A 72,089-nucleotide genomic window follows, 5' to 3' on the forward strand; every position below is an offset into this window, starting at 1 on the left:
TAAAAGAAGTAGACATTTTAGTTTGGCTGGAAGATGGTCTTTCTTCTGCAGATGTTACTGTTGCTTTAACACCTACCCCACGGACACAACCTTTTTTCCCCTTCCCAACTCGCCTATTCCCCTTTCCACCAGCAGCAGGCCTTTTTCCACTCATTTTGGTGGTTAACTAATTCACAACTCTGGAGTTGTTTGCACAAAAAAACAATGGATGGGAACCGAGCAGAGCTGAGTGGCCAAACTGTGGTATTAGGCCAAAACTATTGGCTGGGTTAGATGCAGAAAAAAATTATATTCAATTTGCAACCTGATGGAGGTCAGTATAGATGGACTAATAGAACAAGACCCACACACAGCTAGAAGCCCAAATATTTTTTCAGAGGTAGATGCAGAAAAAAATTGTATTCAGTTTGCAACCTGATGGAGGTCAGTATAGATGGACTAATAGAACAAGCCCTACACACAGCTATAAGCCCAAATATTTTTTCAGAGGTAGATGCATAAAAAAAATATATTCAGTTTGCAACCTGATGGAGGTCAGTATAGATGGACTCATAGAGAAAGTCCCACACACTGCTAGAAGGCCAAATATTTTTTCAGAGCTAGATGCAGATAAAAATTATTTTTAATTTGCAACCTGATGGAAGTCAGTATAGATGGACTAATAGAGAAAGTCCCACACACTGCTAGAAGGCCAAATATTTTTTCAGAGGTAGATGCAGAAAAAAAATATATTCAGTTTGCAACCTGATGGAGGTCAGTATAGATGGACTAATAGAGAAAGTCCCACACACTGCTAGAAGGCCAAATATTTTTTCAGAGCTAGATGCAGACAAAAAATCATTTTGAATTTGCAGCGTGATGGAGGTCAGTATAGATGGACTAATAGAACAAGTCCCACACACTGCTAGAAGCCCAAATATTTTTTCAGAGCTAGATGCAGAAAAAAATTATATTCAATTTGCAACCTGATGGAGGTCAGTATAGATGGACTAATAGAATGATGCTATGCCCAAAAGATTTTACTTCACTAGGTGCAGTAAAAAAATTGGTATTCTATACACAGGTGGTATATCTTGCAACACAGATAGGCTACTCCACTGACTAACACACTCTGCAATAGGTCAAAAAGGATTAGCTTTGCTAGATTCAGCCAAATGCTGTGAAAAAAACTTGCACAGCACTGGCACAGACCTGCCTGGCAAAAACTGATAGGAACTGATGTAACCTAGTCCTGAAAAGGACTGTAATTACAATTAGTCTTTACTCCCACAATCTATCTATTTAAGAGCACAGACCTGCCTGATAAAAGTCGTAGGAAATGCTGTAACCTAGTCCTTAAAAGGACTGCAATCACAACTATTCCCTACTCCAAAGCTATCTGTAGATTTGTGCGAAAATTGGCTTGAAATTAACAAGGTATAGCGCACACAGCAACAGCGGTGCCGTCTAACACGCAGCTGCAGCAGTGAGAAAATGGTGGAGACGGGGAAAATGGCTTGGTCTTATAGGGCAAGGACATGTGATATACACTGCCAATGACACATGCCCTTGCTTGTGTGAAAAAAAGCACTTCGCTCCGTGTGTGCGCTGCTGATAGGCTGACAGATTGCACCTCCCCACTGTAAATGCGGGAAAGAGAAAAAATAATGGAGATCTTCATTATTCCTGAAGAGATCCATCCCCTGCCCCTCCCCCCACCCCGCTGTACACTCAAACTGCGTATTAACATTAATTTTCATCATTACTGAGAAAAAATCCAGTTATGATTTTGGTGCACGAACAGTTATCGAACATAACCTAGAACAGCCGAATTTTTCTCAAATCGCTCATGTTCGCCGAACGGCTCGAACACCGCCCAAAACAGCTCGAATTTGAGATTGGCGAACAGTTCGAGTCGAACAACGCTCATCTCTACTCTGGAGGTTTTCTCTGATTCATGCTGCCTGCTGTTTGGACAGCATAATTCACTTAGCAGGTTCACTTTAACATTTGGTAAAATATTAACTTGCTTCTAGTGTTGAGCCACCCCCGTAGTGTTGGAGTTTCATTCGGCTTGTCGAACACCCGTATGTTCGCCGAACTGTTCGTTGAACACCTTCGAACACCATTAAAACCAATGGCAGGCAAACAAAAACACATAGAAAACACATAGAAAACACTTCAAAGGTGTCCAAAAGCTGAAAAACTGCTCAGAAGACACAACTAACACATGGAAAAGTGACAAGTAGATATAGTCATGCGAAAAGAAAAGAGGTGGAGGAGTAAAAGGAGGGGGAGACACAGATATAAGCATGTCATGCCCTTCTAAAATCAACAAAGGCTGGAGTAAAAATCTAAAATCAGCCTACCAACACCCAGACGTCGTGACAAGAAAATTAAAAAGAGTAATATCTTTAGGTAGAATAGCGGTTTCATTCAGAACACTTTCCTTACAAGACGTAGTGGTATCCCCTTTGTGAGTTGTGCCAAAAACGGAACCCAATACATTCGGACTATTCCACCATTTGTCATATCCAAGGGGCAGGTCCGTAAACGACAACATCGACGCGGAACCAAGTACAGTAGTATATATTGTACTTCCTTTGACAAGGCAATCAGGTGGATTAAGAAGTTGGGAAGGGTCACCCTAATGGCCAAAACAGACATTGATGCGGCGTTCCGGTTACTTACTACCTGTGCCTCCGAATAGTGTCCGCCTATTGGGCTGCTTCTGGGAAGGAGCATACTATATAGATTGCTGTTTGCCCATGGGGTGCTCCAGATCCTGCTCACTATTTGAGGTGTTTAGTTGCTTCCTCGAATGGGTTGTAATGGACGTTTCTAAGGGGGCACATATTATGCATTACCTCGACATCTTCTTATGCCTGGGCCCAAAATATTCGCCACAGTGTGAATACACGAGGTAGTTCACCTGTGAGAAGGAGAGAGCTGGAGGGAGAGCGGACACCACAGAGCCGAGGGGTTAGATGGAGAAAGGAAGAAGAAAAGAGGGCGAGGGAGGTAAGGGAGTACAGTGGAAGGCCGATCTGAGCTCCCCCACGTTCCTGCTGGGCAGGGAACAGCCCTGGGACGAAAAGCCGCTTGCGCATCCCTTTGAGGTTAAGCGCGCGAGCGGGCAGAGGGACTATGCTGGAGTGTTAAGCTGACATGGCTAGTCCGTTTCTGCCCATGTGACCTCCGTGTCGCCGGGTTTGTGCCAGAGCCGCGGTGGACCCTGACGGCCAGCCCCCCTCTCCCAATACTGGTGCCTGTCCGCTGGTGGGTCGAGCCCCCCCTGCTGTGGGGGGGGGTAACATCTGCAAAAGAAAGACCATCTTCCAGCCAAACTAAGATGTCTACTTCTTTTTGTGGACAATGTGATACGATCCCTTTCTTACGGACACGTCCATCGCTACAAATTCCAGATGAGGCGCAAAAACAGCAGGTGCTTCAACGGATATCAAGTGCTCCTTCAAATGGCCTCTCCTCCACCTCAACTTCAACATCACAAATACTCCAGTCCTCAGAGGTGTCACCCCAATCGCACTTGCTTCCTCACAGCTCCCAAGTCTCCAGCTGCCCGTCTGAGTATGGGGTAACACAGATGGTTGAGTCTGCACAGCTGTTTACTCATACTATAGCCTGGGAAAAGGAGGTCTGCTCCAGAGCTTCTGTCAATCCAGACGAGGAAATGATCTGCACTGATGCCCAGAATCTTTATGAGTCGGATCCAGGACCAGATGAAGAAGGTTCTGACCATAATGTAGACCCTCGATCCAAAACTGTAACTCCTGTTGCTGGAGACAATGATGAAGACGATGATGAGACTCAAATACCTGATTGGAGCGACAACTTGACTTTTCGGTCAGGGCAGGAAGAGGTTGGCTCTGAGGACGACGGGTGTGAGAACACACAGGGTGATGATGACGAGGTTGGAGATCCCACTTACTGTCAACCCACAGTCAGCCAGTCGATGAGGTCAGCAGAGGAGGTGGAGGAGGATGTGACTAGCCCAGGGGATGGTACCCGGGCCTTTGCCTGGCCTTGGGGATGTCACGGTGGTAGGCTCCCGGCCCTATACCCTGGGGTCACTCTTTTAAAGGGTGTATAATTGTTAATTTTATAAGAGTTCGTGACACCACCTGTGGTATCTGGTGAGAAGCACAAGTGCTGCAGCAGTCCACTGAGGCCGTTGATAAGGCAGCTCGATGGTATAGCTCCCCACAGGTGGAGCTAGGCCTCAGGGCAGCGTATGCAGGGGGAATGCAGGACAGGCGAGACTCAGCTGGGTCAGAGCAAGAACGTGAACGGACACAGTAGTCACTTCAATACCTTTTACTGGTGGAAATTAAAGCACATCCCGGAGCACTGTAGGGTGAAGGGTGCATATCAGGATCCTCCCCAATGAGCGGGTGTAGGGCCTCCTGTTTCTTGCCTCTGCGTAGTAAATTTCTGACCTGCCTGGAGCTAGGCCTAACTTTGTCTCTGTCCTGCGCTGGCTGACCTTGTGGTAGGGCCTTGTCTTGGAGTTCACGCTCCCAGTATGTGGGGCCTAAGCGTCTGCTGGCTCTGCTACGTATCAGCACCTTAGAGATCCTGGGACTTGTAGTTCTCGAGGGATTCTGGTTTTGCCTTACTGGCTCATAGAGATCCCGGTAAGCTCGGATCCGGTGTCCAGTAAATGCTACGGGGTGAGCTGGTTAAGCTCCTCTGCCCCCTATGTACTAACTCTGCACTTGCCTTTGGCCTACTCGGGCCCTCACTAGGCTATATACACTAACGGCAGCTTGCCGTTCTTCACCGATCTTATGGCGCCGGCACACCTTAAGCTCTAACTGGGCTCCCTGAATCTAGCTAGCAGGAGCCTCGTGCTCCACTGCTGAACTATTAACTGAGTTCTCTAGACTAGACTGAGCTCCACTGCAGACTGACCTCTCTTAGGCTTCTCTACTGCAGGAAATCTTCAGAGGAACTGAACTGCCTAGCTCCACCTTCCCTATTTATATACCTAACGGGCTCCCTCTGCTAGTCTGAGATGGAAGGTGGAGATGTGTGAATGTTTATGGGGGCCACTTGTGGAGGATTCCATCAATGAACTCTTCTAGGATCTGTTATACCAAGCGTAGCTGGGCGCCACAGATGCTATTGACGATGAGGTTAGGTTGCGCCTTCCTGGACAGAGACGGAGTACTGGAAGCACGTCAACAATTGCATCCTCAACCACAACTCTGACTCTGACCACAAGTCGTAGTGGCTCTTCAGGTCGCATGGGCTCTAAGCCTTGCATAGCCTGGGCATTTTTTCAGATCGATAAGGATGACCCAACTCGTGTTATCTGTAATATTTGACACCAAAAGCTAAGTAGAGGCCAAAAAATCCATAGTTTGAGTCCTTCATCCATGAACCGTCACATGGATATGAAGCATAGGTTGCAGTGGGAAGCTCACTGTGCTACAATGCGGCCTAGCGGGTCGGGCCAACCACCGTCTGCCCCATCTTGTGCATCCTCAGGCTCTTCATCCTCTGTGACTGGGGGGACAGCAGTCACACATGTTTTTGGACGCAGACCTGCCACCTCTTTACCTGCAACAGCCAGTGTAATTGGCAGATCATCATTTCATTTGGAAGTGGAAACACCAGCTGGTGTTGAGCGCTCTCCGACATCAAGAGCACCACCTTTGGATCCAGGCAACCTAACTTTTCTGCCTGCATCTCCCTCACAGACCGGCAGTTTGCTGGGGACACCCTACTCAACCCCGTCTAAGCACAACAGCCAGTCCTCGGTCCCTCAGATCTGGACAAGTAAAAGACCATTTCCTCCTTGCCATGACAAAGCTAAGAGGTTGAATTTCACCATCTGCAAGCTGTTGGATACAGAAATGCTGCCTTTCCGCCTGGTGGACACAGAGGATTTTCGAGACCTTATGTCCGTCACAGTGCCCCAGTACCAGATGCCCAGTCGGCACTACTTATCAAAGAAAGGTGTGCCTGCGCTACACCAGCATGTCGCACACAACATCACCGCTTCTTTGAGAAACTCTGTGTGTGACAGGGTGCATTTCACCACAGATACTTGGACGAGTAGGCATGGACAGGGGCATTAAATGTTGCTGACTGGGCACTGGGTAACTATGGTAACAGCAGGACATGGGGCTGCTGTCCAAGTCTTGCCGTCCCCATGAGTTGGACATCAATCCTCTTTATCTAGAAGTTCCTCCACTGCTTCTGCCTCCTCAACCTCCTCTCGGTCCTCCACCTGCACCCAAAGCCTATCTGGTAATGCCACCCTGTTTCTAACTGCGCAGAAGGAATCCTGCACACCTCCTTACTATGCTGGCAACAGGGCTCAATGGCATCAGGCGGTGTTTAATTTGAAATGTCTGGGAAATGTGAGTCACACAGCTGAGGAGTTGTGGTCAGCTCTGGAGACCAAGTTTCAAGAATGGTTGTCTCCACTGGACCAGCAACCAGGGAAGGCCGTGTGCGACAATGCTGCAAACCTGGGTGCGGCCCTTCACCGGGGCAATGTCACACACGTGCCTTGTATGGCTTACGTGTTGAACCTGGTTGTCCAGCAATTTTTAACCCACTATCCCCGACTAGATGGCCTTCTGCAGAGGGCACGGTCGCTGTTTGCTCACTTCCGCTGTTCGCATCCCGCAGCTCAACGACTTACATCTCTACAGAAGTCGTTGGGCCTGCCAGTTCACCGGCTGAAATGCGATGTGCCGACATGGTGGAATTCAACTCTGCATATGTTGCAGCGACTGTGGCAGCATCGACTAGCCATGGTGCAATACGTTCTGACGTATAGCCTGGGCCAACGAGATCCAGAGGTGGGGCAAATCACACTGCAGGAGTGGTCTCAGATCACGGACCTATGAAGTTGACGCGCCCCCTGGGCCGTTCGGTACCTGGAGCCAGGCCGGTAGACGCTGGGGGTTGTAGTCACTGTGGCGGTGACCCGGTCCGTGACCCAGGGTGGTCAATCCAAGGGTAATTTGTATATATGGGTTTTATGATGTCCGACTACACCACCTGTGGAGTGCGGCCAAAGGGGCCACTGCAGTGGAACAGTCCTCTGAAGCTGGTGGTTTTGCAGCAATGGTATTATTACTACCCACAGGAAGAGAGTATCTTCAGGGCAGTGTGGGTGGATGATGGTGGTTGTAGTGCAGGGAGTCAGTAGTGAACACAGAGTCCGTGTGATCCAGTCCCAAGATCTTTACTCACAGTTGTTGCAGTCCAGATTACAGGTACCAGAGCAATCTCCCCCGTCGTGCTGGGCGTACTCAGTGAGGAGCTCAGTCCTCCCCCAGATAGCTCCGGAGTACATAGCAGGACCCCCTTCTGTGTGTCCTTTACCTGGCCTTCTCCCTGCACCTCACACCCAGTGACACTTCTATCCGGTATCCTCGGGCCTTGGCGGGCGACGTGTGTTCCGTCCCCTGGGTCCTATGTGGCTACCTTCTTAGTGAGACTGGTGTGGACTTTGGCCTGCAGTACATGAAATGCTGCAGCCTCCGGTTTCTAGTTGAGCCTTGCTGTTTCTCCGCTTGTTGAGGGACCGGTTCCCCTTATCTGGCCTGACCACTCTACCTCCTGGTAGCAGCGGGCGTACGGGTGGCCTTCTGCACGCCCCGTACCCCTAGGGTCGCTTCGGTTCCTGGAGCATTCCTGCTCCCACTCCTCTTTTCTCTCCATCAGTCCTGGGCCTCCCAGGCTAGGCCCGCCTCCGGAGCAGAGCTCATGCAGAGCCTCTGCTCCTGTCACTTCTCCTCCTCTGACTGGCTTGTTCTTTCTAAGATAGCTTCCTATTTATACTCTCCCTGTCATGTGCTCCCCTAAGCTGCTTTCTCCACCCACACCCACTACATAGGACCCTCACACCAGCTAGGGACTGGGACTTGTCTCTCCCTTAGGAGCAATCTCGCCCTACCCCCACTGTGGGTATGTGTTGGATTCAGGTGTTAGGGTACCGAGCCATACTCCTTCCTTACCTGAGGGTGAGATAAAACACCACTGGGTGAGATGCAGTACCTCTGTGGTGACTGAACCCTCAGAGGCACCACACACCCTTCTGCACAGTTTTGAAATGGTGACGAAGATGTTTAGTGCTGACGATGCCATTATCAGCATGACTATTCCGGTGACTTACATGCTGGAGCACACATTAAACAGAATTCAGAGTCAAGTGGTGGGACAAGAGGAGGTGGAGGAAGTAGAGGAGGAGTCGTATGCGGAAGGGATAACATCTCCAAGGTCCAGACGGTCGGCAGCACCAAGGCGGCAGGCATGGGAGTGTGGGGGAGGGGGATTAACCAGGGCGCATGGTAGCAGCCAAACTGTTGAGAAAGTGCAGGAGCCAAGGAAGAAGTGGAGGATGATCTGGCGATGGGCATGTAAGACTCATCAGATGAGGGAGACCTTGATCACATTTCTGTTGTGTGAGGTTGGGGGGAGAGGGCAGAGGAAGAAAGCATGATTCTTACCTCGCTACCAGCGCAAAAAGGACTTGGTCCTCCTGGATGCGCAAGACACATGAGTGCCTTCTTGCTGCAATACCTGCAACATGACCCTTGGATTGTCAGAATTCGAAGTAATCCCGACTACTGAGTTGCCACACTCTTAGATCCCTGGTACAAAAGTAAATTTGCCAAAATAATTCCTGCCATAGAAAGGGATTCACGCATGCAGGAGTATTAGCAGAGGCTGTTGCAGAATCTTGCATGTGCTTTTCCACAAAACACCAGTGGTGCACGAAGTGAATCTCACAGTTCTAACTTGCAAACCGTGGGACTGTCGAGTCTTCATCACTCACACCGTAACAGTAACACAGTATCTGCAGGTCACAGCAATTTTGTGGAATCGTTTCACCACTTTTATAGACCATCCTTTGCAAGGCCACAGGAGACAAGAAGTCTGACACATAGTCAACGCCTAGAGAGGATGGTACAGGACTATCTCCAAGTGAACATCGAAGCCATGACTGTGTCACTGGACCCTTGCTAATTTTGGGATTCCAATCTGGAAAAATGTCCGGAGCTCGCCACTCATGCCTTGGAGATCTTGTCATGCCCTGCAGCCAGCGTTCTCTCTGAATGTGTGTTCAGCGCTGCTGGTGGTTTGCTTAAAGATAAGCGCATGCGGCTGTCCACTGAGAATGTAGACAGACTCACGTTCATAAAGATGAACAAATCATGGATCTGCCAGGACTTTTCTTCCCCTGTGTCATCCGGGGGAGACTAAAAGCTTGAGGATTTGGTAAAATCACCTCACCAACCATTTTAAGCAACTCTGGGGCAATTGATTGGCGCCTGTGCCACAATTTTTGGAAAAAATGGAGACTCTTTTTGGAGTCCCCTTGCAGTGTTTTACGTGACGTTGGCATCATCAATTCCAGGTGGGTTGGGTCGCCCCCCCTCTTTTAACTGTAAGAAACTACATACACTTTGACTTGGGGTAACACAGATGGTTGAGTCTGAAGAGCTGTTTACTCAGAGGTCTGCTCCAAAGCTTCAGTGTCTGCTAGTCAGCGTAGAATTTTTAACTGCATCTAGCCTAGGCAATACTTTGGGTGTAGTAGCCCCGCTGCGAAGCAAGCTGCACCGCCTGTGTATCTAATAAGAATTTTTAAATGCATCTAGCCTAGGCAGACTGTGGGGACCCCCAACTAAATCCAGATGCTCAGCCCCCCTACCGCCCCCCTTTCCTTGACAATACAATAATGTAACTCTTACAACTGGATTGGTGAGGATCGGTCGCAGCTTTATTAACTCTTTATACTCATTCCATTAGAAAGGCATTTTATTTCTAAAATAATTCAGCTTGTTGTAGCATGCCCTGGGTTTTCACACCGGCAAGTTGGCCAACAAGTGTAACTCTCCAACATGTCCTTTCTGTTTCCAGGCCACGGAGGATCCTGCGTACTCTTATGCAGGACTCTGACCCCCATCCATCACTCTTAACGCTTGTTCCACTCCGTCCTGGAGTCCTGACAGGAATATGTCCAGTCCAATATCCATTAAGTGAACACCGTCGGGCCGTGTGAGGCCTGCTTTATCTCCTTCCAGTTGTCGGTGTTGTATCACTACACCGCCACTGTCTCTTCTAAATTTTGGCATCCGAATATTTATTACCCGCCTTGTCCGTTCGATGGCCGTGATGTCTCGCGCACCTTGCCATACCGCTATCGGCACAATCTCTGACCATACTATAGTTAGTTTTGTGAAAAATTCTCTGAAGCGCTCAGTGTCTAGTTTCATTATTGCCATTAGTCATGCGCTCTTGTGATGACCTAGGTCGTTTCCCCCGGCCTGTATAACTAAGATGACCGGACCTTTTGCCTCTCTCCCTACCTTGATTACCTCCATTAGTACCTGTGGCCATAGCAGGCCTCTAATACCTCTCCAGTTGAAATATGTGTTATGAAACTCTAATTTCCTCCCGCCTGGGTGGACTATTGCCCTTTTTTGTGCCCAATATATATACGAGTGGCCTATCACCCACACTGTTGGCTTAGCGTCACCTGTAAAAGAAACAAACCACGTTAGGATAACAAGTCTGGTCTTATGTATCTCGCCAAACACGTGGATCGCCATCTCCCTATCCTCTGAACTTCCGTTTCTGACAGTCCTGCTCTTGCTGCTTCCGTGGCTGCTCCTATGCGGAATGAGTATGTCCCATAATCTTTGGGGTGGTTCCCTGCCGATGTTATGCTTTTTTTAAATATAGCTTTGAACTGGTATCTTGATAATGGCATTCCATCAATGTGATAGGAAGAAATTACTTTGTGATCTGATGGTTATATATGTTTTTACTATTGTTACCCGACTCAGTGTAACGTTTGTGGGTTGTAGAAGCACCCAAGTGCCCCTGCCCGCTGGAACTGTTTTCGATTGGCGTATACTTAGACGTATTGCATTATTGGCTTTGACTACGTCCTGGTGTAATAAGCCTCCACTCGTGGTAATTTTGGATTGAGGGACTAATTCGCTCATGCATAGCGCCCCGAAGCAGGCGGTTACAAATGCAGTAGACAGAAGTGTTGCTTCAAATTGTGAGTGTCATGTTAATGGTGTTAGGGATATGATGTGAGAAATCAGTTTTAGTGACACAGGATGGGACGTCCACACTCCTTACTTGGCTGACCTCTTTTTCACCCTTTTATGGATTATCTGATGATGAATCTCTATGTCACAGTATTTGGAAGTGAAATGCTACTCCAGTCAGACACCGCTGCGCTGACGCCCCTGATATGCCCCTCATCATTAGCTGGTGGAGAAATTCTATAGTGACTTGTAATCTGGCTTGTTCAAATTGGTCAACCCGTCTGCCTGCTACTAGTCGTGTCCACTCTTCCCATGCCTTACCGTATGCTTGCCACGTCGACGGGGCAACTGACTCTCTGATTAATGGCATCAACTATTCTCCACTAGATCCCATAGGGAGGGTGGGCAACTGTTGCCCGATGGGTGGGCGTTGGGGAGGAGCTCTGCGAAAATCTGCCAATTGAATTGTGATAAAGCATTAGCAGCAGCTTTAGACCCCTCAGCATCGTGGCTAGCACGGACCCATACATTGTGTTTTCGGCACAGGAATGCTAGCCAGCGTAGTAGGCCTAGCACTGGGAGAGATGATGATGCCATCTTATTAATGCAGTGCACTAGGCTGGTGTTTTTTGTTATGAAGCATATATTTTTGTTAGCCAGGCGCGCGCCCCATATTTCTATTCCTACAACTATTGGGAAGAAAAATTATTTTCCGGGCTAGATGCAGCAAAAAATTATTATTAATTTCAAAGCTGGTGGAGCTTAGAATAGATGGCCTAAGAGAATGAGTACCACACACTGCTACTATGCCCAAAATTATTTTAAAAGCTAGATGCAGCTATAAATTATTTATAATTTGCAAGCTGGTGGAGCTTAGTATAGATGGCCTAATAGAATGAGTAACACACACTGCTACTATGCCCAAAATTATTTTCCAGACAAGATGCAGCTAAAAATTCTTTGTAATTTGCAAGCTGGTGGAGCTTAGTATAGATGGCCTAATAGAATGAGTAACACACACTGCTACTATGCCCAAAATTATTTTCCAGACAAGATGCAGCTAAAAATTATTTGTAATTTGCAAGCTGGTGGAGCTTAGTATAGATGGCCTAATAGAATGTGTACCACACACTGCTGCAAGCAAAAATTATTTTCCGAACTATATGCAGATAAAAATTATTAATAATTTGCAAGCTGGTGGAGCTTAGTATAGATGGACTAATAGAATGAGTACCACACACTGCTACAAGCCCAAAATTATTTTCCAAGCTAGATGCAGATAAAAATTATTTGTAATTTGCAAGCTAGTGGAGCTTAGTATAGATGAACTAATAGAATGAGTCCCACACACTGCTACAAGCCCAAAATTATTTTCCGAGCTAGATGCAGATAAAAATTATTTGTAATTTGCAAGCTGGTGGAGCTTAGTATAGATGGCCTAATAGAATGAGTACCACACACTGCTACTATGCCCAAAATTATTTTCCAGACAAGATGCAGCTAAAAATTATTTGTAATTTGCAAGCTGGTGGAGCTTAGTATAGATGGCCTAATAGAATGAGTACCACACACTGCTACAAGCCCAAAATTATTTTCCGAGCTAGATGCAGATAAAAATTATTTTTAATTTGCAAGCTGGTGGAGCTTAGTAGAGATGAACTAATAGAATAAGTCCCACACCCTGCTACAAGCCCAAAATTATTTTCCGAGCTTGATGCAGATAAAAATTATTAGTAATTTGCAAGCTGGTGGAGCTTAGTATAGATGACCTAATAGAATGATGCTATGCCCAAAAGGTTTTACTTGGCTAGGTGCAGTAAAAAAAATTGTATTCTATGCACAGGTGGTGTAGCTTGCAGCACAGATACGCTACTCCACTGACTAACACACACTGCAAGGGGCCAAAAAGGATTTGCTTAGCTAGATTTAGCCAAATGCTGTGAAAAACACGGGTGCTGTGAGCACCCGAGTATCACTGTGAGCTCGGCCTGAGCTTCAAGCACCCGAGCATTTTAGTGCTTGATCAACACTATTAATTAACATTTAAAATCATCATTGATATTTTCCTTACATTGGTGCGTAAAGTTTGTCAAAATTCAATTGGGTTTAATGAAAGAATAAAGAGATCACTATTTTTAAAGTGTTACTCAACTGGGACATTTTTGAACATTGTACTAGGCAATTTACTCACAAGTTACAGACAAAGACCATTGTATTGACACTCCATGCTTCACCTTCTGTCAAATATATCTATTCGTATCTCTGTCAAATATCAAAAATCCACATTCATCAATCTAGAATAAGCAGTATTAACTTGGGATTTTTGGAATTTTTGTATAGAAACTTGGGACTCATCTTTGCATTACACCATTTCATAGGCACTTTCACAGCAAATGATTCATAGATTTCCAACTAGATACCTAAGAACTGAACCCAGTGAAACACCACTTTGTAACACTATTAGAATGAACCTGATTATGATAACATTGTAAAACTAATTCAATATGGCTCGTCTAAATTAATTTTGTTTTTAGAAGTCATAAACTGAATGAATGACAATTGAAATTACCGTACTTTTTCAGATTATAAGATACACCGGGCCATAAGACACACCTAGGTTTTACAGGAGGAAAATAGAAAGAAAAATTTAAGCAAAAAATGTGGTCATGATGCCCTGTTAAGAGGGAGGGAGTCTGCTGCTGACTCTGTTATAGGGGTAATATCCCCCAATTCCGTTAATATCTCCCATCCTGGTATATATGTCCCCCTCCTTCCTATTATATGTGGCCCTCATCCCCATCCTGATATGCATGGCACCCAAATCCACCATCCTAGTATGCACGGCACCCCAATCCCCCATCCAGGTATACTTGGCCCCCTCATCCCTCTTCCTGGTATGTATGGTACCTTCATCCCTCTTCCTGGTATGTATGGTACCTTCATTCCTCTTCCTGGTATGTATGGAACTCTTCATCCCTGTATGTATGGCCCCCCTCATCCTGGTATGTATGGCCCCCTTCATCCCTGCATGTATAGCCCCCCTCATCCTTCATCCCTGTATGTATGGCCCCCCTCATCCTGGTATGTTTGGCCCCATTCATCTCTGTATGTATGGCCCCCTTCATCCCTGTATGTATGGCTCCCTTCATCCCTGTATGTATGGTCCCCCTCATGCCTCATCCCTTTATGGATGCCCCCCTCATGACTCATTCCTGTATGGATGGTCCCCCTCATCCTTGTATGCATGGCCCCCTTCATCCCTGTATGTATGGCCGCTTCATCCTGGTATGCTTGGCACCCCCTGATCCCCGTCACGCTGCACAGGGATGAAGGGTGCCATACATACCGGGATGAGGGGGGCCATACATAAAGGGATGAAGGGTGCCATACATACCAGGAGCCACGCTGCGGGCACAGTGTGCCGGTTAATAAGGAAAATTAATATTCACTGCTCCCCACGCCCATGTGCGTGGGGAGCAGTGAATATTTATTTTCTTTAGTAGCGGGCACTGTGTAGGCTGCAGCAGGCGGCTGCTGCCTCCTGTGCACCGCTACTCCGCCATTGTCGTTTCCCCCACATCCCCCACCCCCCACAGCCACAGTATTTATGTATATCGGACTATAAGACGCACCCCCCACTTTCCTCGAACATTTTGGTGGAAAAAAGTGCGTCTTAAAGTCCGAAAAATATGGTAATTTTTATTTTTGAGAAAAAGCTCTAAATGATTTTCATGAACATGAATTTAAAGAAGAACATGCTGTCTGTCTGCCAATTTCATAAGAAGAAATTCATGGCAGTGTCCTCTCCCTACTTAACAATTTTACATATATTTTTTGTTCTTAGGTGTTGTGTTTTGTTAATTATTCGCGCCTAAATTGAATAGAAGAAGGTTATTATTCCCCATGAACTTTGTTTTTCTAGTCAGCACAATGATATTTTGAAATGTATCTATTTTTAAGAATATTCACAAAATATTCAGTGCTGAGTATAGACTTCGAGATAGTGATGAGCGAACACACTCGCCACTATTCGGTACTCGCCCGAGCATCACAGTGCTCGAGATGCTCGGCGAGGATTTTCAGGATGCTCGAACGGGAGCTTGAGTCCCCGCCCCGCATGTTTGACCCTCTTTAAATAGCCAATTAACATGCGGGGATTGCTTGCCATGTACTGTAATGCCGTAGCCATGTTGGTTGTGGCATTACAGCAATTGACTAATGACCCTATGCTCGTCACAGTCTACCACAGAAACAGGTAGAGTAGGGAGAGGTGCTGCTGAGTGAGGGACAGAATTGGCAGTTTAATAGTTAGGTATAGGTATTCGACAGCAAGATATATATCTATCTGATTTAACAGTCCTTCTGAGGACTAATCCAGCTGTATATATTACTGGATATAGCAGGAGTTAGGCAGGCAGGGTTTGTGGACACTGTATACAGCACAATAGTGTCCATTGCACGTTCTGTCTGCTGCTGCTGTTACAGATATTCATAGCCCTACATATCAGAGCTATTTTTTTTTGCTCTTAATCCTGATTATTTGCTTAAAAAGCAATACAGTACACTATTTTACTGCTCCATTTGCTTGTTAGCAGAATACAGTCAGATTTTTCTTCTGATTGTATTCGCATTGCTGTATTGTGGAAGCAGAGAAACGTTTCCATCATCACACATGATCCAAAATTACTGCGGTAATAATACAGACATTTTGTGGAGCATGCCAATTATTACACTCCATTTCAAGTCATCCAGTTGTGTTCTGTTGAACCCATTCACACTTGGTCGCTGACCAATACCATACTATTAGGCGACTGCCCAAAACCGTGGAAATTTTTGGGAGCATGCCAGATATTATTTTCCATTTCAAGTCTGGCAGGTGTATGTTGTGCCAAACTATTCACACTTGGTCGCTGACAAATATCATACTATTAGGCAGTGCAGCGGTGTGCAGTTTGTCACCTAAGCATAAGCATATTATTTTCAGCACAGCCTGTTGTCTGTTTGACTGAGGCAGTGCTGTAGTGCTTCCAGCTTGCGATTGATGTGGTCATTTTGTAGATGGAGGCCGAAGAGGAGGAGGAGGTGCAGGAGCTGTACAATGCTGCATAGTTCTTGAAAGCTGTAACACAGCAGGCAGATATGTGGCACTCACAGGTGAACATACATCTAGGCATGGTCATGTGTGACAATGGCTGGAATTTGGTGGCGGAGAAATGACAGCCGGAGTAGATATGGTTTCCCTCTGTGCCAGTCCTTTCATCCGATCTAAAAAATATGGCTGTGTTAAAATACAACTCTCAACGAGATGCATACCTGGCTAAGAAAAGTCTGTGTGAAGGTTCCCAGTACTGGGCGCTAATACCAAACCATTGTAAATATTCCAGGCTGGTTGGAGACAAGCTCATTCCCACAGAAAATTACCAGCAAGCTAAGGAGATGATGGCCACTATCATCATCACGACCTGAATGGTTTGCATTATGGAGTAGTCAGGGCCCACCGGAGGATTCTCCGGTACTCTGGTGGGCCTGTCCAAGCCAGCCGAGAAGCAGCCCTAGCTAAGAAAAGTCTGAGCGAAGGTTCTCGGACACTCTATTGCTGATTTTTTTACTGCGGACTGGCTCCAGAAATCTATAAGACTTAAGAAGATGCAATCTGGAACCTTGACAAAGCCAAATTCTGTTCTCCCTCTGATATCTAACAAAAAGGTCATGCTAGAGAAACTTTCACCTACTGCCACTTAGTGTCTTCAGCTCCTTTGTGAAAAACTAATGTTTAGGCAGCCATTCAGTCTACCAAATAAAATTTCTGAGAAGGTAATTATGGATGGCTTTGCTTCTTGTACTGAGTGCTAATACAAAACCACTGAAAATATTCTAGACTGGTTGGAGACAAGCTCATTCCCACAGAAAAGTATCAGCAAGCTAAGGAAATGGTGGCCTCTTTCATCATCACAATCTGCAAGGTTTGCATTATGAACTCTCCTGTAGGAGAAGCCAGGGCCTGCCGGAGGATTCTCCCGTTCTCTGGTGTTCCTGTCCAACCCTGAAGGAGAATAAACCTTGGCTAAGAAGAGTCTATGTGAAAGGTTCCCAGACATTCTATGGCTGCTTTTTTTACTGCGGACTGGCTCCAGCAATTTATAAAACTTAAGAAGATGCAATCTGGCACTTTGACAGAGCCAAATTCTGTTCTCTCTCTCATATCTAACAAAAAGGGCATGCTAGAAAAACTTGCACCTACTGCCACTCAGTGTCTTCAGCTCCTTTATGAGAAACTAATGTTTGGGCAGCCACTCAGTCTACCAAATAAAATTCCTGAGAAGGAAATTGTGGATGGCTTCGCTTCTGATACTGGGTGCTAATACCAGACCACAGGAAATATTCCAGGCTGGTTGGAGACAAGCTCATTCCCACAGAAAAGTACAAGCAAGCTAAGGAGATGGTGGCCTCTATCATCATGAAGAATTTGCTTATTGCCTGGGAAACCGACCACTGCTGCTGTCTACCTTGTGAACATTTTGTTGAAGCTTGATTGACCCAGGACCCACAATTCTCTGTGTTGAGAGAGCGTGTTCCATCCCAAGGTCGGACTGGGTCCCACCTTCAACAATATTAACCCAGTGTGCCATCAGTGAGATGCACCATCTCTGGCCACAAGCACTTGTCCACGTGTCTGTGGTTAGGTGATTCTTCCCAGTAACTGCATTGGTGAGGGTACGGGTAATGATCTGGAACTCGTGCTTTTATAAGGCGGAGATGGCTCATCGGGAGAAATAGTGGCAGCTGGGGACCGAGTACCGAGGGACGATCACCACCATTAGGTTGCGGAAAGCTTTCGCCTCCACGAGCCTAAGAGGCAAATTTTCTAGTGCAAGCAGTCGAGAAATGTGGCAGTTTAGTATTGTGGCCTGTGGGTGGCTTCGTATTTGCGCTTGCATACCAAGGACTGGGGTAGGGACACCTGAACGCTGAGGGACAAATGAGGAATATGCCGACTCCGAGTAAAAAAATCTCCCAGATCCACACATTTCTCAACAAGAATATGCAAAAATAATTGTGCATTCCCTCATCATCTCTTGCTTCGACTACTGCAAGATTCTGCTCTGTGGCCTCCTTTCTACCACTCTTGCACCCTTCCAATCTATCCTAAACTGTACTGGCTGAATAATCCACGTGTAAACCTGCTATTCCCCGGCTTCTTTCCTCTGTCAATCCCTGAGCTGGCTCCTCATTGCCCAGAGACTCCACTTGAGAAACCTAACTTTGGCATACAAAGCCATCCACAACCTGTCTCCTCAGTACATACAGTTAGGTCCATATATATTTGGACAGAGACAATATTTTTCTAATTTTGGTTCTAGACATTACCACAATGATTTTTAAACAAAACAATTCAGATGCAGTTCAAGTTCAGACTTTCAGCTTTCATTTGAGGGTATCCACATTAAAATCGGATGAAGGGTTTAGGAGTTTCAGCTCCTTAACATGTGCCACCCTGTTTTTAAAGGGACCAAAAGTAATTGGACAATTGACTCCAAGGCTATTTCATGGACATTTGTGGGCAATCCCTTCGTTATGTCATTCTCAATTAAGCAGATAAAAGGCCGAGAGTTGATTTGAGGTGTGGTGCTTGCATTTGGAAGGTTTTGCTGAGAAGTAAACATGCGGTCAAAGGAGCTCTCCATGCAGGTGAAACAAGCCATCATTAAGCTGCAAAAACAGAAAAAAACCATCCAAGAAATTGCTACAATATTAGGAGTAGTGTTGAGCCACCCCCGTAGTGTTCGAGTTCGGTTCGTCGAACACCCTTGTGTTCGCCGAACTGTTCGTCGAACTGTTAGTCGAACACCTTAGAACACCGTTAAAACCAATGGCAGGCAAACAAAAACACATAGAAACACATAGAGAACACCTTCAAAGGTGTCCAAAAGCTGACAAACTGCTCAGAAGACATAACTAACACATGGAAAAGTGACAAGTACATGTGAAAAGAAAAGAGGTGGAGGAGTAAAAGGAGGGGGAGACACAGATATAGGCATGTCATGCCCTTCTAAATCTAAAAAGTGAGAAGCCGACACGGCCAGTCCGTTCCTGCCCGTGCCACCTCCGTGTCGCCGGGTTTGTGCCAGAGCTGCGGTGAACCCTGACGGCCAGCCCCCCTCTCCCAATACTGGTGCCTGTCCGCTGGTGGGTCGAGCGAGCCCCCTGTGGTGGAGGCAGGTCTAAACTTTTTAATTTAAATTGTCTCTCTAATTTGAATGAATACACTTTAAATCCTTTTACAAGGATCTATTGGAGGGCAAGTCTCATGCCAGCAGCCGCGTAATTCCAGCTCCAGTAGCGTCTACTAAAGCTGCTGCAGTTAAAAAGCTTTTATAAGGATCGAGCTCGGCGGTCCACCGCAAGGCGTCCTACCGCCAGTCCCAGCCCCTATGCCTTGGGGTGCCTCCTGATGCTCTTCACTGAGTATCCCGGGGTCCCGAAGCATTTCCTTTGAAAAAATTAAGTGTCCAAACTACAGGTGGTGTAGCTTGCTTAACAGCTGGGATAATCCGCTGACTAGCAGACACTGCTACTAGGCACAAAGTATTTCCTGGGCTAGATGCAGTTAAAAATTTGTAATTAGATACTCTCGTTGGATGCTGAGAAAGCATTCCATAGAGTCTCCTGGCACGCCATATATTATTCTCTTAAAAAGCTTGGGGTAGGGGTCTAGGGGACCCTTTTATAGCCAAAATCACTGCCCTGTATCGCAATACGTCACCTAGGCTGAAGATGAATGGAACTGTAGCACCATCAGGGCTTGGTTGCTACAGAGGTATTACACCTCACCCAGAGGTGTGATATCTCACTCTCAGGTAAGGATGGAGTGTGGATCAGGACCCCGACACCTGCATGCATTACACCACATTGCCGTGGGGCAGGGCGACCAATATGCCTCTGAGATGGGCACAACAGTCCCTGTCCCTGGCTGGAGTGGGGGGAGGGATCACTGAGGAAGGGGAACCCTGTAGTGCAGGAGCAGGGAGGAAGCAGTTCCTGGGTGCATTGAGAAGGAAGTATAAAAGGTGGGCACCATCTTAGTTCAGTGCAGAGAAGTCTGAGCAGAAGTGGCAGGGAGCAGGGGCTCTGCATGAGCTCTGCTCCGGAATCGGGCCTAGTAACAGAGGCCCAGGCCTGGAAGAGGGAGAAGGAAGGAAGAGGAGTGGAGAAGGCTCCAGGAACGAGGAACGAAGGGATCCCAGGGGTGCGGACGGGCGAGTCGCCACCGCACGCCCGAATCCACCTGCGTGGAGGGGTCAGGCCAAAGGGGGAGACCGGTCCCCGAAACTAGTGGAGGCGGGAAACGACCCTCAGCTAGAAACCGGAGGCTGTGATATTTTATGTGGCGCAGCCCCTCGCTACACCTGCTAGGAAGGCACCACATAGGGTCAGGGAAACTGGTGCCAAGTTTACCAAGAGGAGGCCCGAGGCAGCCGGACAGAAGCGTTGGTAAGAAAGCCAGACAAAGGACACACAAAGGGGGTCCTGTGAAGCGCTCCAAAGTTATCTGGGAGTTGTCTGAGCCCCTCACCTGGTAAGCACAGTACGACATGGGCAGCCGTTACCTGCAGAAGTGGTCTGGATAATAAGAACTGTGAGTAAAGGCCCTGGACTGCATCACTGACTCCTTGTCGTTACTGCTGCTGCCCTGCACCATCACCCCCATCCTCCGCATACACTGCCCTGAGGCTATACTCCTCCCGTGGGGAGTTATGCTACGCTCTGCTGCACCCACAACACCAGCCTCAGCGGTCTGCCCTGCAGCGGCGGTTCACTCTGACCGCAATCCACGGGTGGCGTAGTGGGACATTTAAACATCAAAACCACATAAATAGTTCCGCCACTGGTTAGACCGCCCTGAGCCACGGAACTGGGTCGCCGCCACGGAGACTACAACCACCAGCATCCACCAAAAAGGGTCCGGCTCCGGGTGTCCCAAGGCCCAGGGGGCGCGTCAGAACATTTTCATCACCTTTCATAATCACTAATGGGACAAGGCAGGGATGTCCTCTGTCCCCTCTCTTATACATCCTAGTGACGGAGCACCTGCTCTCATCAATTCGCCATAACCCCAATATTAGGTGGATTGAGGTGGGAGGCACCGAGTACAAGTGCTCTCTATTTGCTGATGATGTCCTAGTATATATCACTCAATCACATATATCCATCCCTGCTGTTATGGCTGAAATAGATCACTTTGTTATATGGTCAAATTTTAAAATCAATGCAGCGAAGTCTGAGGCTCTCGAAGTCTCCCTCCCAAAATCCATACAGGATTCCATCCAGTCCAACTTTCCCTTTGCCTGGCCCTCACAGGGTATCAAATACTTAGGAATTCCTATTCATAGAGACCTCTCCCGTCTTTGTTATCTTAATTTTGGGCCCTTTATTGAACAAATCCATACAGATCACAGTTGGCAAGTTAGAACTTTAAGATTCACTACGTGAACCACTGGTGTTTTGTGGAAAAGCACATGTACACTGTGTTCCAAATTATTATGCAAATAGTGTTTAGGAGTGATAAGGGAAGAATTTGTTTGTTTGTCAGTTAAACTCATTGATGGTGATGTGTGTCAGGGCTCTTTATATCACTGTAAGCAATTGCAGACACCTGTGCTAATTAGTTTGGCAGGTGTGTCCAATGAAAGGCAAGACTACTTAAGAAGGCTGTCCCACATTATTAAGCAGCCTACATTTTCTGCCAAAATGGGAAAGAAAAAGGATGTGTCGGCTGCTGAGAAGCAACAAATTGTGGAGTGTTTAGGTCAAGGCATGACTACAATCAACATTGTGCGATGATCAGGATGAAGTGTCTTGGCAATCAAGAAGTATGTAGCTGATTCACAGTACACACGTGTGCGTGCTGATAATGGCAAATTGAGGACTCTTTCCTACAGGCAATTACATCAGGTTAAAAGAGCAGCGGCAAAAAAGCCTTGTCATAGCAGCAGACAAGTTTTTGAAGCTGCTGGTGCCTCCAACGTCCCCTGAACAGCAAGATGCAGGGTCCTTCAGAGGTTTGCAGCTGTGCGTACGCCATCCTGTCGACCTCCTCTATCCACTTCACACAAGCAGAAACGGCTCCAGTGGGCCAAACATTACATGAAGACTGATTTCAAAACTGTTTTGTTCATGGATGAGTGCCGTGCAACGCTCGATGGTCCAGATGGATGGAGTGGAGGATGGCTGGTTGATGGACACCCCATGCAAACACGGCTACAGCGCCAACAAGGAGGAGGAGGAGTAATGTTTTGCGCTGGAATCATGGGGAGAGAGATTGTCGGCCCCTTTAGGATCCCTGAAGGGGTATAGATGAACTCCATAATGTATGTGGAGTTTCTCAAACAGCACTTCCTGCCATGGTTCAAGAAGAAGAACCGTGTATTCCACAGCAAGATCATTTTTATGCATGATAATGCACCGTCTCATGCTGCACATAACACATCTGCATCTCTGGCTGATATGGGCATAAAAGGGGACAAACTTATGCTGTGACCCCCATGCTCCCCTGACCTCTACCCCATTCAGAACCTCTGGAGCATCATCAAAAGGTCTATGATGGCGGGAGGCAGTTCACATCTAAGCAACAGCTCTGGGAGGGTATTCTGTCCTCATGCAAAACAATTAAAGCAGAAACCATCCAAAACCTGACAAATTCAATGGACGAGAGAGTTCAGAAGCTCCTTTCGAACAAGGGGTCCTATGTGCAAATGTAACATCACCTAGGATAAAGTTTTGAGTTGAAAACTGTTTGATTTCAGTTTCTAATAACCTGCTAATGCTTAAAATTTCAAAAATTACCATTTTTTTGGTCTTCATTAAAATGAAAAGGTTGATCGAAGAGTGTGGGGGATCTAAGAGTGTGGCAACCCAGTAGTCAGGATTACTTCGAATTCTGACAATCTGAGGGTCATGTTGCAGGTAGTGCAGCAAGAAGGCACTTATGTGTCTTGCGCATCTCGGAGCCCCAAAATTATTTTCCGAGCTAGATGCAGCTAAAAATTATTATTAATTTTAAATCTGGTGGAGCTTAGTATTGATTGCCTAATAGAATCAGTACTGCACACTGCTACAAAGCCCAAATTATTTTCCAGCCAAGATACAGATAAACATGATTAGTAATTTTAAATCTGGTGGAGTTAAGTATAGATGGCCTATTAGAATCAGTGCTGCACACTGCTACAAAGCCCAAATTATTTTCCAGCCAAGATACAGATAAACATGATTAGTAATTTGAAAGCTTAAAACGGTTGGTGAGGTGATTTTAACTAATCATCAAGCTTTTACTCTCCCCAGGATGACACAGGGGTCGAAAAGTTGTTTCGGATCCATGATTTGTTCATCTTTATGAACGTGAGTCTGTCTACATTATCAGTGGAGAGTCGCGTGCGCTTATCTGTCAGCACACCACCAGCAGCTCTGAACACACGTTCACACAGAACGCTGGCTGCGGGGCATGACAAGATCTCCAAGGCATAAGTGGCTAGCTCCGGCCATTTATCCAGATTGGAAGCCCAAAAAGACCAAGGGTCCAGTGACACAGTCATGGCTTCAATGTTTATTTGGAGATACTCCTGTACCATCGTCTCTAGGCGTTGACTATGTGTCAGACTTCTTGTCTCCTGTGGCCTTGCAAAGGATGAGCTAAAAAAGTGGTGAAATGATTCCGCAAAATTGATGTTACCAGCAGATACTGTGTTTCTGTTACGGTTTGAGTGTTGAACACTCGACAGTCCCACGTTTGGCAAGTTGGAACTGTGAGATTCACTACGTGCACCACTGGTGTTTTTTGGAAAAGCACATGTAAAATTTTGCAACAGTCTCTGCTGATACTCCTGCATGCGTGCATCCCTTTCTATGGCAGGAATAATTTCTGCAAATTTACTTTTGTACCGGGGATCTAACAGTGTGGCAACCCAGTAGTCAGGATTATTTCTAATTCTCACAATTTGAGGGTCATGTTGCAGGTAGTGCAGCAAGAAGGCACTCATGTGTCTTGCGCATCCAGGAGCACCAAGTCCCTGTTGTGTTGGTGGTGAGGTAACAATCATGCTTCCTTCCTCTGTCTTCTTCCCCCAACCTCGCACAACAGAAATGTGATCAAGGTCTCCCTCATCTGATGAGTCTTCCATCAGTTCGTCCTCCACTACTTCTTGGGCTCATGCACCTTCCTCACTAGTTTAGCTGCTACCATGCGCCCTGGTAAAACCATCTCCCCCACCCTCACATGCCTGCCGCCTTGGTGCTGCCGACCGTCTGGACCTTGCAGATGTTAGCCCTTCCGCATACAACTCCTCCTCCTCTACTTCCTCCACCTCCTCTTGTGCCACCACCTGACTCCGAATTCTGTTTAACATGTGCTCCAGCATGTAAATCACCAGAATAGTCATGCTGATAATGGCATCGTCAGCTCTAAACGTCTTCGTCGCCATTTCAAAACTGTGCAGAAGGGTGCATAGGTCCCTGATCTGAGACCACTCCTCCAGCGTGATTTGCCCCACCTCTGGATCTCGTTGGCCCAGGCTATACGTCAGAACGTATTGCACCAGGGCTTGTCGGTGCTGCCACAGTCGCTGCAACATGTGCAGAGTTGAATTCCACCGGGTAGGCACATCGCATTTTAGCCGATGAAGTGGCAGGCCCAACGACTTCTGAAGAGATGTAAGTCGCTGAGCTGCGGGATGTGAACGGCGGAAGTGAGCGACTGTGCCCTCTGCAGAAGGCCATCTAGTCCGCGATAGTGGGCTTAAAATTGCTGGACAACCAGGTTCAACACTTGAGCCATACAAGGCACGTGTGTGACATTGCCCTGGCGAAGGGCCGCACCCAGGTTTGCAGCATTGTCGCACACGGCCTTCCCTGGTTTCAGGTCCAGTGGAGACAACCACTCATGAAATTGGGTCTCCAGAGCTGACCACAACTTCTCAGCTGTGTGACTCACATTTCCCAGACATTTCAACGTAAAAACCTTCTGATGACGTTGAGCCCTACTGCCAGCATAGTAAGGAGGTGTGCAAGATCCCTTCTGCGCAGTTAGAAAGCTTGTGGCATGACCAGACAGGCTTTGGGTGCAGGTGGAGGACCGAGAGGAGGTTGAGGAGGCAGAAGCAGTGGAGGAACTTTGACATAAAGAGGATTGACGCACAACTCGTGGGGACGGCAAGACTTGGACAGCAGCCCCTTGTCCTGCTGTCACCATAGTTACCCAGTGCCCAGTCAGCGACATGTAACGCCCCTGTCCATGCCTACTCATCCAAGTGTCTGTGGTGAAATGCACCCTGTCACACACAGAGTTTCTCAAAGAAGCGGTGATGTTGTGTGCGACATGCTGGTGGAGCGCAGGCACACCTTTCTTTGAGAAGTAGTGCCGACTGGGCATCTGGTACTGGGGCACTGCGACGTACATAAGGTCTCGAAAATCCTCTGTGTCCACCAGGCGGAAAGGCAGCATTTCTGTAGCCAAGAGCTTGCAGATGGTGAAATTCAACCTCTTAGCTTTCTCATGGCTAGGAGGAAATGGTCTTTTACTTGTCCACATCAGAGGGACCGAGGGCTGGCTATTGTGATAAGACGGGGTTGATAAGGGTGTCCCCGGCAAACTGCCGGTCTGTGAGGAAGATGCAGGCGGACATGTTGAGTTGCCTTGATCCAAAGGTGGTGCTATCGTTGTCGGACAGCCCTCAACACCAGCTGGTGTTACCACCTCCAAAGAAAATGATGACCTGTCAATCACGCTGGCTGTTGCGGGTAAAGAGGTGGCAGGTCTGCGTCCCAAAACAGGTGTGACTGCTGTCCCCCCAGTCACAGAGGATGAAGAGGCCGCGGATGCACAAGATATGGCAGACGGTGGTTGGCCCGGCGGGCTAGGCCGCATTGTAGCACAGTGAGCTTCCCACTGCAACTTATGCTTCATGTCCATGTGCCGGTTCATGCATGAAGTACTCAAACTATGTATTTTTTGGCCTCTACTTAGCTTTTGCTGACAAATGTTACAGATAACACGAGTTGGGTCATCTTTATAGATCTGAAAAAATGCCCAGGCTATGCAAGGCTTAGCACCCATGCGACCTGAAGAGCCACCACGACTTGTGGTGAGAGGCAGAGTTGTGTTTGAGGATGCAGTTGTTGACGTGCTTCCAGTACTACGTCTCTGTCCAGGAAGGCACAACCTGACGTCGTCGTCACTAGCATTCTCCTCCACATACTCTGCTGACCTCATCTCTTGGCTGACTGTGGGTTGACAGTAAGTGGGATCTCCAACCTCATCATCATCACCCTGTGCGTTATCACACCCGTCGTCCTCAGAGCCAACTTGTTCCTGCCCTGACAAAAAACTAAAATTGTCGCTACAATCAGGGAATTTGAGTCTCATCATCGTCTTCCTCATTGTCTCCACCAACATGAGTTACAGTTTGGGAATGAGGGTCTACATTATGGTCAGAACCTTCAGCGTCTGGTCCTGGATCCGACTCATAAAGATTCTGGGCATGAGTGCAGATCATTACCTCATCTGGATTCACAGAAGCGCAGGAACCGACCTCTGATTCCCAGGCTATAGTATGAGTAAACAGCTCAGCAGCCTCAACCATCTGTTCTACCTCATACTCAGACGGGCAGCTGGAGATTTGGGAGCTGTGAGGAAGCAAGTGCGATTGGGGTGACACCTTTGAGGACTGGAGTATTTGTGATGTTGAAGTTGATGTGGAGGAGAGACCACTTAAAGGAGCACTTGATATCCGTTGAAGCACCAGCTGTTTTTGTGCCTCATCTGGAATTTGTAGCGATTGGCGTGGCCGTAAGAAAGGGACCTTATCACATTGTCCGCTAAAAGAAGTAGACATTTTAGTTTGGCTGGAAGATGGTCTTTCTTCTGCAGATGTTACTGTTGCTTTAACACCTACCCCACGGACACAACCTTTTTTCCCCTTCCCAACACGCCTATTCCCCTTTCCACCAGCAGCAGGCCTTTTTCCACTCATTTTGGTGGTTAACTAATTCACAACTCTGGAGTTGTTTGCACAAAAAAACAATGGATGGGAACCGAGCAGAGCTGAGTGGCCAAACTGTGGAATTAGGCCAAAACTATTGGCTGGGTTAGATGCAGAAAAAAATCGTTTTCAATTTGCAACCTGATGGAGGTCAGTATAGATGGACTAATAGAACAAGTCCCACACACTGCTAGAAGCCCAAATATTTTTTCAGAGCTAGATGCAGAAAAAAATTATATTCAATTTGCAACCTGATGGAGGTCGGTATAAATGGACTAATAGACCAAGTCCCACACACTGCTAGAAGCCCAAATATTTTTTCAGAGCTAGATGCAGAAAAAAATATTTTTAATTTGCAACCTGATGGAGGTCAGTATAGATGAACTAATAGACCAAGTCCCACAAACTGCTAGATGCCCAAATATTTTTTCAGGGCTAGATGCAGAAAAAAATTATATTCAATTTGCAACCTGATGGAGGTCAGTATAGATGGTTCTAATAGAACAAGTTCCACACACTGCTAGAAGCCCAAATATTTTTTCAGAGCTAGATGCAGAAAAAAATTATATTCAATTTGCAACCTGATGGAGGTCAGTATAGATGGACTAAGAGACCAAGTCCCCCACACTGCTAGAAGCCCAAATATTTTTTCAGAGCTAGATGCAGAAAAAAAATATTTTTAATTTGCAACCTGATGGAGGTCAGTATAGATGGACTAATAGACCAAGTCCCACACACTGCTAGAAGCCCAAATATTTTTCAGAGCTAGATGCAGAAAAAAATATTTTTAATTTGCAACCTGATGGAGATCAGTATAGATGGACTAATAGACCAAATCCCACACACTGCTAGAAGCCCAAATATTTTTTCTGAGCTAGATGCAGAAAAAAATTATATTCAATTTGCAACCTGTTGGAGGTCAGTATAGATGGACTAATAGACCAAGTCCCACACACTGCTAGAAGCCCAAATGCTAGGATGCAGAAAAAAATTATATTTGGGGGGGGAAATTTGCAACCTGATTGGAGGTCAGTATAGATGGACTAATAGACCAAGTCCGCACACACTGCTAGAAGCCCAAATATTTTTTCAGAGCTAGATGCAGAAAAAAATTATATTCAATTTGCAACCTGATGGAGGTCAGTATAGATGGACTAATAGAACAAGTCGCACACCTGCTAGAAGCCCAAATATTTTTTCAGAGCTAGATGCAGAAAAAAATTATATTCAATTTGCAACCTGATGGAGGTCAGTATAGATGGTTCTAATAGAACAAGTTCCACACACTGCTAGAAGCCCAAATATTTTTTCAGAGCTAGATGCAGAAAAAAATTATATTCAATTTGCAACCTGATGGAGGTCAGTATAGATGGACTAAGAGACCAAGTCCCCCACACTGCTAGAAGCCCAAATATTTTTTCAGAGCTAGATGCAGAAAAAAAATATTTTTAATTTGCAACCTGATGGAGGTCAGTATAGATGGACTAATAGACCAAGTCCCACACACTGCTAGAAGACCAAATATTTTTCAGAGCTAGATGCAGAAAAAAATATTTTTAATTTGCAACCTGATGGAGGTCAGTATAGATGGACTAATAGACCAAGTCCCACAAACTGCTAGATGCCCAAATATTTTTTCAGCGTTAGATGCAGAAAAAAATTATATTCAATTTGCAACCTGATGGAGCTCAGTATAGATGGACTAGTAGAACAAGTCCCACACATTGCTAGAAGCCCAAATATTTTTTCAGAGCTAGATGCAGAAAAAAATAATATTCAATTTGCAACCTGATGGAGGTCGGTATAGATGGACTAAGAGACCAAGTCCCCCACACTGCTAGAAGCCCAAATATTTTTTCTGAGCTAGATGCAGAAAAAAATTATATTCAATTTGCAACCTGTTGGAGGTCAGTATAGATGGACTAATAGACCAAGTCCCACACACTGCTAGAAGCCCAAATATTTTTTCAGAGCTAGATGCAGAAAAAAATTATATTCAATTTGCAACCTGATGGAGGTCAGTATAGATGGACTAATAGAACAAGTCGCACACACTGCTAGAAGCCCAAATATTTTTTCAGAGCTAGATGCAGAAAAAAATTATATTCAATTTGCAACCTGATGGAGGTCAGTATAGATGGACTAAGAGACCAAGTCCCCCACACTGCTAGAAGCCCAAATATTTTTTCAGAGCTAGATGCAGAAAAAAAATATTTTTAATTTGCAACCTGATGGAGGTCAGTATAGATGGACTAATAGACCAAGTCTCACACACTGCTAGAAGCCCAAATATTTTTTCAGAGCTAGATGCAGAAAAAATTATATTCAATTTGCAACCTGTTGGAGGTTAGTATAGATGGACCAATAGAACAAGTCGCACACACTGTTAGAAGCCCAAATATTTTTTCAGAGCTAGATGCAGAAAAAAATTATATTCAATTTGCAACCTGATGGAGGTCAGTATAGATGGACTAATAGACCAAGTCCCACACACTGCTAGAAGCCCAAATATTTTTTCAGAGCTAGATGCAGAAAAAAATTATATTCAATTTGCAACCTGATGGAGGTCAGTATAGATGGACTAATAGAACAAGTCGCACACACTGCTAGAAGCCCAAATATTTTTTCAGAGCTAGATGCAGAAAAAAATTATATTCAATTTGCAACCTGATGGAGGTCAGTATAGATGGACTAAGAGACCAAGTCCCCCACACTGCTAGAAGCCCAAATATTTTTTCAGAGCTAGATGCAGAAAAAAAATATTTTTAATTTGGAACCTGATGGAGGTCAGTATAGATGGACTAATAGACCAAGTCTCACACACTGCTAGAAGCCCAAATATTTTTTCAGAGCTAGATGCAGAAAAAAATTATATTCAATTTGCAACCTGTTGGAGGTCAGTATAGATGGACCAATAGAAAAAGTCGCACACACTGCTAGAAGCCCAAATATTTTTTCAGAGCTAGATGCAGAAAAAAATTATTTTTAATTTGCAACCTGATGGAGGTCAGAATAGATGGACTAATAGACCAAGTCCCACACACTGCTAGAAGTCCAAATATTTTTTCAGAGCTAGATGCAGAAAAAAATTATTTTTAATTTGCAACCTGATGGAGGTCAGAATAGATGGACTAATAGACCAAGTCGCACACACTGCTAGAAGCCCAAATATTTTTTCAGGGCTAGATGCAGAAAAAAATTATATTCAATTTGCAACCTGTTGGAGGTCAGTATAGATGGACCAATAGAACAAGTCGCACACACTGCTAGAAGCCCAAATATTTTTTCAGAGCTAGATGCAGAAAAAAATTATATTCAATTTGCAACCTGATGGAGGTCAGTATAGATGGACTAATAGACCAAGTCCCACACACTGCTAGAAGCCCAAATATTTTTTCAGAGCTAGATGCAGATAAAAATTATATTCAATTTGCAACCTGATGGAGGTCAGTATAGATGGACTAATAGAACAAGTCCCACACACTGCTAGAAGCCCAAATATTTTTTCAGAGCTAGATGCAGAAAAAAATTATATTCAATTTGCAACCTGATGGAGGTCAGTATAGATGTACTAATAGAACATGTCGCACACACTGCTAGAAGCCCAAATATTTTTTCAAAACTAGATGCAGAAAAAAATTATATTCAATTTGCAACCTGATGGAGGTCAGTATAGATGGACTTAGAGACCAAGTCCCCCACACTGCTAGAAGCCCAAATATTTTTTCAGAGCTAGATGCAGAAAAAAAATATTTCTAATTTGCAACCTGATGGAGGTCAGTATAGATGGACTAATAGACCAAGTCCCACACACTGCTAGGAGCCCAAATATTTTTTCAGAGCTAGATGCAGAAAAAAATTATATTCAATTTGCAACCTGATGCTGGTCAGTATAGAACGACTAATAGACCAAGTCGCACACACTGCTAGAAGCCCAAATATTTTTTCAGAGCTAGATGCAGAAAAAAATTATATTCAATTTGCAACCTGTTGGAGGTCAGTACAGATGGACTAATAGAACAAGTCGCACACACTGCTAGAAGCCCAAATATTTTTTCAGAGCTAGATGCAGAAAAAAGTTATTTTTAATTTGCAACCTGATGGAGGTCAGAATAGATGGACTAATAGACCAAGTCGCACACACTGCTAGAAGCCCAAATATTTTTTCAGGGCTAGATGCAGAAAAAAATTATATTCAATTTGCAACCTGATTGTGGTCAGTATAGATGGACTAATAGACCAAGTCGCACACACTGCTAGAAGCCCAAATATTTTTTCAGAGCTAGATGCAGAAAAAAATTATATTCAATTTGCAACCTGATGGAGGTCAGTATAGATGTACTAATAGAACATGTCGCACACACTGCTAGAAGCCCAAATATTTTTTCAGAGCTAGATGCAGAAAAAAATTATATTCAATTTGCAACCTGATGGAGGTCAGTATAGATGGACTTAGAGACCAAGTCCCCCACACTGCTAGAAGCCCAAATATTTTTTCAGAGCTAGATGCAGAAAAAAAATATTTCTAATTTGCAACCTGATGGAGGTCAGTATAGATGGACTAATAGACCAAGTCCCACACACTGCTAGGAGCCCAAATATTTTTTCAGAGCTAGATGCAGAAAAAAATTATATTCAATTTGCAACCTGTTGGAGGTCAGTATAGATGGACCAAAAGAACAAGTCGCACACACTGCTAGAAGCCCAAATATTTTTTCAGAGCTAGATGCAGAAAAAAATTATATTCAATTTGCAACCTGATGGAGGTCAGTATAGATGGACTAATAGACCAAGTCCCACACACTGCTAGAAGCCCAAATAATTTTTCAGAGCTAGATGCAGAAAAAAAATATTTTTAATTTGCAACCTGATGGAGGTCAGTATAGATGGACTAATAGACCAAGTCCCACACACTGCTAGAAGCCCAAATATTTTTTCAGAGCTAGATGCAGAAAAAAATTATATTCAATTTGCAACCTGATGGAGGTCAGTATAGATGGACTAATAGAACAAGTCGCACACACTGCTAGAAGCCCAAATATTTTTTCAGAGCTAGATGCAGAAAAAAATTATATTCAATTTGCAACCTGATGGTGGTCAGTATAGATGGACTAATAGACCAAGTCCCACACAATGCTAGAAGCCCAAATATTTTTTCAGAGCTAGATGCAGAAAAAAATTATATTCAATTTGCAACCTGATGGAGGTCAGTATAGATGGACTAATAGAACAAATCGCACACACTGCTAGAAGCCCAAATATATTTTCAGAGCTAGATGCAGAAAAAAAATATATTCAATTTGCAACCTGATGGAGGTCAGTATAGATGGACTAATAGAACAAGTCGCACACACTGCTAGAAGCCCAAATATTTTTTCAGAGCTAGATGCAGAAAAAAATTATATTCAATTTGCAACCTGATGGAGGTCAGTATAGATGGACTAAGAGACCAAGTCCCCCACACTGCTAGAAGCCCAAATATTTTTTCAGAGCTAGATGCAGAAAAAAAATATTTTTAATTTGCAACCTGATGGAGGTCAGTATAGATAGACTAATAGACCAAGTCCCACACACTGCTAGAAGCCCAAATATTTTTTCAGAGCTAGATGCAGAAAAAAATTATATTCAATTTGCAACCTGTTGGAGGTTAGTATAGATGGACCAATAGAACAAGTCGCACACACTGCTAGAAGCCCAAATATTTTTTCAGAGCTAGATGCAGAAAAAAATTATATTCAATTTGCAACCTGATGGAGGTCAGTATAGATGGACTAATAGACCAAATCCCACACACTGCTAGAAGCCCAAATATTTTTTCAGAGCTAGATGGAGAAAAAAATTATATTCAATTTGCAACCTGATGGAGGTCAGTATAGATGGACTAATAGAACAAGTCGCACACACTGCTAGGAGCCCAAATATTTTTTCAGATCTAGATGCAGGAAAAATTATATTCAATTTGCAACCTGATGGAGGTCAGTATAGATGGACTAAGAGACCAAGTCCCCCACACTGCTAGAAGCCCAAATATTTTTTCAGAGCTAGATGCAGAAAAAAAATATTTTTAATTTGCAACCTGATGGAGGTCAGTATAGATGGGCTAATAGACCAAGTCCCACACACTGCTAGAAGCCCAAATATTTTTTCAGAGCTAGATGCAGAAAAAAATTATATTCAATTTGCAACCTGTTGGAGGTCAGTATAGATGGACCAATAGAACAAGTCGCACACACTGCTAGAAGCCCAAATATTTTTTCAGAGCTAGATGCAGAAAAAAATTATATTCAATTTGCAACCTGATGGAGGTCAGTATAGATGGACTAATAGACCAAGTCCCACACACTGCTAGAAGCCCAAATATTTTTTCAGAGCTAGATGCAGAAAAAAAATATTTTTAGTTTGCAACCTGATGGAGGTCAGTATAGATGGACAAATAGACCAAGTCCCACACACTGCTAGAAGCCCAAATATTTTTTCAGAGCTAGATGCAGAAAAAAATTATATTCAATTTGCAGCTTGTTGGAGGTCAGTATAGATGGACTAATAGAACAAGTCGCACACACTGCTAGAAGCCCAAATATTTTTTCAGAGCTAGATGCAGAAAAAAATTATTTTTAATTTGCAACCTGATGGAGGTCAGAATAGATGGACTAATAGACCAAGTCCCACACACTGCTAGAAGCCCAAATATTTTTTCAGAGCTAGATGCAGAAAAAAATTATATTCAATTTGCAACCTGATTGTGGTCAGTATAGATGGACTAATAGACCAAGTCGCACACACTGCTAGAAGCCCAAATATATTTTCAGAGCTAGATGCAGAAAAAAATTATATTCAATTTGCAACCTGATGGAGGTCAGTATAGATGTACTAATAGAACATGTCGCACACACTGCTAGAAGCACAAATATTTTTTCAGAGCTAGATGCAGAAAAAAATTATATTCAATTTGCAACCTGATGGAGGTCAGTATAGATGGACTTAGATACCAAGTCCCCCACACTGCTAGAAGCCCAAATATTTTTTCAGAGCTAGATGCAGAAAAAAAATATTTCTAATTTGCAACCTGATGGAGGTCAGTATAGATGGACTAATAGACCAAGTCCCACACACTGCTAGGAGCCCAAATATTTTTTCAGAGCTAGATGCAGAAAAAAATTATATTCAATTTGCAACCTGTTGGAGGTCAGTATAGATGGACCAATAGAACAAGTCGCACACACTGCTAGAAGCCCAAATATATTTTCAGAGCTAGATGCAGAAAAAAATTATATTCAATTTGCAACCTGATGGAGGTCAGTATAGATGGACTAATAGACCAAGTCCCACACACTGCTAGAAGCCCAAATAATTTTTCAGAGCTAGATGCAGAAAAAAAATATTTTTAATTTGCAACCTGATGGAGGTCAGTATAGATGGACTAATAGACCAAGTCCCACACACTGCTAGAAGCCCAAATATTTTTTCAGAGCTAGATGCAGAAAAAAATTATATTCAATTTGCAACCTGATGGTGGTCAGTATAGATGGACTAATAGACCAAGTCCCACACACTGCTAGAAGCCCAAATATTTTTTCAGAGCTAGATGCAGAAAAAAATTATATTCAATTTGCAACCTGATGGAGGTCAGTATAGATGGACTAATAGAACAAGTCGCACACACTGCTAGAAGCCCAAATATTTTTTCAGAGCTAGATGCAGAAAAAAATTATATTCAATTTGCAACCTGATGGTGGTCAGTATAGATGGATTAATAGACCAAGTCCCACACACTGCTAGAAGCCCAAATATTTTTTCAGAGCTAGATGCAGAAAAAAATTATATTCAATTTGCAACCTGATGGAGGTCAGTATAGATGGACTAATAGAACAAATCGCACACACTGCTAGAAGCCCAAATATTTTTTCAGAGCTAGATGCAGAAAAAAAATATATTCAATTTGCAACCTGATGGAGGTCAGTATAGATAGACTAATAGAACAAGTCGCACACACTGCTAGAAGCCCAAATATTTTTTCAGAGCTAGATGCAGAAAAAAATTATATTCAATTTGCAACCTAATGGAGGTCAGTATAGATGAACTAAGAGACCAAGTCCCCCACACTGCTAGAAGCCCAAATATTTTTTCAGAGCTAGATGCAGAAAAAAAATATTTTTAATTTGCAACCTGATGGAGGTCAGTATAGATAGACTAATAGACCAAGTCCCACACACTGCTAGAAGCCCAAATATTTTTTCAGAGCTAGATGCAGAAAAAAATTATATTCAATTTGCAACCTGTTGGAGGTTAGTATAGATGGACCAATAGAACAAGTCGCACACACTGCTAGAAGCCCAAATATTTTTTCAGAGCTAGATGCAGAAAAAAATTATATTCAATTTGCAACCTGATGGAGGTCAGTATAGATGGACTAATAGACCAAATCCCACACACTGCTAGAAGCCCAAATATTTTTTCAGAGCTAGATGCAGAAAAAAATTATATTCAATTTGCAACCTGATGGAGGTCAGTATAGATGGACTAATAGAACAAGTCGCACACACTGCTAGGAGCCCAAATATTTTTTCAGAGCTAGATGCAGAAAAAAATTATATTCAATTTGCAACCTGATAGAGGTCAGTATAGATGGACTAAGAGACCAAGTCCCCCACACTGCTAGAAGCCCAAATATTTTTTCAGAGCTAGATGCAGAAAAAAAATATTTTTAATTTGCAACCTGATGGAGGTCAGTATAGATGGGCTAATAGACCAAGTCCCACACACTGCTAGAAGCCCAAATATTTTTTCAGAGCTAGATGCAGAAAAAAATTATATTCAATTTGCAACCTGTTGGAGGTCAGTATAGATGGACCAATAGAACAAGTCGCACACACTGCTAGAAGCCCAAATATTTTTTCAGAGCTAGATGCAGAAAAAAATTATATTCAATTTGCAACCTGATGGAGGTCAGTATAGATGGACTAATAGACCAAGTCCCACACACTGCTAGAAGCCCAAATATTTTTTCAGAGCTAGATGCAGAAAAAAATTATTTTTAGTTTGCAACCTGATGGAGGTCAGTATAGATGGACAAATAGACCAAGTCCCACACACTGCTAGAAGCCCAAATATTTTTTCAGAGCTAGATGCAGAAAAAATTATATTCAATTTGCAGCTTGTTGGAGGTCAGTATAGATGGACTAATAGAACAAGTTGCACACACTGCTAGAAGCCCAAATATTTTTTCAGAGCTAGATGCAGAAAAAAATTATTTTTAATTTGCAACCTGATGGAGGTCAGAATAGATGGTCTAATAGACCAAGTCCCACACACTGCTAGAAGCCCAAAAATTTTTTCAGAGCTAGATGCAGAAAAAAATTATATTCAATTTGCAACCTGATGGTGGTCAGTATAGATGGACTAATAGACCAAGTCGCACACACTGCTAGAAGCCCAAATATTTTTTCAGAGCTAGATGCAGAAAAAAATTATATTCAATTTGCAACCTGATGGAGGTCAGTATAGATGTACTAATAGAACAAGTCGCACACACTGCTAGAAGCCCAAATATTTTTTCAGAGCTAGATGCAGAAAAAAATTATATTCAATTTGCAACCTGATGGAGGTCAGTATAGATGGACTAATAGACCAAGTCCCACACACTGCTAGAATCCCAAATAATTTTTCAGAGCTAGATGCAGAAAAAAAATATTTTTAATTTGCAACCTGATGGAGGTCAGTATAGATGGACTAATAGAACAAGTCGCGCACACTGCTAGAAGCCCAAAAATATTTTTTCAGAGCTAGATGCAGAAAAAAATTATATTCAATTTGCAACCTGATGGTGGTCAGTATAGATGGACTAATAGACCAAGTCCCACACACTGCTAGAAGCCCAAATATTTTTTCAGAGCTAGATGCAGAAAAAAATTATATTCAATTTGCAACCTGTTGGAGGTCAGTATAGATGGACCAATAGAACAAGTCGCACACACTGCTAGAAGCCCAAATATTTTTTCAGAGCTAGATGCAGAAAAAAATTATTTTTAATTTGCAAACTGATGGAGGTCAGAATAGATGGACTAATAGACCAAGTCGCACACACTGCTAGAAGCCCAAATATTTTTTCAGGGCTAGATGCAGAAAAAAATTATATTCAATTTGCAACCTGATTGTGGTCAGTATAGATGGACTAATAGACCAAGTCGCACACACTGCTAGAAGCCCAAATATTTTTTCAGAGCTAGATGCAGAAAAAAATTATATTCAATTTGCAACCTGATGGAGGTCAGTATAGATGTACTAATAGAACATGTCGCACACACTGCTAGAAGCCCAAATATTTTTTCAGAGCTAGATGCAGAAAAAAATTATATTCAATTTGCAACCTGATGGAGGTCAGTATAGATGGACTTAGAGACCAAGTCCCCCACACTGCTAGAAGCCCAAATATTTTTTCAGAGCTAGATGGAGAAAAAAAATATTTCTAATTTGCAACCTGATGGAGGTCAGTATAGATGGACTAATAGACCAAGTCCCACACACTGCTTGGAGCCCAAATATTTTTTCAGAGCTAGATGCAGAAAAAAATTATATTCAATTTGCAACCTGTTGGAGGTCAGTATAGATGGACCAATAGAACAAGTCGCACACACTGCTAGAAGCCCAAATATTTTTTCAGAGCTAGATGCAGAAAAAAATTATATTCAATTTGCAACCTGATGGAGGTCAGTATAGATGGACTAATAGACCAAGTCCCACACACTGCTAGAAGCCCAAATAATTTTTCAGAGCTAGATGCAGAAAAAAAATATTTTTAATTTGCAACCTGATGGAGGTCAGTATAGATGGACTAATAGACCAAGTCCCACACACTGCTAGAAGCCCAAATATTTTTTCAGAGCTAGATGCAGAAAAAAATTATATTCAATTTGCAGCCTGTTGGAGGTCAGTATAGATGGACTAATAGAACAAGTCGCACACACTGCTAGAAGCCCAAATATTTTTTCAGAGCTAGATGCAGAAAAAAATTATTTTTAATTTGCAACCTGATGGAGGTCAGAATAGATGGACTAATAGACCAAGTCCCACACACTGCTAGAAGCCCAAATATTTTTTCAGAGCTAGATGCAGAAAAAAAATATTTTTAGTTTGCAACCTGATGGAGGTCAGTATAGATGGACAAATAGACCAAGTCCCACACACTGCTAGAAGCCCAAATATTTTTTTAGAGCTAGATGCAGAAAAAAATTATATTCAATTTGCAGCTTGTTGGAGGTCAGTATAGATGGACTAATAGACCAAGTCCCACACACTGCTAGAAGCCCAAATATTTTTTCAGAGCTAGATGCAGAAAAAAATTATTTTTAATTTGCAACCTGATGCTGGTCAGTATAGATGGACTAATAGACCAAGTCGCACACACTGCTAGAAGCCCAAATATTTTTTCAGAGCTAGATGCAGAAAAAAATTATATTCAATTTGCAACCTGTTGGAGGTCAGTACAGATGGACTAATAGAACAAGTCGCACACACTGCTAGAAGCCCAAATATTTTTTCAGAGCTAGATGCAGAAAAAAATTATTTTTAATTTGCAACCTGATGGAGGTCAGAATAGATGGACTAATAGACCAAGTCGCACACACTGCTAGAAGCCCAAATATTTTTTCAGGGCTAGATGCAGAAAAAAATTATATTCAATTTGCAACCTGATTGTGGTCAGTATAGATGGACTAATAGACCAAGTCGCACACACTGCTAGAAGCCCAAATATTTTTTCAGAGCTAGATGCAGAAAAAAATTATATTCAATTTGCAACCTGATGGAGGTCAGTATAGATGTACTAATAGAACATCTCGCACACACTGCTAGAAGCCAAAATATTTTTTCAGAGCTAGATGCAGAAAAAAATTATATTCAATTTGCAACCTGATGGAGGTCAGTATAGATGGACTTAGAGACCAAGTCCCCCACACTGCTAGAAGCCCAAATATTTTTTCAGAGCTAGATGCAGAAAAAAAATATTTCTAATTTGCAACCTGATGGAGGTCAGTATAGATGGACTAATAGACCAAGTCCCACACACTGCTTGGAGCCCAAATATTTTTTCAGAGCTAGATGCAGAAAAAAATTATATTCAATTTGCAACCTGTTGGAGGTCAGTATAGATGGACCAATAGAACAAGTCGCACACACTGCTAGAAGCCCAAATATTTTTTCAGAGCTAGATGCAGAAAAAAATTATTTTCAATTTGCAACCTGATGGAGGTCAGTATAGATGGACTAATAGACCAAGTCCCACACACTGCTAGAAGCCCAAATAATTTTTCAGAGCTAGATGCAGAAAAAAAAATATTTTTAATTTGCAACCTGATGGAGGTCAGTATAGATGGACTAATAGACCAAGTCCCACACACTGCTAGAAGCCCAAATATTTTTTCAGAGCTAGATGCTGAAAAAAATTATATTCAATTTGCAGCCTGATGGAGGTCAGTATAGATGGACTAATAGAACAAGTCGCACACACTGCTAGAAGCCCAAATATTTTTTCAGAGCTAGATGCAGAAAAAAAATATTTTTAATTTGCAACCTGATGGAGGTCAGAATAGATGGACTAATAGACCAAGTCCCACACACTGCTAGAAGCCCAAATATTTTTTCAGAGCTAGATGCAGAAAAAAATTATATTCAATTTGCAATCTGATGGTGGTCAGTATAGATGGACTAATAGACCAAGTCCCACACACTGCTAGAAGCCCAAATATTTTTCAGAGCTAGATGCAGAAAAAAAATATTTTTAATTTGCAACCTGATGGAGGTCAGTATAGATGGACTAATAGAACAAGTCGCGCACACTGCTAGAAGCCCAAAAATATTTTTTCAGAGCTAGATGCAGAAAAAAATTATATTCAATTTGCAACCTGATGGTGGTCAGTATAGATGGACTAATAGACCAAGTCCCACACACTGCTAGAAGCCCAAATATTTTTTCAGAGCTAGATGCAGAAAAAAATTATATTCAATTTGCAACCTGTTGGAGGTCAGTATAGATGGACCAATAGAACAAGTCGCACACACTGCTAGAAGCCCAAATATTTTTTCAGAGCTAGATGCAGAAAAAAATTATATTCAATTTGCAACCTGATGGAGGTCAGTATAGATGGACTAATAGACCAAGTCCCACACACTGCTAGAAGCCCAAATATTTTTTCAGAGCTAGATGCAGAAAAAAAATATTTTTAGTTTGCAACCCGATGGAGGTCAGTATAGATGGACAAATAGAAAAAGTCTCACACACTGCTAGAAGCCCAAATATTTTTTCAGAGCTAGATGCAGAAAAAAATTATATTCAATTTGCAGCTTGTTGGAGGTCAGTATAGATGGACTAATAGAACAAGTCGCACACACTGCTAGAAGCCCAAATATTTTTTCAGAGCTAGATGCAGAAAAAAATTATTTTTAATTTGCAACCTGATGGAGGTCAGAATAGATGGACTAATAGACCAAGTCCCACACACTGCTAGAAGCCCAAATATTTTTTCAGAGCTAGATGCAGAAAAAAATTATATTCAATTTGCAACCTGATGCTGGTCAGTATAGATGGACTAATAGACCAAGTCGCACACACTGCTAGAAGCCCAAATATTTTTTCAGAGCTAGATGCAGAAAAAAATTATATTCAATTTGCAACCTGTAGGAGGTCAGTACAGATGGACTAATAGAACAAGTCGCACACACTGCTAGAAGCCCAAATATTTTTTCAGAGCTAGATGCAGAAAAAAATTATTTTTAATTTGCAACCTGATGGAGGTCAGAATAGATGGACTAATAGACCAAGTCGCACACACTGCTAGAAGCCCAAATATTTTTTCAGGGCTAGATGCAGAAAAAAATTATATTCAATTTGCAACCTGATTGTGGTCAGTATAGATGGACTAATAGACCAAGTCGCACACACTGCTAGAAGCCCAAATATTTTTTCAGAGCTAGATGCAGAAAAAAATTATATTCAATTTGCAACCTGATGGAGGTCAGTATAGATGTACTAATAGAACATGTCGCACACACTGCTAGAAGCCCAAATATTTTTTCAGAGCTAGATGCAGAAAAAAATTATATTCAATTTGCAACCTGATGGAGGTCAGTATAGATGGACTTAGAGACCAAGTCCCCCACACTGCTAGAAGCCCAAATATTTTTTCAGAGCTAGATGGAGAAAAAAATTATATTCAATTTGCAACCTGTTGGAGGTCAGTATAGATGGACCAATAGAACAAGTCGCACACACTGCTAGAAGCCCAAATATTTTTTCAGAGCTAGATGCAGAAAAAAATTATATTCAATTTGCAACCTGTTGGAGGTCAGTATAGATGGACCAATAGAACAAGTCGCACACACTGCTAGAAGCCCAAATATTTTTTCAGAGCTAGATGCAGAAAAAAATTATATTCAATTTGCAACCTGATGGAGGTCAGTATAGATGGACTAATAGACCAAGTCCCACACACTGCTAGAAGCCCAAATAATTTTTCAGAGCTAGATGCAGAAAAAAAATATTTTTAATTTGCAACCTGATGGAGGTCAGTATAGATGGACTAATAGACCAAGTCCCACACACTGCTAGAAGCCCAAATATTTTTTCAGAGCTAGATGCAGAAAAAAATTATATTCAATTTGCAGCCTGTTGGAGGTCAGTATAGATGGACTAATAGACCAAGTCCCACACACTGCTAGAAGCCCAAATATTTTTTCAGAGCTAGATGCAGAAAAAAAATATTTTTAGTTTGCAACCTGATGGAGGTCAGTATAGATGGACAAATAGACCAAGTCCCACACACTGCTAGAAGCCCAAATATTTTTTTAGAGCTAGATGCAGAAAAAAATTATATTCAATTTGCAGCTTGTTGGAGGTCAGTATAGATGGACTAATAGAACAAGTCGCACACACTGCTAGAAGCCCAAATATTTTTTCAGAGCTAGATGCAGAAAAAAATTATTTTTAATTTGCAACCTGATGGAGGTCAGAATAGATGGACTAATAGACCAAGTCCCACACACTGCTAGAAGCCCAAATATTTTTTCAGAGCTAGATGCAGAAAAAAATTATATTCAATTTGCAACCTGATGCTGGTCAGTATAGATGGACTAATAGACCAAGTCGCACACACTGCTAGAAGCCCAAATATTTTTTCAGAGCTAGATGCAGAAAAAAATTATATTCAATTTGCAACCTGTTGGAGGTCAGTACAGATGGACTAATAGAACAAGTCGCACACACTGCTAGAAGCCCAAATATTTTTTCAGAGCTAGATGCAGAAAAAAATTATTTTTAATTTGCAACCTGATGGAGGTCAGAATAGATGGACTAATAGACCAAGTCGCACACACTGCTAGAAGCCCAAATATTTTTTCAGGGCTAGATGCAGAAAAAAATTATATTCAATTTGCAACCTGATTGTGGTCAGTATAGATGGACTAATAGACCAAGTCGCACACACTGCTAGAAGCCCAAATATTTTTTCAGAGCTAGATGCAGAAAAAAATTATATTCAATTTGCAACCTGATGGAGGTCAGTATAGATGTACTAATAGAACATCTCGCACACACTGCTAGAAGCCCAAATATTTTTTCAGAGCTAGATGCAGAAAAAAATTATATTCAATTTGCAACCTGATGGAGGTCAGTATAGATGGACTTAGAGACCAAGTCCCCCACACTGCTAGAAGCCCAAATATTTTTTCAGAGCTAGATGCAGAAAAAAAATATTTCTAATTTGCAACCTGATGGAGGTCAGTATAGATGGACTAATAGACCAAGTACCACACACTGCTTGGAGCCCAAATATTTTTTCAGAGCTAGATGCAGAAAAAAATTATATTCAATTTGCAACCTGTTGGAGGTCAGTATAGATGGACCAATAGAACAAGTCGCACACACTGCTAGAAGCCCAAATATTTTTTCAGAGCTAGATGCAGAAAAAAATTATTTTCAATTTGCAACCTGATGGAGGTCAGTATAGATGGACTAATAGACCAAGTCCCACACACTGCTAGAAGCCCAAATAATTTTTCAGAGCTAGATGCAGAAAAAAAATATTTTTAATTTGCAACCTGATGGAGGTCAGTATAGATGGACTAATAGACCAAGTCCCACACACTGCTAGAAGCCCAAATATTTTTTCAGAGCTAGATGCTGAAAAAAATTATATTCAATTTGCAGCCTGATGGAGGTCAGTATAGATGGACTAATAGAACAAGTCGCACACACTGCTAGAAGCCCAAATATTTTTTCAGAGCTAGATGCAGAAAAAAAATATTTTTAATTTGCAACCTGATGGAGGTCAGAATAGATGGACTAATAGACCAAGTCCCACACACTGCTAGAAGCCCAAATATTTTTTCAGAGCTAGATGCAGAAAAAAATTATATTCAATTTGCAATCTGATGGTGGTCAGTATAGATGGACTAATAGACCAAGTCCCACACACTGCTAGAAGCCCAAATATTTTTTCAGAGCTAGTTGCAGAAAAAAATTATATTCAATTTGCAACCTGATGGAGGTCAGTATAGATGGACTAATAGAACAAATCGCACACACTGCTAGAAGCCCAAATATTTTTTCAGAGCTAGATGCAGAAAAAAATTATATTCAATTTGCAACCTGATGGAGGTCAGTATAGATGGACTAATAGAACAAGTCGCACACACTGCTAGAAGCCTAAATATTTTTTCAGAGCTAGATGCAGAAAAAAATTATTTTTAATTTGCAACCTGATGGAGGTCAGTATAGATGGACTAATAGACCAAGTCCCACACACTGCTAGAAGCCCAAATATTTTTTCAGGGCTAGATGCAGAAAAAATATATATTCAATTTGCAACCTGATGGAGGTCAGTATAGATGGACTAATAGAACAAGTCCCACACACTGCTAGAAGCCCAAATATTTTTTCAGAGCTAGATGCCGAAAAAAATTATAATCAATTTGCAACCTGATGGAGGTCAGTATAGATGGACTAATAGACCAAGTCCCACACACTGCTAGAAGCCCAAATATTTTTTCAGAGCTAGATGCAGAAAAAAATTATATTGAATTTGCAACCTGATGGAGGTCAGTATAGATGGGCTAATAGACCAAGTCCCACACACTGCTAGAAGCCCAAGTATTTTTTCAGAGCTAGATGCAGAAAAAAAATATTTTTAATTTGCAACCTGATGGAGGTCAGTATAGATGGACTAATACACCAAGTCCCACAGACTGCTAGAAGCCCAAATATTTTTTCAGAGCTAGATGCAGAAAAAAATTATATTCAATTTACAACCTGATGGAGGTCAGTATAGATGGACTAATAGAACAAGTCGCACACACTGCTATAAGCCCAAATATTTTTTCAGAGCTAGATGCAGAAAAAAATTATTTTTAATTTTCAACCTGATGGTGGTCAGTATAGATGGACTAAAAGACCAAGTCCCACACACTGCTAGAAGCTCAAATATTTTTTCAGGGCTAGATGCAGAAAAAAATTATATTCAATTTGCAACCTGATGGAGGTCAGTATAGATGGACTAATAGAACAAGTCGCACACACTGCTATAAGCCCAAATATTTTTTCAGAGCTAGATGCAGAAAAAAAATATTTTTAATTTTCAATCTGATGGTGGTCAGTATAGATGGACTAAAAGACCAAGTCCCACACACTGCTAGAAGCCCAAATATTTTTTCAGGGCTAGAGGCAGAAAAAAATTATATTCAATTTGCAACCTGATGGAGGTCAGTATAGATGGACTAATAGAACAAGTCCCACACACTGCTAGAAGCCCAAATATTTTTTCAGAGCTAGATGCAGAAAAAAATTATATTCAATTTGCAACCTGATGGAGGTCAGTATAGATGGACTAATAGAACAAGTCGCACACACTGCTAGAAGCCCAAATATTTTTTCAGAGCTAGATGCAGAAAAAAATTATATTCAATTTGCAACCTGATGGTGGTCAGTATAGATGGACTAATAGACCAAGTCCCACACACTGCTAGAAGCCCAAATATTATTTCAGAGCTAGATGCAGAAAAAAATTATATTCAATTTGCAACCTGATGGAGGTCAGTATAGATGGACTAATAGAACAAATCGCACACACTGCTAGAAGCCCAAATATTTTTTCAGAGCTAGATGCAGAAAAAAAATATATTCAATTTGCAACCTGATGGAGGTCAGTATAGATGGACTAATAGAACAAGTCGCACACACTGCTAGAAGCCCAAATATTTTTTCAGAGCTAGATGCAGAAAAAAATTATATTCAATTTGCAACCTAATGGAGGTCAGTATAGATGAACTAAGAGACCAAGTCCCCCACACTGCTAGAAGCCCAAATATTTTTTCAGAGCTAGATGCAGAAAAAAAATATTTTTAATTTGCAACCTGATGGAGGTCAGTATAGATAGACTAATAGACCAAGTCCCACACACTGCTAGAAGCCCAAATATTTTTTCAGAGCTAGATGCAGAAAAAAATTATATTCAATTTGCAACCTGTTGGAGGTTAGTATAGATGGACCAATAGAACAAGTCGCACACACTGCTAGAAGCCCAAATATTTTTTCAGAGCTAGATGCAGAAAAAAATTATATTCAATTTGCAACCTGATGGAGGTCAGTATAGATGGACTAATAGACCAAATCCCACACACTGCTAGAAGCCCAAATATTTTTTCAGAGCTAGATGCAGAAAAAAATTATATTCAATTTGCAGCCTGATGGAGGTCAGTATAGATGGACTAATAGAACAAGTCGCACACACTGCTAGGAGCCCAAATATTTTTTCAGAGCTAGATGCAGAAAAAAATTATATTCAATTTGCAACCTGATAGAGGTCAGTATAGATGGACTAAGAGACCAAGTCCCCCACACTGCTAGAAGCCCAAATATTTTTTCAGAGCTAGATGCAGAAAAAAAATATTTTTAATTTGCAACCTGATGGAGGTCAGTATAGATGGGCTAATAGACCAAGTCCCACACACTGCTAGAAGCCCAAATATTTTTTCAGAGCTAGATGCAGAAAAAAATTATATTCAATTTGCAACCTGTTGGAGGTCAGTATAGATGGACCAATAGAACAAGTCGCACACACTGCTAGAAGCCGAAATATTTTTTCAGAGCTAGATGCAGAAAAAAATTATATTCAATTTGCAACCTGATGGAGGTCAGTATAGATGGACTAATAGACCAAGTCCCACACACTGCTAGAAGCCCAAATATTTTTTCAGAGCTAGATGCAGAAAAAAATTATTTTTAGTTTGCAACCTGATGGAGGTCAGTATAGATGGACAAATAGACCAAGTCCCACACACTGCTAAAAGCCCAAATATTTTTTCAGAGCTAGATGCAGAAAAAATTATATTCAATTTGCAGCTTGTTGGAGGTCAGTATAGATGGACTAATAGAACAAGTCGCACACACTGCTAGAAGCCCAAATATTTTTTCAGAGCTAGATGCAGAAAAAAATTATTTTTAATTTGCAACCTGATGGAGGTCAGAATAGATGCACTAATAGACCAAGTCCCACACACTGCTAGAAGCCCAAAAATTTTTTCAGAGCTAGATGCAGAAAAAAATTATATTCAATTTGCAACCTGATGGTGGTCAGTATAGATGGACTAATAGACCAAGTCGCACACACTGCTAGAAGCCCAAATATTTTTTCAGAGCTAGATGCAGAAAAAAATTATATTCAATTTGCAACCTGATGGAGGTCAGTATAGATGTACTAATAGAACAAGCCGCACACACTGCTAGAAGCCCAAATATTTTTTCAGAGCTAGATGCAGAAAAAAATTATATTCAATTTGCAACCTGATGGAGGTCAGTATAGATGGACTTAGAGACCAAGTCCCCCACACTGCTAGAAGCCCAAATATTTTTTCAGAGCTAGATGCAGAAAAAAAATATTTCTAATTTGCAACCTGATGGAGGTCAGTATAGATGGACTAATAGACCAAGTCCCACACACTGCTAGAAGCCCAAATATTTTTTCAGAGCTAGATGCAGAAAAAATTATATTCAATTTGCAGCTTGTTGGAGGTCAGTATAGATGGACTAATAGAACAAGTCGCACACACTGCTAGAAGCCCAAATATTTTTTCAGAGCTAGATGCAGAAAATAATTATTTTTAATTTGCAACCTGATGGAGGTCAGAATAGATGGACTAATAGACCAAGTCCCACACACTGCTAGAAGCCCAAAAATTTTTTCAGAGCTAGATGCAGAAAAAAATTATATTCAATTTGCAACCTGATGGTGGTCAGTATAGATGGACTAATAGACCAAGTCGCACACACTGCTAGAAGCCCAAATATTTTTTCAGAGCTAGATGCAGAAAAAAATTATATTCAATTTGCAACCTGATGGAGGTCAGTATAGATGTACTAATAGAACAAGTCGCACACACTGCTAGAAGCCCAAATATTTTTTCAGAGCTAGATGCAGAAAAAAATTATATTCAATTTGCAACCTGATGGAGGTCAGTATAGATGGACTTAGAGACCAAGTCCCCCACACTGCTAGAAGCCCAAATATTTTTTCAGAGCTAGATGCAGAAAAAAAATATTTCTAATTTGCAACCTGATGGAGGTCAGTATAGATGGACTAATAGACCAAGTCCCACACACTGCTAGAAGCCCAAATATTTTTTCAGAGCTAGATGCAGAAAAAAATTATATTCAATTTGCAACCTGTTGGAGGTCAGTATAGATGGACCAATAGAACAAGTCACACACACTGCTAGAAGCCCAAATATTTTTTCAGAGCTAGATGCAGAAAAAAATTATATTCAATTTGCAACCTGATGGAGGTCAGTATAGATGGACTAATAGACCAAGTCCCACACACTGCTAGAATCCCAAATAATTTTTCAGAGCTAGATGCAGAAAAAAAATATTTTTAATTTGCAACCTGATGGAGGTCAGTATAGATGGACTAATAGAACAAGTCGCGCACACTGCTAGAAGCCCAAAAATATTTTTTCAGAGCTAGATGCAGAAAAAAATTATATTCAATTTGCAACCTGATGGTGGTCAGTATAGATGGACTAATAGACCAAGTCCCACACACTGCTAGAAGCCCAAATATTTTTTCAGAGCTAGATGCAGAAAAAAATTATATTCAATTTGCAACCTGTTGGAGGTCAGTATAGATGGACCAATAGAACAAGTCGCACACACTGCTAGAAGCCCAAATATTTTTTCAGAGCTAGATGCAGAAAAAAATTATATTCAATTTGCAACCTGATGGAGGTCAGTATAGATGGACTAATAGACCAAGTCCCACACACTGCTAGAAGCCCAAATATTTTTTCAGAGCTAGATGCAGAAAAAAAATATTTTTAGTTTGCAACCCGATGGAGGTCAGTATAGATGGACAAATAGACGAAGTCCCACACACTGCTAGAAGCCCAAATATTTTTTCAGAGCTAGATGCAGAAAAAAATTATATTCAATTTGCAGCTTGTTGGAGGTCAGTATAGATGGACTAATAGAACAAGTCGCACACACTGCTAGAAGCCCAAATATTTTTTCAGAGCTAGATGCAGAAAAAAATTATTTTTAATTTGCAACCTGATGGAGGTCAGAATAGATGGACTAATAGACCAAGTCCCACACACTGCTAGAAGCCCAAATATTTTTTCAGAGCTAGATGCAGAAAAAAATTATATTCAATTTGCAACCTGATGCTGGTCAGTATAGATGGACTAATAGACCAAGTCGCACACACTGCTAGAAGCCCAAATATTTTTTCAGAGCTAGATGCAGAAAAAAATTATATTCAATTTGCAACCTGTTGGAGGTCAGTACAGATGGACTAATAGAACAAGTCGCACACACTGCTAGAAGCCCAAATATTTTTTCAGAGCTAGATGCAGAAAAAAATTATTTTTAATTTGCAACCTGATGGAGGTCAGAATAGATGGACTAATAGACCAAGTCGCACACACTGCTAGAAGCCCAAATATTTTTTCAGGGCTAGATGCAGAAAAAAATTATATTCAATTTGCAACCTGATTGTGGTCAGTATAGATGGACTAATAGACCAAGTCGCACACACTGCTAGAAGCCCAAATATTTTTTCAGAGCTAGATGCAGAAAAAAATTATATTCAATTTGCAACCTGTTGGAGGTCAGTATAGATGGACCAATAGAACAAGTCGCACACACTGCTAGAAGCCGAAATATTTTTTCAGAGCTAGATGCAGAAAAAAATTATATTCAATTTGCAACCTGATGGAGGTCAGTATAGATGGACTAATAGACCAAGTCCCACACACTGCTAGAAGCCCAAATATTTTTTCAGAGCTAGATGCAGAAAAAAATTATTTTTAGTTTGCAACCTGATGGAGGTCAGTATAGATGGACAAATAGACCAAGTCCCACACACTGCTAAAAGCCCAAATATTTTTTCAGAGCTAGATGCAGAAAAAATTATATTCAATTTGCAGCTTGTTGGAGGTCAGTATAGATGGACTAATAGAACAAGTCGCACACACTGCTAGAAGCCCAAATATTTTTTCAGAGCTAGATGCAGAAAAAAATTATTTTTAATTTGCAACCTGATGGAGGTCAGAATAGATGCACTAATAGACCAAGTCCCACACACTGCTAGAAGCCCAAAAATTTTTTCAGAGCTAGATGCAGAAAAAAATTATATTCAATTTGCAACCTGATGGTGGTCAGTATAGATGGACTAATAGACCAAGTCGCACACACTGCTAGAAGCCCAAATATTTTTTCAGAGCTAGATGCAGAAAAAAATTATATTCAATTTGCAACCTGATGGAGGTCAGTATAGATGTACTAATAGAACAAGCCGCACACACTGCTAGAAGCCCAAATATTTTTTCAGAGCTAGATGCAGAAAAAAATTATATTCAATTTGCAACCTGATGGAGGTCAGTATAGATGGACTTAGAGACCAAGTCCCCCACACTGCTAGAAGCCCAAATATTTTTTCAGAGCTAGATGCAGAAAAAAAATATTTCTAATTTGCAACCTGATGGAGGTCAGTATAGATGGACTAATAGACCAAGTCCCACACACTGCTAGAAGCCCAAATATTTTTTCAGAGCTAGATGCAGAAAAAATTATATTCAATTTGCAGCTTGTTGGAGGTCAGTATAGATGGACTAATAGAACAAGTCGCACACACTGCTAGAAGCCCAAATATTTTTTCAGAGCTAGATGCAGAAAATAATTATTTTTAATTTGCAACCTGATGGAGGTCAGAATAGATGGACTAATAGACCAAGTCCCACACACTGCTAGAAGCCCAAAAATTTTTTCAGAGCTAGATGCAGAAAAAAATTATATTCAATTTGCAACCTGATGGTGGTCAGTATAGATGGACTAATAGACCAAGTCGCACACACTGCTAGAAGCCCAAATATTTTTTCAGAGCTAGATGCAGAAAAAAATTATATTCAATTTGCAACCTGATGGAGGTCAGTATAGATGTACTAATAGAACAAGTCGCACACACTGCTAGAAGCCCAAATATTTTTTCAGAGCTAGATGCAGAAAAAAATTATATTCAATTTGCAACCTGATGGAGGTCAGTATAGATGGACTTAGAGACCAAGTCCCCCACACTGCTAGAAGCCCAAATATTTTTTCAGAGCTAGATGCAGAAAAAAAATATTTCTAATTTGCAACCTGATGGAGGTCAGTATAGATGGACTAATAGACCAAGTCCCACACACTGCTAGAAGCCCAAATATTTTTTCAGAGCTAGATGCAGAAAAAAATTATATTCAATTTGCAACCTGTTGGAGGTCAGTATAGATGGACCAATAGAACAAGTCACACACACTGCTAGAAGCCCAAATATTTTTTCAGAGCTAGATGCAGAAAAAAATTATATTCAATTTGCAACCTGATGGAGGTCAGTATAGATGGACTAATAGACCAAGTCCCACACACTGCTAGAATCCCAAATAATTTTTCAGAGCTAGATGCAGAAAAAAAATATTTTTAATTTGCAACCTGATGGAGGTCAGTATAGATGGACTAATAGAACAAGTCGCGCACACTGCTAGAAGCCCAAAAATATTTTTTCAGAGCTAGATGCAGAAAAAAATTATATTCAATTTGCAACCTGATGGTGGTCAGTATAGATGGACTAATAGACCAAGTCCCACACACTGCTAGAAGCCCAAATATTTTTTCAGAGCTAGATGCAGAAAAAAATTATATTCAATTTGCAACCTGTTGGAGGTCAGTATAGATGGACCAATAGAACAAGTCGCACACACTGCTAGAAGCCCAAATATTTTTTCAGAGCTAGATGCAGAAAAAAATTATATTCAATTTGCAACCTGATGGAGGTCAGTATAGATGGACTAATAGACCAAGTCCCACACACTGCTAGAAGCCCAAATATTTTTTCAGAGCTAGATGCAGAAAAAAAATATTTTTAGTTTGCAACCCGATGGAGGTCAGTATAGATGGACAAATAGACGAAGTCCCACACACTGCTAGAAGCCCAAATATTTTTTCAGAGCTAGATGCAGAAAAAAATTATATTCAATTTGCAGCTTGTTGGAGGTCAGTATAGATGGACTAATAGAACAAGTCGCACACACTGCTAGAAGCCCAAATATTTTTTCAGAGCTAGATGCAGAAAAAAATTATTTTTAATTTGCAACCTGATGGAGGTCAGAATAGATGGACTAATAGACCAAGTCCCACACACTGCTAGAAGCCCAAATATTTTTTCAGAGCTAGATGCAGAAAAAAATTATATTCAATTTGCAACCTGATGCTGGTCAGTATAGATGGACTAATAGACCAAGTCGCACACACTGCTAGAAGCCCAAATATTTTTTCAGAGCTAGATGCAGAAAAAAATTATATTCAATTTGCAACCTGTTGGAGGTCAGTACAGATGGACTAATAGAACAAGTCGCACACACTGCTAGAAGCCCAAATATTTTTTCAGAGCTAGATGCAGAAAAAAATTATTTTTAATTTGCAACCTGATGGAGGTCAGAATAGATGGACTAATAGACCAAGTCGCACACACTGCTAGAAGCCCAAATATTTTTTCAGGGCTAGATGCAGAAAAAAATTATATTCAATTTGCAACCTGATTGTGGTCAGTATAGATGGACTAATAGACCAAGTCGCACACACTGCTAGAAGCCCAAATATTTTTTCAGAGCTAGATGCAGAAAAAAATTATATTCAATTTGCAACCTGATGGAGGTCAGTATAGATGTACTAATAGAACATGTCGCACACACTGCTAGAAGCCCAAATATTTTTTCAGAGCTAGATGCAGAAAAAAATTATATTCAATTTGCAACCTGATGGAGGTCAGTATAGATGGACTTAGAGACCAAGTCCCCCACACTGCTAGAAGCCCAAATATTTTTTCAGAGCAAGATGGAGAAAAAAAATATTTCTAATTTGCAACCTGATGGAGGTCAGTATAGATGGACTAATAGACCAAGTCCCACACACTGCTTGGAGCCCAAATATTTTTTCAGAGCTAGATGCAGAAAAAAATTATATTCAATTTGCAACCTGTTGGAGGTCAGTATAGATGGACCAATAGAACAAGTCGCACACACTGCTAGAAGCCCAAATATTTTTTCAGAGCTAGATGCAGAAAAAAATTATATTCAATTTGCAACCTGATGGAGGTCAGTATAGATGGACTAATTGACCAAGTCCCACACACTGCTAGAAGGCCAAATAATTTTTCAGAGCTATATGCAGAAAAAAAATATTTTTAATTTGCAACCTGATGGAGGTCAGTATATATGGACTAATAGACCAAGTCCCACACACTGCTAGAAGCCCAAATATTTTTTCAGAGCTAGATGCAGAAAAAAATTATATTCAATTTGCAGCCTGTTGGAGGTCAGTATAGATGGACTAATAGAACAAGTCGCACACACTGCTAGAAGCCCAAATATTTTTTCAGAGCTAGATGCAGAAAAAAATTATTTTTAATTTGCAACCTGATGGAGGTCAGAATAGATGGACTAATAGACCAAGTCCCACACACTGCTAGAAGCCCAAATATTTTTTCAGAGCTAGATGCAGAAAAAAAATATTTTTAGTTTGCAACCTGATGGAGGTCAGTATAGATGGACAAATAGACCAAGTCCCACACACTGCTAGAAGCCCAAATATTTTTTCAGAGCTAGATGCAGAAAAAAATTATATTCAATTTGCAGCTTGTTGGAGGTCAGTATAGATGGACTAATAGAACAAGTCGCACACACTGCTAGAAGCCCAAATATTTTTTCAGAGCTAGATGCAGAAAAAAATTATTTTTAATTTGCAACCTGATGGAGGTCAGAATAGATGGACTAATAGACCAAGTCCCACACACTGCTATAAGCTCAAATATTTTTTCAGGGCTAGATGCAGAAAAAAATTATATTCAATTTGCAACCTGATGGAGGTCAGTATAGATGGACTAATAGAACAAGTCGCACACACTGCTATAAGCCCAAATATTTTTTCAGAGCTAGATGCAGAAAAAAAATATTTTTAATTTTCAATCTGATGGTGGTCAGTATAGATGGACTAAAAGACCAAGTCCCACACACTGCTAGAAGCCCAAATATTTTTTCAGGGCTAGAGGCAGAAAAAAATTATATTCAATTTGCAACCTGATGGAGGTCAGTATAGATGGACTAATAGAACAAGTCCCACACACTGCTAGAAGCCCAAATATTTTTTCAGAGCTAGATGCAGAAAAAAATTATATTCAATTTGCAACCTGATGGAGGTCAGTATAGATGGACTAATAGAACAAGTCGCACACACTGCTAGAAGCCCAAATATTTTTTCAGAGCTAGATGCAGAAAAAAATTATATTCAATTTGCAACCTGATGGTGGTCAGTATAGATGGACTAATAGACCAAGTCCCACACACTGCTAGAAGCCCAAATATTTTTTCAGAGCTAGATGCAGAAAAAAATTATATTCAATTTGCAACCTGATGGAGGTCAGTATAGATGGACTAATAGAACAAATCGCACACACTGCTAGAAGCCCAAATATTTTTTCAGAGCTAGATGCAGAAAAAAAATATATTCAATTTGCAACCTGATGGAGGTCAGTATAGATGGACTAATAGAACAAGTCGCACACACTGCTAGAAGCCCAAATATTTTTTCAGAGCTAGATGCAGAAAAAAATTATATTCAATTTGCAACCTGATGGAGGTCAGTATAGATAGACTAATAGACCAAGTCCCACACACTGCTAGAAGCCCAAATATTTTTTCAGAGCTAGATGCAGAAAAAAATTATATTCAATTTGCAACCTGTTGGAGGTTAGTATAGATGGACCAATAGAACAAGTCGCACACACTGCTAGAAGCCCAAATATTTTTTCAGAGCTAGATGCAGAAAAAAATTATATTCAATTTGCAACCTGATGGAGGTCAGTATAGATGGACTAATAGACCAAATCCCACACACTGCTAGAAGCCCAAATATTTTTTCAGAGCTAGATGCAGAAAAAAATTATATTCAATTTGCAACCTGATGGAGGTCAGTATAGATGGACTAATAGAACAAGTCGCACACACTGCTAGGAGCCCAAATATTTTTTCAGAGCTAGATGCAGAAAAAAATTATATTCAATTTGCAACCTGATAGAGGTCAGTATAGATGGACTAAGAGACCAAGTCCCCCACACTGCTAGAAGCCCAAATATTTTTTCAGAGCTAGATGCAGAAAAAAAATATTTTTAATTTGCAACCTGATGGAGGTCAGTATAGATGGGCTAATAGACCAAGTCCCACACACTGCTAGAAGCCCAAATATTTTTTCAGAGCTAGATGCAGAAAAAAATTATATTCAATTTGCAACCTGTTGGAGGTCAGTATAGATGGACCAATAGAACAAGTCGCACACACTGCTAGAAGCCCAAATATTTTTTCAGAGCTAGATGCAGAAAAAAATTATATTCAATTTGCAACCTGATGGAGGTCAGTATAGATGGACTAATAGACCAAGTCCCACACACTGCTAGAAGCCCAAATATTTTTTCAGAGCTAGATGCAGAAAAAAATTATTTTTAGTTTGCAACCTGATGGAGGTCAGTATAGATGGACAAATAGACCAAGTCCCACACACTGCTAGAAGCCCAAATATTTTTTCAGAGCTAGATGCAGAAAAAATTATATTCAATTTGCAGCTTGTTGGAGGTCAGTATAGATGGACTAATAGAACAAGTCGCACACACTGCTAGAAGCCCAAATATTTTTTCAGAGCTAGATGCAGAAAAAAATTATTTTTAATTTGCAACCTGATGGAGGTCAGAATAGATGCACTAATAGACCAAGTCCCACACACTGCTAGAAGCCCAAAAATTTTTTCAGAGCTAGATGCAGAAAAAAATTATATTCAATTTGCAACCTGATGGTGGTCAGTATAGATGGACTAATAGACCAAGTCGCACACACTGCTAGAAGCCCAAATATTTTTTCAGAGCTAGATGCAGAAAAAAATTATATTCAATTTGCAACCTGATGGAGGTCAGTATAGATGTACTAATAGAACAAGCCGCACACACTGCTAGAAGCCCAAATATTTTTTCAGAGCTAGATGCAGAAAAAAATTATATTCAATTTGCAACCTGATGGAGGTCAGTATAGATGGACTTAGAGACCAAGTCCCCCACACTGCTAGAAGCCCAAATATTTTTTCAGAGCTAGATGCAAAAAAAAAATATTTCTAATTTGCAACCTGATGGAGGTCAGTATAGATGGACTAATAGACCAAGTCCCACACACTGCTAGAAGCCCAAATATTTTTTCAGAGCTAGATGCAGAAAAAATTATATTCAATTTGCAGCTTGTTGGAGGTCAGTATAGATGGACTAATAGAACAAGTCGCACACACTGCTAGAAGCCCAAATATTTTTTCAGAGCTAGATGCAGAAAAAAATTATTTTTAATTTGCAACCTGATGGAGGTCAGAATAGATGGACTAATAGACCAAGTCCCACACACTGCTAGAAGCCCAAAAATTTTTTCAGAGCTAGATGCAGAAAAAAATTATATTCAATTTGCAACCTGATGGTGGTCAGTATAGATGGACTAATAGACCAAGTCGCACACACTGCTAGAAGCCCAAATATTTTTTCAGAGCTAGATGCAGAAAAAAATTATATTCAATTTGCAACCTGATGGAGGTCAGTATAGATGTACTAATAGAACAAGTCGCACACACTGCTAGAAGCCCAAATATTTTTTCAGAGCTAGATGCAGAAAAAAATTATATTCAATTTGCAACCTGATGGAGGTCAGTATAGATGGACTTAGAGACCAAGTCCCCCACACTGCTAGAAGCCCAAATATTTTTTCAGAGCTAGATGCAGAAAAAAAATATTTCTAATTTGCAACCTGATGGAGGTCAGTATAGATGGACTAATAGACCAAGTCCCACACACTGCTAGAAGCCCAAATATTTTTTCAGAGCTAGATGCAGAAAAAAATTATATTCAATTTGCAACCTGTTGGAGGTCAGTATAGATGGACCAATAGAACAAGTCACACACACTGCTAGAAGCCCAAATATTTTTTCAGAGCTAGATGCAGAAAAAAATTATATTCAATTTGCAACCTGATGGAGGTCAGTATAGATGGACTAATAGACCAAGTCCCACACACTGCTAGAATCCCAAATAATTTTTCAGAGCTAGATGCAGAAAAAAAATATTTTTAATTTGCAACCTGATGGAGGTCAGTATAGATGGACTAATAGAACAAGTCGCGCACACTGCTAGAAGCCCAAAAATATTTTTTCAGAGCTAGATGCAGAAAAAAATTATATTCAATTTGCAACCTGATGGTGGTCAGTATAGATGGACTAATAGACCAAGTCCCACACACTGCTAGAAGCCCAAATATTTTTTCAGAGCTAGATGCAGAAAAAAATTATATTCAATTTGCAACCTGTTGGAGGTCAGTATAGATGGACCAATAGAACAAGTCGCACACACTGCTAGAAGCCCAAATATTTTTTCAGAGCTAGATGCAGAAAAAAATTATATTCAATTTGCAACCTGATGGAGGTCAGTATAGATGGACTAATAGACCAAGTCCCACACACTGCTAGAAGCCCAAATATTTTTTCAGAGCTAGATGCAGAAAAAAAATATTTTTAGTTTGCAACCCGATGGAGGTCAGTATAGATGGACAAATAGACCAAGTCCCACACACTGCTAGAAGCCCAAATATTTTTTCAGAGCTAGATGCAGAAAAAAATTATATTCAATTTGCAGCTTGTTGGAGGTCAGTATAGATGGACTAATAGAACAAGTCGCACACACTGCTAGAAGCCCAAATATTTTTTCAGAGCTAGATGCAGAAAAAAATTATTTTTAATTTGCAACCTGATGGAGGTCAGAATAGATGGACTAATAGACCAAGTCCCACACACTGCTAGAAGCCCAAATATTTTTTCAGAGCTAGATGCAGAAAAAAATTATATTCAATTTGCAACCTGATGCTGGTCAGTATAGATGGACTAATAGACCAAGTCGCACACACTGCTAGAAGCCCAAATATTTTTTCAGAGCTAGATGCAGAAAAAAATTATATTCAATTTGCAACCTGTTGGAGGTCAGTACAGATGGACTAATAGAACAAGTCGCACACACTGCTAGAAGCCCAAATATTTTTTCAGAGCTAGATGCAGAAAAAAATTATTTTTAATTTGCAACCTGATGGAGGTCAGAATAGATGGACTAATAGACCAAGTCGCACACACTGCTAGAAGCCCAAATATTTTTTCAGGGCTAGATGCAGAAAAAAATTATATTCAATTTGCAACCTGATTGTGGTCAGTATAGATGGACTAATAGACCAAGTCGCACACACTGCTAGAAGCCCAAATATTTTTTCAGAGCTAGATGCAGAAAAAAATTATATTCAATTTGCAACCTGATGGAGGTCAGTATAGATGTACTAATAGAACATGTCGCACACACTGCTAGAAGCCCAAATATTTTTTCAGAGCTAGATGCAGAAAAAAATTATATTCAATTTGCAACCTGATGGAGGTCAGTATAGATGGACTTAGAGACCAAGTCCCCCACACTGCTAGAAGCCCAAATATTTTTTCAGAGCTAGAGGGAGAAAAAAAATATTTCTAATTTGCAACCTGATGGAGGTCAGTATAGATGGACTAATAGACCAAGTCCCACACACTGCTTGGAGCCCAAATATTTTTTCAGAGCTAGATGCAGAAAAAAATTATATTCAATTTGCAACCTGTTGGAGGTCAGTATAGATGGACCAATAGAACAAGTCGCACACACTGCTAGAAGCCCAAATATTTTTTCTGAGCTAGATGCAGAAAAAAATTATATTCAATTTGCAACCTGATGGAGGTCAGTATAGATGGACTAATAGACCAAGTCCCACACACTGCTAGAAGCCCAAATAATTTTTCAGAGCTAGATGCAGAAAAAAAATATTTTTAATTTGCAACCTGATGGAGGTCAGTATAGATGGACTAATAGACCAAGTCCCACACACTGCTAGAAGCCCAAATATTTTTTCAGAGCTAGATGCAGAAAAAAATTATATTCAATTTGCAGCCTGTTGGAGGTCAGTATAGATGGACTAATAGAACAAGTCGCACACACTGCTAGAAGCCCAAATATTTTTTCAGAGCTAGATGCAGAAAAAAATTATTTTTAATTTGCAACCTGATGGAGGTCAGAATAGATGGACTAATAGACCAAGTCCCACACACTGCTAGAAGCCCAAATATTTTTTCAGAGCTAGATGCAGAAAAAAAATATTTTTAGTTTGCAACCTGATGGAGGTCAGTATAGATGGACAAATAGACCAAGTCCCACACACTGCTAGAAGCCCAAATATTTTTTCAGAGCTAGATGCAGAAAAAAATTATATTCAATTTGCAGCTTGTTGGAGGTCAGTATAGATGGACTAATAGAACAAGTCGCACACACTGCTAGAAGCCCAAATATTTTTTCAGAGCTAGATGCAGAAAAAAATTATTTTTAATTTGCAACCTGATGGAGGTCAGAATAGATGGACTAATAGACCAAGTCCCACACACTGCTAGAAGCCCAAATATTTTTTCAGAGCTAGATGCAGAAAAAAATTATATTCAATTTGCAACCTGATGCTGGTCAGTATAGATGGACTAATAGACCAAGTCGCACACACTGCTAGAAGCCCAAATATTTTTTCAGAGCTAGATGCAGAAAAAAATTATATTCAATTTGCAACCTGTTGGAGGTCAGTACAGATGGACTAATAGAACAAGTCGCACACACTGCTAGAAGCCCAAATATTTTTTCAGAGCTAGATGCAGAAAAAAATTATTTTTAATTTGCAACCTGATGGAGGTCAGAATAGATGGACTAATAGACCAAGTCGCACACACTGCTAGAAGCCCAAATATTTTTTCAGGGCTAGATGCAGAAAAAAATTATATTCAATTTGCAACCTGATTGTGGTCAGTATAGATGGACTAATAGACCAAGTCGCACACACTGCTAGAAGCCCAAATATTTTTTCAGAGCTAGATGCAGAAAAAAATTATATTCAATTTGCAACCTGATGGAGGTCAGTATAGATGTACTAATAGAACATCTCGCACACACTGCTAGAAGCCCAAATATTTTTTCAGAGCTAGATGCAGAAAAAAATTATATTCAATTTGCAACCTGATGGAGGTCAGTATAGATGGACTTAGAGACCAAGTCCCCCACACTGCTAGAAGCCCAAATATTTTTTCAGAGCTAGATGCAGAAAAAAAATATTTCTAATTTGCAACCTGATGGAGGTCAGTATAGATGGACTAATAGACCAAGTCCCACACACTGCTTGGAGCCCAAATATTTTTTCAGAGCTAGATGCAGAAAAAAATTATATTCAATTTGCAACCTGTTGGAGGTCAGTATAGATGGACCAATAGAACAAGTCGCACACACTGCTAGAAGCCCAAATATTTTTTCAGAGCTAGATGCAGAAAAAAATTATTTTCAATTTGCAACCTGATGGAGGTCAGTATAGATGGACTAATAGACCAAGTCCCACACACTGATAGAAGCCCAAATAATTTTTCAGAGCTAGATGCAGAAAAAAAATATTTTTAATTTGCAACCTGATGGAGGTCAGTATAGATGGACTAACAGACCAAGTCCCACACACTGCTAGAAGCCCAAATATTTTTTCAGAGCTAGATGCTGAAAAAAATTATATTCAATTTGCAGCCTGATGGAGGTCAGTATAGATGGACTAATAGAACAAGTCGCACACACTGCTAGAAGCCCAAATATTTTTTCAGAGCTAGATGCAGAAAAAAAATATTTTTAATTTGCAACCTGATGGAGGTCAGAATAGATGGACTAATAGACCAAGTCCCACACACTGCTAGAAGCCCAAATATTTTTTCAGAGCTAGATGCAGAAAAAAATTATATTCAATTTGCAATCTGATGGTGGTCAGTATAGATGGACTAATAGACCAAGTCCCACACACTGCTAGAAGCCCAAATATTTTTTCAGAGCTAGTTGCAGAAAAAAATTATATTCAATTTGCAACCTGATGTAGGTCAGTATAGATGGACTAATAGAACAAATCGCACACACTGCTAGAAGCCCAAATATTTTTTCAGAGCTAGATGCAGAAAAAAATTATATTCAATTTGCAACCTGATGGAGGTCAGTATAGATGGACTAATAGAACAAGTCGCACACACTGCTAGAAGCCTAAATATTTTTTCAGAGCTAGATGCAGAAAAAAATTATTTTTAATTTGCAACCTGATGGAGGTCAGTATAGATGGACTAATAGACCAAGTCCCACACACTGCTAGAAGCCCAAATATTTTTTCAGGGCTAGATGCAGAAAAAATATATATTCAATTTGCAACCTGATGGAGGTCAGTATAGATGGACTAATAGAACAAGTCCCACACACTGCTAGAAGCCCAAATATTTTTTCAGAGCTAGATGCCGAAAAAAATTATATTCAATTTGCAACCTGATGGAGGTCAGTATAGATGGACTAATAGACCAAGTCCCACACACTGCTAGAAGCCCAAATATTTTTTCAGAGCTAGATGCAGAAAAAAATTATATTGAATTTGCAACCTGATGGAGGTCAGTATAGATGGGCTAATAGACCAAGTCCCACACACTGCTAGAAGCCCAAGTATTTTTTCAGAGCTAGATGCAGAAAAAAAATATTTTTAATTTGCAACCTGATGGAGGTCAGTATAGATGGACTAATACACCAAGTCCCACACACTGCTAGAAGCCCAAATATTTTTTCAGAGCTAGATGCAGAAAAAAATTATATTCAATTTACAACCTGATGGAGGTCAGTATAGATGGACTAATAGAACAAGTCGCACACACTGCTATAAGCCCAAATATTTTTTCAGAGCTAGATGCAGAAAAAAATTATTTTTAATTTTCAACCTGATGGTGGTCAGTATAGATGGACTAAAAGACCAAGTCCCACACACTGCTAGAAGCTCAAATATTTTTTCAGGGCTAGATGCAGAAAAAAATTATATTCAATTTGCAACCTGATGGAGGTCAGTATAGATGGACTAATAGAACAAGTCGCACACACTGCTATAAGCCCAAATATTTTTTCAGAGCTAGATGCAGAAAAAAAATATTTTTAATTTTCAATCTGATGGTGGTCAGTATAGATGGACTAAAAGACCAAGTCCCACACACTGCTAGAAGCCCAAATATTTTTTCAGGGCTAGAGGCAGAAAAAAATTATATTCAATTTGCAACCTGATGGAGGTCAGTATAGATGGACTAATAGAACAAGTCCCACACACTGCTAGAAGCCCAAATATTTTTTCAGAGCTAGATGCAGAAAAAAATTATATTCAATTTGCAACCTGATGGAGGTCAGTATAGATGGACTAATAGACCAAGTCCCACACACTGCCAGAAGCCCAAATATTTTTTCAGAGGTAGATACAGAAAAAAATTATATTCAATTTGCAACCTGATGGAGGTCAGTATAGATGGGCTAATAGACCAAGTCCCACACACTGCTAGAAGCCCAAATATTTTTTCAGAGCTAGATGCAGAAAAAAAATATTTTTAATTTGCAACCTGATGGAGGTCAGCATAGATGGACTAATAAACCAAGTCCCACACACTGCTAGAAGCCCAAATATTTTTTCAGAGCTAGATGCAGAAAAAAATTATATTCAATTTGCAACCTGATGGAGGTCAGAATAGATGGACTAATAGAACAAGTCGCACACACTGCTAGAAGTCCAAATATTTTTTCAGAGCTAGATGCAGAAAAAAATTATATTCAATTTGCAACCTGATGGAGGTCAGTATAGATGGGCTAATAGACCAAGTCCCACACACTGCTAGAAGCCCAAGTAATTTTTCAGAGCTAGATGCAGAAAAAAAATATTTTTAATTTGCAACCTGATGGAGTTCAGTATAGATGGACTAATACATCAAGTCCCACACACTGCTAGGAGCCCAAATATTTTTTCAGAGCTAGATGCAGAAAAAAATTATATTCAATTTACAACCTGATGGAGGTCAGTATAGATGGACTAATAGAACAAGTCGCACACACTGCTATAAGCCCATATATTTTTTCAGAGCTAGATGCAGAAAAAAATTATATTCAATTTGCAACCTGATGGTGGTCAGTATAGATGGACTAATAGACCAAGTCCCACACACTGCTAGAAGCCCAAATAATTTTTCAGGGCTAGATGCAGAAAAAAATTATATTCAATTTGCAACCTGATGGAGGTCAGTATAGATGGACTAATAGACCAAGTCCCACACACTGCTAGAAGCCCAAATAATTTTTCAGAGCTAGATGCAGAAAAAAAATATTTTTAATTTGCAACCTGATGGAGGTCAGTATAGATGGACTAATAGACCAAGTCCCACACACTGCTAGAAGCCCAAATATTTTTTCAGAGCTAGATGCAGAAAAAAATTATATTCAATTTGCAGCCTGTTGGAGGTCAGTATAGATGGACTAATAGAACAAGTCGCACACACTGCTAGAAGCCCAAATATTTTTTCAGAGCTAGATGCAGAAAAAAATTATTTTTAATTTGCAACCTGATGGAGGTCAGAATAGATGGACTAATAGACCAAGTCCCACACACTGCTAGAAGCCCAAATATTTTTTCAGAGCTAGATGCAGAAAAAAATTATATTCAATTTGCAACCTGATGGTGGTCAGTATAGATGGACTAATAGACCAAGTCCCACACACTGCTAGAAGCCCAAATATTTTTTCAGAGCTAGATGCAGAAAAAAATTATATTCAATTTGCAACCTGATGGAGGTCAGTATAGATGGACTAATAGAACAAGTCGCACACACTGCTAGAAGCCCAAATATTTTTCCATAGCTAGATGCAGAAAAAAATTATATTCAATTTGCAACCTGATGGTGGTCAGTATAGATGGACTAATAGACCAAGTCCCACACACTGCTAGAAGCCCAAATATTTTTTCAGAGCTAGTTGCAGAAAAAAATTATATTCAATTTGCAACCTGATGGAGGTCAGTATAGATGGACTAATAGAACAAATCGCACACACTGCTAGAAGCCCAAATATTTTTTCAGAGCTAGATGCAGAAAAAAATTATATTCAATTTGCAACCTGATGGAGGTCAGTATAGATGGACTAATAGAACAAGTCGCACACACTGCTAGAAGCCCAAATATTTTTTCAGAGCTAGATGCAGAAAAAAATTATTTTTAATTTGCAACCTGATGGAGGTCAGTATAGATGGACTAATAGACCAAGTCCCACACACTGCTAGAAGCCCAAATATTTTTTCAGGGCTAGATGCAGAAAAAAAATATATTCAATTTGCAACCTGATGGAGGTCAGTATAGATGGACTAATAGAACAAGTCCCACACACTGCTAGAAGCCCAAATATTTTTTCAGAGCTAGATGCCGAAAAAAATTATATTCAATTTGCAACCTGATGGAGGTCAGTATAGATGGACTAATAGACCAAGTCCCACACACTGCTAGAAGCCCAGATATTTTTTCAGAGCTAGATGCAGAAAAAAATTATATTGAATTTGCAACCTGATGGAGGTCAGTATAGATGGGCTAATAGACCAAGTCCCACACACTGCTAGAAGCCCAAGTATTTTTTCAGAGCTAGATGCAGAAAAAAAATATTTTTAATTTGCAACCTGATGGAGGTCAGTATAGATCGACTAATACACCAAGTCCCACACACTGCTAGAAGCCCAAATATTTTTTCAGAGCTAGATGCAGAAAAAAATTATATTCAATTTACAACCTGATGGAGGTCAGTATAGATGGACTAATAGAACAAGTCGCACACACTGCTATAAGCCCAAATATTTTTTCAGAGCTAGATGCAGAAAAAAAATATTTTTAATTTTCAATCTGATGGTGGTCAGTATAGATGGACTAAAAGACCAAGTCCCACACACTGCTAGAAGCCCAAATATTTTTTCAGGGCTAGAGGCAGAAAAAAATTATATTCAATTTGCAACCTGATGGAGGTCAGTATAGATGGACTAATAGAACAAGTCCCACACACTGCTAGAAGCCCAAATATTTTTTCAGAGCTAGATGCAGAAAAAAATTATATTCAATTTGCAACCTGATGGAGGTCAGTATAGATGGACTAATAGACCAAGTCCCACACACTGCCAGAAGCCCAAATATTTTTTCAGAGCTAGATACAGAAAAAAATTATATTCAATTTGCAACCTGATGGAGGTCAGTATAGATGGGCTAATAGACCAAGTCCCACACACTGCTAGAAGCCCAAATATTTTTTCAGAGCTAGATGCAGAAAAAAAATATTTTTAATTTGCAACCTGATGGAGGTCAGCATAGATGGACTAATAAACCAAGTCCCACACACTGCTAGAAGCCCAAATATTTTTTCAGAGCTAGATGCAGAAAAAAATTATATTCAATTTGCAACCTGATGGAGGTCAGTATAGATGGACTAATAGAACAAGTCGCACACACTGCTAGAAGTCCAAATATTTTTTCAGAGCTAGATGCAGAAAAAAATTATATTCAATTTGCAACCTGATGGAGGTCAGTATAGATGGACTAATAGAACAAGTCGCACACACTGCTAGAAGCCCAAATATTTTTTCAGAGCTAGATGCAGAAAAAAATTATTTTTAATTTGCAACCTGATGGAGGTCAGTATAGATGGACTAATAGACCAAGTCCCACACACTGCTAGAAGCCCAAATATTTTTTCAGGGCTAGATGCAGAAAAAAATTATATTCAATTTGCAACCTGATGGAGGTCAGTATTGATGGACTAATAGAACAAGTCCCACACACTGCTAGAAGCCCAAATATTTTTTCAGAGCTAGATGCCGAAAAAAATTATATTCAATTTGCAACCTGATGGAGGTCAGTATAGATGGACTAATAGACCAAGTCCCACACACTGCTAGAAGCCCAAATATTTTTTCAGAGCTAGATGCAGAAAAAAATTATATTGAATTTGCAACCTGATGTAGGTCAGTATAGATGGGCTAATAGACCAAGTCCCACACACTGCTAGAAGCCCAAGTAATTTTTCAGAGCTAGATGCAGAAAAAAAATATTTTTAATTTGCAACCTGATGGAGGTCAGTATAGATGGACTAATACATCAAGTCCCACACACTGCTAGGAGCCCAAATATTTTTTCAGAGCTAGATGCAGAAAAAAATTATATTCAATTTACAACCTGATGGAGGTCAGTATAGATGGACTAATAGAACAAGTCGCACACACTGCTATAAGCCCAAATATTTTTTCAGAGCTAGATGCAGAAAAAAATTATTTTTAATTTTCAACCTGATGGTGGTCAGTATAGATGGACTAAAAGACCAAGTCCCACACACTGCTAGAAGCTCAAATATTTTTTCAGGGCTAGATGCAGAAAAAAATTATATTCAATTTGCAACCTGATGGAGGTCAGTATAGATGGACTAATAGAACAAGTCGCACACACTGCTATAAGCCCAAATATTTTTTCAGAGCTAGATGCAGAAAAAAAATATTTTTAATTTTCAATCTAATGGTGGTCAGTATAGATGGACTAAAAGACCAAGTCCCACACACTGCTAGAAGCCCAAATATTTTTTCAGGGCTAGAGGCAGAAAAAAATTATATTCAATTTGCAACCTGATGGAGGTCAGTATACATGGACTAATAGAACAAGTCCCACACACTGCTAGAAGCCCAAATATTTTTTCAGAGCTAGATGCAGAAAAAAATTATATTCAATTTGCAACCTGATGGAGGTCAGTATAGATGGACTAATAGACCAAGTCCCACACACTGCCAGAAGCCCAAATATTTTTTCAGAGCTAGATACAGAAAAAAATTATATTCAATTTGCAACCTGATGGAGGTCAGTATAGATGGGCTAATAGACCAAGTCCCACACACTGCTAGAAGCCCAAATATTTTTTCAGAGCTAGATGCAGAAAAAAAATATTTTTAATTTGTAACCTGATGGAGGTCAGCATAGATGGACTAATAAACCAAGTCCCACACACTGCTAGAAGCCCAAATATTTTTTCAGAGCTAGATGCAGAAAAAAATTATATTCAATTTGCAACCTGATGGAGGTCAGTATAGATGGACTAATAGAACAAGTCGCACACACTGCTAGAAGTCCAAATATTTTTTCAGAGCTAGATGCAGAAAAAAATTATATTCAATTTGCAACCTGATGGAGGTCAGTATAGATGGACTAATAGAACAAGTCGCACACACTGCTAGAAGCCTAAATATTTTTTCAGAGCTAGATGCAGAAAAAAAATATTTTTAATTTGCAACCTGATGGAGGTCAGTATAGATGGACTTATAGACCAAGTCCCACACACTGCTAGAAGCCCAAATATTTTTTCAGAGCTAGATGCAGAAAAAAATTATATTGCATTTGCAACCTGATGTAGGTCAGTATAGATGGGCTAATAGACCAAGTCCCACACACTGCTAGAAGCCCAATTAATTTTTCAGAGCTAGATGCAGAAAAAAAATATTTTTAATTTGCAACCTGATGGAGGTCAGTATAGATGGACTAATACATCAAGTCCCACACACTGCTAGGAGCCCAAATATTTTTTCAGAGCTAGATGCAGAAAAAAATTATATTCAATTTACAACCTGATGGAGGTCAGTATAGATGGACTAATAGACCAAGTCCCACACACTGCTAGAAGCCCAAATATTTTTTCAGAGCTAGTTGCAGAAAAAAATTATATTCAATTTGCAACCTGATGGAGGTCAGTATAGATGGACTAATAGAACAAATCGCACACACTGCTAGAAGCCCAAATATTTTTTCAGAGCTAGATGCAGAAAAAAATTATATTCAATTTGCAACCTGATGGAGGTCAGTATAGATGGACTAATAGAACAAGTCGCACACACTGCTAGAAGCCCAAATATTTTTTCAGAGCTAGATGCAGAAAAAAATTATTTTTAATTTGCAACCTGATGGAGGTCAGTATAGATGGACTAATAGACCAAGTCCCACACACTGCTAGAAGCCCAAATATTTTTTCAGGGCTAGATGCAGAAAAAAAATATATTCAATTTGCAACCTGATGGAGGTCAGTATAGATGGACTAATAGAACAAGTCCCACACACTGCTAGAAGCCCAAATATTTTTTCAGAGCTAGATGCCGAAAAAAATTATATTCAATTTGCAACCTGATGGAGGTCAGTATAGATGGACTAATAGACCAAGTCCCACACACTGCTAGAAGCCCAGATATTTTTTCAGAGCTAGATGCAGAAAAAAATTATATTGAATTTGCAACCTGATGGAGGTCAGTATAGATGGGCTAATAGACCAAGTCCCACACACTGCTAGAAGCCCAAGTATTTTTTCAGAGCTAGATGCAGAAAAAAAATATTTTTAATTTGCAACCTGATGGAGGTCAGTATAGATCGACTAATACACCAAGTCCCACACACTGCTAGAAGCCCAAATATTTTTTCAGAGCTAGATGCAGAAAAAAATTATATTCAATTTACAACCTGATGGAGGTCAGTATAGATGGACTAATAGAACAAGTCGCACACACTGCTATAAGCCCAAATATTTTTTCAGAGCTAGATGCAGAAAAAAAATATTTTTAATTTTCAATCTGATGGTGGTCAGTATAGATGGACTAAAAGACCAAGTCCCACACACTGCTAGAAGCCCAAATATTTTTTCAGGGCTAGAGGCAGAAAAAAATTATATTCAATTTGCAACCTGATGGAGGTCAGTATAGATGGACTAATAGAACAAGTCCCACACACTGCTAGAAGCCCAAATATTTTTTCAGAGCTAGATGCAGAAAAAAATTATATTCAATTTGCAACCTGATGGAGGTCAGTATAGATGGACTAATAGACCAAGTCCCACACACTGCCAGAAGCCCAAATATTTTTTCAGAGCTAGATACAGAAAAAAATTATATTCAATTTGCAACCTGATGGAGGTCAGTATAGATGGGCTAATAGACCAAGTCCCACACACTGCTAGAAGCCCAAATATTTTTTCAGAGCTAGATGCAGAAAAAAAATATTTTTAATTTGCAACCTGATGGAGGTCAGCATAGATGGACTAATAAACCAAGTCCCACACACTGCTAGAAGCCCAAATATTTTTTCAGAGCTAGATGCAGAAAAAAATTATATTCAATTTGCAACCTGATGGAGGTCAGTATAGATGGACTAATAGAACAAGTCGCACACACTGCTAGAAGTCCAAATATTTTTTCAGAGCTAGATGCAGAAAAAAATTATATTCAATTTGCAACCTGATGGAGGTCAGTATAGATGGACTAATAGAACAAGTCGCACACACTGCTAGAAGCCCAAATATTTTTTCAGAGCTAGATGCAGAAAAAAATTATTTTTAATTTGCAACCTGATGGAGGTCAGTATAGATGGACTAATAGACCAAGTCCCACACACTGCTAGAAGCCCAAATATTTTTTCAGGGCTAGATGCAGAAAAAAATTATATTCAATTTGCAACCTGATGGAGGTCAGTATTGATGGACTAATAGAACAAGTCCCACACACTGCTAGAAGCCCAAATATTTTTTCAGAGCTAGATGCCGAAAAAAATTATATTCAATTTGCAACCTGATGGAGGTCAGTATAGATGGACTAATAGACCAAGTCCCACACACTGCTAGAAGCCCAAATATTTTTTCAGAGCTAGATGCAGAAAAAAATTATATTGAATTTGCAACCTGATGTAGGTCAGTATAGATGGGCTAATAGACCAAGTCCCACACACTGCTAGAAGCCCAAGTAATTTTTCAGAGCTAGATGCAGAAAAAAAATATTTTTAATTTGCAACCTGATGGAGGTCAGTATAGATGGACTAATACATCAAGTCCCACACACTGCTAGGAGCCCAAATATTTTTTCAGAGCTAGATGCAGAAAAAAATTATATTCAATTTACAACCTGATGGAGGTCAGTATAGATGGACTAATAGAACAAGTCGCACACACTGCTATAAGCCCAAATATTTTTTCAGAGCTAGATGCAGAAAAAAATTATTTTTAATTTTCAACCTGATGGTGGTCAGTATAGATGGACTAAAAGACCAAGTCCCACACACTGCTAGAAGCTCAAATATTTTTTCAGGGCTAGATGCAGAAAAAAATTATATTCAATTTGCAACCTGATGGAGGTCAGTATAGATGGACTAATAGAACAAGTCGCACACACTGCTATAAGCCCAAATATTTTTTCAGAGCTAGATGCAGAAAAAAAATATTTTTAATTTTCAATCTAATGGTGGTCAGTATAGATGGACTAAAAGACCAAGTCCCACACACTGCTAGAAGCCCAAATATTTTTTCAGGGCTAGAGGCAGAAAAAAATTATATTCAATTTGCAACCTGATGGAGGTCAGTATACATGGACTAATAGAACAAGTCCCACACACTGCTAGAAGCCCAAATATTTTTTCAGAGCTAGATGCAGAAAAAAATTATATTCAATTTGCAACCTGATGGAGGTCAGTATAGATGGACTAATAGACCAAGTCCCACACACTGCCAGAAGCCCAAATATTTTTTCAGAGCTAGATACAGAAAAAAATTATATTCAATTTGCAACCTGATGGAGGTCAGTATAGATGGGCTAATAGACCAAGTCCCACACACTGCTAGAAGCCCAAATATTTTTTCAGAGCTAGATGCAGAAAAAAAATATTTTTAATTTGTAACCTGATGGAGGTCAGCATAGATGGACTAATAAACCAAGTCCCACACACTGCTAGAAGCCCAAATATTTTTTCAGAGCTAGATGCAGAAAAAAATTATATTCAATTTGCAACCTGATGGAGGTCAGTATAGATGGACTAATAGAACAAGTCGCACACACTGCTAGAAGTCCAAATATTTTTTCAGAGCTAGATGCAGAAAAAAATTATATTCAATTTGCAACCTGATGGAGGTCAGTATAGATGGACTAATAGAACAAGTCGCACACACTGCTAGAAGCCTAAATATTTTTTCAGAGCTAGATGCAGAAAAAAAATATTTTTAATTTGCAACCTGATGGAGGTCAGTATAGATGGACTTATAGACCAAGTCCCACACACTGCTAGAAGCCCAAATATTTTTTCAGAGCTAGATGCAGAAAAAAATTATATTGCATTTGCAACCTGATGTAGGTCAGTATAGATGGGCTAATAGACCAAGTCCCACACACTGCTAGAAGCCCAATTAATTTTTCAGAGCTAGATGCAGAAAAAAAATATTTTTAATTTGCAACCTGATGGAGGTCAGTATAGATGGACTAATACATCAAGTCCCACACACTGCTAGGAGCCCAAATATTTTTTCAGAGCTAGATGCAGAAAAAAATTATATTCAATTTACAACCTGATGGAGGTCAGTATAGATGGACTAATAGAACAAGTCGCACACACTGCTATAAGCCCAAATATTTTTTCAGAGCTAGATGCAGAAAAAAAATATTTTTAATTTTCAACCTGATGGTGGTCAGTATAGATGGACTAAAAGACCAAGTCCCACACACTGCTAGAAGCCCAAATATTTTTTCAGGGCTAGATGCAGAAAAAAATTATATTCAATTTGCAACCTGATGGAGGTCAGTATAGATGGACTAATAGAACAAGTCGCACACACTGCTATAAGCCCAAATATTTTTTCAGAGCTAGATGCAGAAAAAAATTATTTTTAATTTTCAACCTGATGGTGGTCAGTATAGATGGACTAAAAGACCAAGTCCCACACACTGCTAGAAGCCCAAATATTTTTTCAGGGCTAGATGCAGAAAAAAATTATATTCAATTTGCAACCTGATGGAGGTCAGTATAGATGGACTAATAGAACAAGTCCCACACACTGCTAGAAGCCCAAATATTTTTTCAGAGCTAGATGCCGAAAAAAATTATATTCAAATTGCAACCTGATGGAGGTCAATATAGATGGACTAATAGACCAAGTCCCACACACTGCTAGAAGCCCAAATATTTTTTCAGAGCTAGATGCAGAAAAAAATTATATTGAATTTGCAACCTGATGTAGGTCAGTATAGATGGGCTAATAGACCAAGTCCCACACACTGCTAGAAGCCCAAGTAATTTTTCAGAGCTAGATGCAGAAAAAAAAAATTTTTAATTTGCAACCTGATGGAGGGCAGTATAGATGGACTAATACATCAAGTCCCACACACTGCTAGGAGCCCAAATATTTTTTCAGAGCTAGATGCAGAAAAAAATTATATTCAATTTACAACCTGATGGAGGTCAGTATAGATGGACTAATAGAACAAGTCGCACACACTGCTATAAGCCCAAATATTTTTTCAGAGCTAGATGCAGAAAAAAATTATTTTTAATTTTCAACCTGATGGTGGTCAGTATAGATGGACTAAAAGACCAAGTCCCACACACTGCTAGAAGCTCAAATATTTTTTCAGGGCTAGATGCAGAAAAAAATTATATTCAATTTGCAACCTGATGGAG

This window comes from Phyllobates terribilis, unplaced genomic scaffold (assembly GCF_046119375.1).
Source record: "Phyllobates terribilis strain yellow unplaced genomic scaffold, ASM4611937v1 Scaffold_4__5_contigs__length_816908805, whole genome shotgun sequence".
Classification (NCBI taxonomy): domain Eukaryota; kingdom Metazoa; phylum Chordata; class Amphibia; order Anura; family Dendrobatidae; genus Phyllobates; species Phyllobates terribilis.